General features: G+C 40.5%; 1 protein-coding gene across 1 annotated transcript; it reads left to right on the plus strand.

Moving 5' to 3' along the window:
- The first annotated feature begins 26379 nt into the window (after window positions 1–26379).
- Window positions 26380–33751, plus strand: LOC148021797 (Inosine triphosphate pyrophosphatase family protein). Its single transcript, XM_087696662.1, has 8 exons — window positions 26380–26646; window positions 32099–32163; window positions 32246–32309; window positions 32402–32411; window positions 32524–32555; window positions 32636–32748; window positions 32978–33054; window positions 33133–33751. Exons 1-8 carry the CDS (start codon window positions 26523–26525, stop codon window positions 33227–33229), a joined length of 582 nt encoding a protein of 193 aa, XP_087552788.1. The 5' UTR covers window positions 26380–26522; the 3' UTR covers window positions 33230–33751.
- The last annotated feature ends 30740 nt before the right edge of the window (window positions 33752–64491 follow it).

Consider the following 64491-nt stretch of genomic DNA (forward strand, 5'->3'; position numbering starts at 1 on the left):
GATTGGTTTCCTCGTAAAGAATTTACCCTAAATTCATAATAGTTAAGATGAATGAAATTGGTAAATGGTGGCTAGGAAGCTAAGGTTATGTTTTAAGCTTGTCATTCAATTTATCATAGTTAAAAGGGGGATTTCTTTTTTTGTCAATCTACTAATTATTGTTTTGTTATGCACACATCTTCTCTATGGTCATGGATGACATAGTTGGAAAATGAGAATGAAAAAGATACTAAGGGTAATAATCCCATCATCCATAGTGGTGATGACCACTTCTTCTCTCTGATCAAAGAACATGACTGGAAAAGCAAAATGAAAGTGAGCTGCATAATGAACCTAGATTGTGGCCAAAAATCTTCTGGATGATGGGATATTAAAACTCAAATTATACATAAAAGTACACCATTAAAGTGTTGAGGTTCTGTGGATGATGGGGGTAATGGAGTTTTTGGAATGTAGCCAAAAGTAAAAGACAAACTAATGGTCTTGACATAACACAAGGCCTTATACTATACCCAAGCCTCATAATGTGCAACGGTCTACAAGGCCTTAGTTGTACACATGTTCAATAAGTGATTATCACATATAATGGATTTCAAACAAAAACTATGAGATGAGATGAAGTTTGTGCCTTTATATGAATTGTACCATCTCCATACCAAGAACATCATTATATGTACTAGCTATACTTCTTAATTGCCCAATTAAAGCCATCATTAGGAAATGCATCACATTGCATTTTATCAAGAATATAGCCCTCACATACATGTCTTATATGAGCCCATAAACATATAAATTAGACATCATATATTTTTCTAACAAGATGCAACAAGGATCCATAACTCAAGTGACCAAGATGAGCATACTACAATTTAGCATCACCTACAAAACTAGTAGCAACAACACATGCAGAATGTGCAAGCCTCTCATAGACATCCATCCTATAGAGTCCATGATACAAGGTCCTTGGAGAAACAATAATATTACCATCATTGCAATCATGAACAATACATCTATAATTTACAAGAAACATAAATGTATAGCCTATTTTTACGATTACAAAAGTAGACATGTTTTTTCAATGCCACATTCAAAAAGTATCGATGATGATGAGAGACTAAATGTACTACCATTAGCTAATGTAAGCTACACTTTACCAAAACTTTTAAAAGTTATGATGCGTTCCTAGAACATTGAACAAAGCCATTAAAAAAAGGCATTTCCAAATAGCAAAATCATACACTGTGAGGAGTAATATGCTTGGTAGCAGCACCATCAAAATAAAAAACATCAAATTGAAAAATTGCTATACACATGTCATGTATAGGACTATCATAACTGCACTGTGTGGTCGTGAATGCATAATCCTCTTGAATATACTTTCTCTTTCTTTATTTTCTCATTGGTGTGCAACTTTTGACAAGTTTAAAAAATGTGACATTCATGCTTTCAATATTGATAAAAAAAGCTCCTTTCTTGTACCATCATGGTTAGTGTTTTTGTTAAATATTCATGCATAATCATACTTAGGTTTTGAGACACCAACTAAGGAGTCCTTAATGTAGTTTCATCTTAATGCATTAATTGTGTGTCCATTGATGATTCTTCTTTTGTTACAAAAGATGCATTAAGTGCAAAATGCCAAGGGGAAACTAAAAATGCAAGTAGGTGGTGGTGATGGGTGAGTGTGTAATTGAGAGATGGTCCAAGAGGGTAGGTCTTTTGAGAGTAAGCTTTGGATCTTTTTTTTTTGGGGGGGGGCGGGGGGGGGACGGGGTGCTAGGGCTTAAGAGATAGATTTTCCCAACAAAAGCCATCACGCATCACTCACTCACTCACTCACTTACTCACACACACACACACACACTCTCTCTCTCTCTCACTCTCTCTCTCTCTCTCTCTCTCTCTCTCTCTCTCTCTCTCTCTCTCTCTCTCTCTCTCTCTCTCTCTCTCTCTCTCTCTCTCTCTCTCTCTCTCTCTCTCTCTCTCTCTCTCTCTATGTAATATCCATTCTCCTTGCAACCTTGTCAGGTTGTCTTTGATCATTTGGTACATGGAGGGATAAAGCTCCTCTTCCTTATTTAGTATATCTATTCATTGGATAATATCATTGTTGATAAGATTTAGGGTGAGGCAATTTTCTTGGCAATTAGCAATGGATAGTATCATGCCCAAATATTCCACAATTTGTGCAAGAACTTGGTTGAGGTTCAAGGCATTCTACTAGAAGGTGGTTACGTCCACTATGCACACATTAATGTTAGGTTTTATGGGTTGTCTCAAGAATTCTTGGAGCTTGACAAGCTCCACTTTGAGATTTGGCATCTCTTGTGATGGGTACATTCTCTTTCTCTTCTCTTACACTTTAGGTATTGTTTTATCAGTGCGGATGGTAGCTCTCTCACTGTGAATGTCAATGATACCTATACATTCGATATATTTTAGATTAAGAGATTCTAAAATGAACCAAGTAGTTTATGTGACTCTTTTATGATCTAGCAAATAGAAATCTAGAGGAAATTACCATAAAATAATTGAGGGAGAAACTATTGAAAAACTATGATCAAAGTGATAAATTGAGAGAGAGAGAGAGAGAGAGAGAGAGAGAGAGAGAGAGAGAGAGAGAGAGAGAGAGAGAGAGAGAGAGAGAGAGAGAGAGAGGAGGGAGGGAGGGAGGGAGGGAGGGAGGGAGGGAGGGAGAGGGAGAGGGAGAGGGAGAGGGAGAGGTTTGTGGTGTGTCCAATAGCTCTCTTGTGAGAAATCCCTTATTGTCTTATCACTGAAAGAATAAAGAATGAGTGTGTATGTATATAGTTAGGGTTATTAAGATAGGCAGACGGCCACATTAGCATTTAGCCCAACAACCCCCCACTTAAAGGCCATTGTGTGTTTAAGGGGAACAAAAGAATGAGAGAATATATGAGGTATAATACGTGTAAGTTATCCTCACTCAATGCCCATCAAGTACTTGTAATGTGCAAAATTTTTGGAGAGCAAACTCTTAGTGAGAAAGTATATAGGGTTATCATCTATATGAACTTTGATAATCCCAACTCTCTCATCCTCAAGCACATGATGATCAATGAAGTAATACCTCACTTCTATGTGCTTGGTTTTCACATGAAACACATGAGTCTGCCAATATGATGGCACTGTGACCATCACTATGCAACAGTGTGTTGCTACAATATACTCAACTTTAGTGGTAGATAATACCATGCATTTTTGCAAGCGAGACATCCATGAGATTTCCACCACCATATAAGTTAAAAACATATCATGTGGTTGACTTTTTGCTATGAGTACTCCCTACATAGTCTTTATCTATGTTTCCAAGTACACCACTCCTACTTCTCCCAAAGTCTACTACTAGAGTACCTCAAGATGCCTTTCGTTGCTTCCTTATGTTTTTTGCAAGGATTAGATATGTACCTGCTCACTAATCCCATTGCAAAGGAAAATGTCCAAGCGAATGGCAATCACAACATATATGAGATTGTCCACATAATGATAAATATGGAGCCTTTCCTATTTTATCCCTCTCCTCACCCATTAGATTTGGGATAATGATTAGTGCAAAGTTTCATATATGGAGGCAATAGAGTACTAATTGCCTTCATCCTCCTCCATATTGAAATGCTGCAACACTTTGCTTACATAATTATTTTGGGATAGATAGAGAAATATCTTTATCCTATCCTTAAGTATGGGCATGCCAAGAATGTGGTTTGCACTCCCCAAATCCTTCATCTTGAAAGGTTTCCATTAAACTTTTCTTCAAGCATTGATCTCATGCGTGTTTTTTTGAGCTATCAATATATCATCCACATAAAATATCAATATTATCAACATCTTTAGTCTTTCTAGTCTATAAGTAGTGGTCTATCTCACTTCTTTTGTAGTTGTGAGACTACATAGAGGCATCAAACTTGTTGGGTAATTCATGTGGGCCTAGTTTGATCCAAAGATACTCTTTTTAAGCTTGTAGACAAGCCTTTCTTTGCCATATTTCAAAAAAAAGTTGCCTATTGCATGTAGATTTCATCATGAAGGTCATCATGTAGAAATGTTTAATTGACATCCAATTGTACAAGGTCCATGTCATCTTTAGCCACCAAGGCAAACATAGTGTAAAGAGTAGTTTGTTTTACAATAGGTGAAAAAATCTCATCTAAGTCCACACCTTTTCCTTGCTTAAAACCTTTGGCCACTAACCTTACCTTATACTTTGGTTTAGCATCATCTGTAGCCTTCAACTTATAAATGCACTTGGAAGACAAAGCATATTTTTTCCTTTGGTAAAGGAACCAACTTCCAAGGCTAATTCTTCATATTGCAATCCATGTCAAACTGTGTAGCCAACTCTCAACTTTTTGAGCCTTAAAATGGTTTGTGCTAATGCACACCATTTCTAGGCTCTGAAGGTGTGTTTTAAAAAACACCATGAGCCTTAGCAAGGTGTACGTTGGTGCAAACCATATCTTGGCTACAAAATAACTCGATTAAACACGTATTGTAGAGATTGTGAGGCAACCATCCAAAGCTTTGGCCACATCAAAGCTACCTTTGTTTGGGGTATTTGGAAGTGGCCATGTTGGTGGGAACTATTTAGAAATGGCCATGGTGTAGGCATCATTAAGGAGATAGAAAAGCCTTTTCTTAGGATGGCAAAACATTGTGGGGTTGGGCTATTAGCACAACATAGTTGTGTTGATCAAAGGGGCTTAGGCTGGTGGGTCGCTAGATGGGCCATGGATTAGGAGCTATAAGTGAGAGAGCCATGTGTTGCAAGGTCAGTGGATTGCATGCCATCAACATAGTGGGCCACATGTCATCAAGTCGTGTTGCTCCAATTCGAACGAAGGGACACATTTGAATTTAGAGCACTAGTGGATCTGAAGTGTAGACTAGCCTACATCGCAAAGCTAAATGACATGTAGGCAAGCCTAGATTAAAATGTGGGCATGTCCTCACACACTCATGTACACACCCACACACTGCTAAGGCATCTTTCAAATTTCAAGTATTTCTATAATATTAAAAAAAAGTGGGCACATCCAATCGGAGGTGCAAAAGAGTGAGCCCAATTGGGAGTGGGAATGAGTGGGGGTGAAGATGCGGGACCCCATTGTAAGAGGTGAGGGAGGGCATGGGGGAACCCAAAAATGTAGGTGGACTTAGGGGTTTGGGTGGGTGGTAATGTATTGCGTGTTGAAGGTTGTGGGGGTGGTAGTAGGGGGTGTGTTGCTATTCCATGGGAACCTATAAATTGCGGGGTCATTCCTTTTGTTGTTTATGATTTGAAAGAGGGGGCAGAGGGGTGTTTCCTTTTCAAGAAGGAGGGTTTCCATGGACAGAAGATGGCTCTGAGATTAAGCAAGTGGGTCAAGATTTTTAAGGTAGGGAATCAAACTTAGACCTCATGAAGTACAAGCAAATTTTTTTAATCATTCTTCTAACAAATCGAGGGTTTGTTGATGCCAAATAAAAAAATCTCTACATAGTTGCATGGAGTTTTGGGTTTAGGGAGGCCCCACCATTTTAAGGTTTTACGTATTTTTTAAACATGAGCTATGAAACCATGAGGACCCCTTTGGCCCTAGAGGTTTGATGAAGAAGAGAACTCTACTCTCTATAATTGACTTTTTAGAAGTACTATCAAAGAAGAGAAATAAGGTGGCTTTTGCACAAACTTATGCGTACAAGAGACTACTAGGTTTATTAGCACCTCCCCTAATGAAATACGTGTTAAGCTCGCATTGGATCAAGATTTCTTTTATGAAGAGGGTGCCAAGAAGTCCAAGAAAGATATCTGTTGACCTCTAACATTGTCCTTAACTGGGAGGTAAGTGTGCAAGTTGGGTCTTTCAAACATTTTGTGATGCACTTAGTTTTCATAGTTTTATGTGTAACTCTCTTTAGTCAACTCAAATAGTTATATCACTCTTCATTGTGTGTTTAAATATGCTTATATCCAATCCTTTTATATATACATTACATTATATACTCTTTCAAGACATGCACATTACACTATTGAATCCAACTTCAAATATTTTTGTTGATATATTATTCTCACTTTAAGAGCTCTTCATGTACACCCTTTCTACACACTTCTACACCTACTCATATGTTATATACACCACATCTTTTTATGTATACATATAAAGTGTAAAGACACTTGTGCACATGTATTTTTATGACACATCTATTTATTAATAATTAAATAATATTGTGTACTTACTTTTTATTGTGTATTCATGTGTTTGTAAACTACGCATTGACAAAAAGTAAATGTTATGGATCATGAAAAACTCTCACTCAATAAGTTAAGTTTTTAATGAAACTACTTCCATATAGTGTGAACACAAAAGGGTTGAACTAGTTTTTTTGAGGTTTAATTGGTTAATGTAGATTACAAAGAGAGGAAACTCAAAAAACATGACAGGGGGAAGAGGGGGCACTAATTTTTTAGCAACCCCTCAAATTCTCAAAAGATGATATTTCTTGATTTATCAAACTAGGCTTCATTCTCCTGGCCATGGATTTGTTGAATTATTTGCTCCAATTTACTCCAGATCGTGCACAATTTGATGCAAGGAATATAAAATTTAGATTTTAGTCTATCTATCTTCTCTTTCTCTTTCGCCATAAACATGGTTCGTATAGTTGAGAGAATGAGGGGAAATGGGTACTGGTTGGTGATGAAATGCGAGGGATAGTTCAAGAAAGTGCAAAGAAGGCATTAGTAGCAACTGTGAACGAGCATCAGTGGCTTCTTGTTTTCGAAATATGATGCATGCCTAAGCATATTATAGGGTAAGTGTTTTTTATTTAATTTTTATGATGAATCTTTCTCTTTTGATGAAAAATTTTTGAAAACGGTTGAATATGCTCAAATATGTCTAAAATCATAGAATAATGAGTAATTTCCAGCAATTCACATAATAAGAATCAAAATCACAAAAGTCACAGTGTGGGATTTAATAGAAAAATGATATTTTGTGGGTTTTTAAAAGTTCAAATGGTGTTCTTATGGAGTGATATTGAAGATAATGTTGAATCACAATCCACATAAGCTTCATGAATTTAAAAATAACAAACTAATAATTAATATTAAAATAAGCTATAAAATATAAAAATAGAAATTTGATTAAAAATTTAGTTTAAGGGTGAGAAAAATGATTGAAAATTAAGGAAGGATTTGTGAGTGTATAATGGCTGTAGAGCATGAGATTTGCCTCAGTCTATATCCATTTGTGTGTTAAAGTGGTTGTTTAGAGGGTGTTTTTATGGGAAAAATATCGTGAGACATAGGAAACACCCTATATAATAAATGAACACATAAAGAAGCTAAAATTCAAGAATTTTACATGAAAATATAAGTGCTTGTGCATTGAAATGAAGCATGTAGGGTTCATTTAATATTTTTAAAGGAACAATAGCACATATTAGTTCAATGTTGTTTTTAAGCAACGTAGCACTTCATTAGAAAGAAAATCATTGAAAGAATATTTTTCACACGATACAATAGTTAATTTGTTTGAGAATTATATGGCATTGCACATTGCATCTACATTTAAATATGGTATTAAGAGAAAATCTCTAGGATGCATGACACTTGATTACTAAAATGATTGACCAATGTTGAGAGCGTGTGAGGATTCCTGAGTTGTAGGATAGAATGATTGTCTTTGGGGGACTCTTATATGAGGAAACAAAAACATCTCCTAGAATGCTTTATCAAAAGAGTGGACAATGTTACAATTGCATTTTATGTTTAAACAGTGTATCCTAGGCCAAATCTCAGGGTGTAGGAGAGCCATAAGAGCCACGACACTTTGCTAGGGAGGAGCTCTTCATGTATGTGATACAAGATTCTAGCCATCTAAATGTTTGGATGCTCCCTCTATTGGAGTTAGGATAGGAAAAAGTGTTGGACTACAAATCAATATGAACACATGATTTAGCTAGATTAGTGTAGTCTCTAGATGCCCTTGGCTGCGAGGCAACGAGGGTGGTTTGGTGAGCATAGGAGGCTCAGCTAAAGCCCTAGAGCAGTGTCGGGTCTATTTTAGGTCCCCGACATAGCATAAGGAAAAGATCATGGAGACTAAGAAGCATATTGCATGGGTAGCTTTTATTGAGGATGCAGTTAGCTTAGTACAAAGCAAAAATAGGCATGGAAGGAAAAAAGTGACAATGGCTGCAAAGCAAGAGTGGCTAAAGAGGATCAGAACTTCTTCTAGCATCCCAAGGTGAATATTCATAGATAGAGCAACATATTAGATGTGGAGAAGGTGGAAAATAATCCATATTCATTTATTGCATAGGTGGATGCATTGCATGCAGAGATCACAAATAGAAAATTTCACCTTCAAGCCGATTTGAAGAAAAAATGATAATACCATGAAGCTGCAAAGTGTGAGTTGTATAACAATGGAGGCTTCCTAAAGGTAGTACAAATGGTTCACACAAAGATCATGTGAGGTGCCTCCTCCAACAGACCCGGAGGAGTCCTCTTAGTAGTCAATTGAAATTCATATCCATGCACATCACCATCTCGTCTCCCCATGGGAAACCTTGGACTTAGTTGAACATGGGAATCTTAGTTCTACTTCACAGGGGAAGCGTGGACAAGTCACCCCTAATAGAAATTTAATGCCCACCTAAGAAAGACCACTTTGTAATCAATCAAAGGCAGGAGTGAGGTTAACACCGCACTTCGTTCAAAGAGACTGAAGGACGGGGGAGAGTGTAACTCGATCCCCCTATCCATAAGGTAAAATCTCTGCTCTGGCCCCCTAAAATACTGTTAAACTTGGTAACTAATCCTACCGGTATTGGGAGGGCCACGATTTAATTAGTTTTATCTAGTATTGGAAAGTTATATGACTTATCCGGTCCACCTAGCAATAGGTATCCAATCGTCAAGATTGAAGCCTCCCACTTTCCTCAATGGGGTTTGCTTAGTTTTCTAATTAGCAAAGCATACTACCACACTGTTTGGACATATAAAATCAGCTTTCTTTTATTACCCCATCAAATTGGGTTCGTTAAACTCAATCTTTAGCACATAACAAACAATTCAAAAATCAGATACTTTATTTCACCATCACTCCATAAGAGTGATACAAAACCGTCTTTCCAGAGAAAGACACCGTCAGCCTAGGATAGGCCCTTCCAATCCCTCGGGATTGGGTTGTATGTGATCACACTCCATCCGCGGTCAACAGGGAATTTATTGGCTCAGAGCCCTTCTAAGCTTCCGCGTAGGCATGGAGAGAGAGAGAGAGAGAGAGAGAGAGAGAGATTCGGGTGATTGCAAGCAGAGCTTCATTGTGTCAACTAGCAGAGAGAGATTCGGTTGATTGCAAGTAAAGCTTCATTGCGTCAACCAGCAGAGAGATATTTCTGCAATGCAGATCATTGTTGTGTTTGTGTGTGTTCTTGACATGACGGTCTACCCCTGTTTATGTAGTAACCAGGGTGAGTAAAAAGAGGACGTTTACTTTTTAGTGTTTTTGATGATGTCATGGATGATAAAGAGTGAACACTTTCTTTTAGTGTTTTTGATTATTTCATTGATGACATCAAGGAGGGGCTCCATTTTTTTAGTGCGAGGATACCAATTTAATGAGCATACGGGCGAGTACCATACGTCTCATCATTGGGCGGCATCACTCCAAGGCTTACGACTAAGGCATAGACCTTGGCATACTTGGCAATGGGCTACGAAGCTTCGTTGGCGCCGTTGGCTGCGCGTAAGAAGCTCCCACTAGCTTGTAGGAAAATCTTCCCGGGAGGTCACCCATCTCGACAGTGTCATCACCCAAGTACACTTCTGCCAAGTGACTATCCACTAGGCTAGTTCTTTTTGTTGTTCTATACTACAAACATATTCCTAATAAGCTAGTCTTTGGAGGGTCTCCCAAGTCTTCCTTCCATGAATTGACATATAATACCTCATTAATAATAACAATTATCTTCATAATAAGAGTCAATTTCATAATTAGAGTTAGTTTTTAAAAATGTGCAACATAAATCAATTTTCTTTGGAATATATACACACATTAAAATAAACTAAGTAATGGGGACATTACATTCTTCCCTCCTTAGAGAAATGGAGATGTCCTCATCTCAAGAGATTTTTTTTTTATAAGGGTTACCTCATCGACCCAAGTGGCATCCTCTTCAGGATAATCCTTCCATTATACTAGGTGTTCTCTTAGGATTCAGCTTCTTAGAGGTTTCTCCCTTGTATCTAGAATCTTCTCAAGTTGCATTTCCAAAAATCCTTAGACAGGCATAACTATTTGTTCGCCATTAAGCACGTGATTAGGGTTTGGTACATAAGGTTTAAGTAGGCTTACATGAAATACATTGTGAATCTTGAGATGGGGTGGCAATTTAAGCTTGTAGGCTTGGCTTTCCATTACTTTGATTACTTCATTTGGTCCACAATACCTTGGACTAAACTTTTTGTATTTCCCCAAGGATAATGAGCTCTTGTCGGTCCTTACCCTTAGAAACACCATGTCACCTTCCTTGAATATTCTTACGGATCTTTCAAGATCTGCATAGGATTTTTGCCAATATTGAGAAGCTTGGATGTCATGTTAGATCAATTGGATTTGTTGGTCCATCTCTTTAAGCATAGCCTTAGAAGCCGCTACCTTGAGAGTGGGATCTGAGAAGTTTAGAGATGTATGACATTCTTGCCCATACAAGGCTTGAAATGGCGACATCTTAATTGTTTGTTGAAAGGTAGTGTTATAAGCAAACTCCACCAAAGGTAAATGTTCAATCCACTATTTCAGTTCTTTGCCACCATAAGACCTTAGAATATCTTCAATGGTCTGGTTCACCCTCTCAGTTTGGCCATCAGTTTGAGGATGATAAGCAATAGTGAAGCATGTTGCGTTCCAATTGCTTGGAATAGGCAAGTCCAAAACTTAGAGGTGAATCTGGAGTCTCGATCATCACTGATTATGCTATTTGGCAATCTAGGTAACCTAAATACTTCTTTGATAAAGACTCGAGCAATGTTAGATGACTTATAGGTTGTTTTGATCGGGATCAAGTGTACAAATTTTGTCAATCTATCAACCACTACCATGATGGAATCATATCCACCAGCGATTGTAGGAAATCCAACAACAAAGTCCATACTTATTGACTCCCATTTCATTTTTGGAATGTCCAAGGGTTGTAACTCTCCAGGCATCTTGATCCTTTCCACCTTGACTCTTTAACAAGTCAAGCACTGAGTTGCGTACTTTAATACATCCCTTTTTAATCTTGGCTAATGATAGCTCTTATGAATTGCATTGAGTGTCTTGGCATACCCCGAATGTCTTGCAATGGGGCTGTCATGTGCTTCTCATAAGATCTTGGCCTTCACTTCTGGTCTTTTTGAGACACAAAGGCGATCAAGGTAATATAGACAACCATTGCTAGCATGATAATCCTTAATCTTAAACCTTTCTTTGGCATCCTTCTATTGCCCACTGAAGGTGAAGGGCGTCCCATTTGCATAAGAAAGAGTAGTTGGTTTCTACAAGCTGCTTCAACTTCTCAATTTCATGGTTCCTGGCAAGGACTGTGCTCTTAGTATAAGATGTGATAAGGTGTTGTTTGTGTGCTTGTTCAATGGAAAGTTTGGTGACCATGAGTTCCTTGGCTGCATGGGCAACTTTGACAAACACGAATTCCGACTCATCCCTTGAGCAAGGTAGCATTCATACTTTCGTTGCTAAAGGCTCGTCCAAAAGACCCAAGTCTAGCTGATCGTAGCTTTTAGCCAGCATGGTAAACATGGCATCCAAGCATCTAAGGCAAGCAACTAAGTCATCGCCTGTATTCTTAGCCAAGTCGGCGGCCAAGGTTAGAATGGATCTACACTGGTAAGAGGGTGTAAGGCCGATAGGTGGCTTTGGTTTGGTTGTGTTGGGGGTAAAGGCGCCTCCGCCGTGCCGCCTCGTGTATTACTACACTGACAGTACCCGCCACTGCACACTGCAGGTGGCGGGCGCCCGTCACGTCACTTTATTCTTTATTCTTTTAGTGACAGTTTGAATAAAGGAAGGCCCGGTCACACATTGTGACTGTTGGAGTTCCCATTTCTTGTCTCTCTCTTTCTTGCTCTTGCTCTCCCGCCATAGCTCGCGTGCAAGCTTCGATCCTTCTCACCTTTCAACTGGTATCAGAGCTTGGCATTCTCTTGCTCGAGCTCGACTCGGTACTTCCCGACCTTCGCATCGACTCGCTTCACGCATTGGGTCTCCATCCCGGCAGCCATAGCCAACCTCTTGAGCTCCCGACTCTCCCCGGCTTCCCGAGCTCCATCTTGGCCTTCTTGAGCTTCATCAGGGCCTTGCCCTTGAGGTATTGCTTCAGCATTTGCAAGCATTTGAGTGTATTCTCAGATTGAAACAGGGCAGGAACAAAGGGCAGCCACTCTTCTTGAGCTCCATAGCTCATATCTTCCCTCCCCTTTGCATTGGGCCTTCATGGCTTGGTATGTGCCTACCTTGGGCCATCATTGAGCCCCCCATTACCCCCTTTTCAGCCCATGTGGAGCAACAGCAAGTTCAGCACCAACAGGGCAGATTGCATCATTTTTTTCCAGGCTGTGAGCACTCATCTACTTCAGCTCCACACTTGGCCATTGCTTCTTGCTCTCTACCTTGATCAAGAGGGCTATAGACTTCATGTTTGATGTCATTCAAGCTTTGGGTATTGGTCTTGATCTTTCGGGGCTGATTTCTTCAGATTTGGGACTGTCATAAACTGTCATAACAGGCTGAAAACAGGGCAGCACCATTGGCATTAGCATTTGTTGCTTATACTCCATTCCGGTTGTGCTATTTGATGCCCGTATGCGGTCTACATGATGCCTAGTGCCTTGGGAATGTATGCACATGATTATGCCATGATTTTGGCTTGAAATATTGGCTGATTTGGGACTGTTATTTACTGTTATACAGTGCTGGAAACAGGGCAGCCACACTTGGCATTGGCATTTAATGCTTATACTCTACTCCGGTTACCTTGTTTGATGCCCGTATGCGGTCTACTTCCTACCCGGATGTATTGGGGATGTATGCATTTGGTTTGACCATGATTTTGGCTTGAATTCGGGGCTGAAATCTACTGTTTAGAACAGTAAATACATGCTGGAATAACAGTGGGCTGAAGGTACTTTACATGCTTTGGCACTTACCTACCGATACCGGATGTATGCTTTGAGCTTTGGCATGATATCTTTGACATTTGGGGACGACTTGGAGCATATGTATGAGATTATGGGATGCTTTTGAGCTTCGCATTAGCTCCGTCTTCACTGGCATTTGAACCGACTCGGCATGCTCGTGGACCGCCTATGCCTCATGTCTCTGCTTGACAGTTAGGCTTTTGCATTACATGCTTTGGTTCGTGACATATGCTATTTGGTTCGTGTATGCCATACCGACATTTGGAGCTTGGATTTGGATGTATTTGAGCATTCCCGGCTTACTTGATCACTGATCTTGGTTGCTATTTGGATGTCATTGAGTTAACCGAGAGCTTATTTGGGCTTATGTATTGCTTCATGGTTAATACAACCGGTGCTTCATGTATGTCATGCTCTCTCGGATGCGCTTGATGCATTGACAGGGTCACTTATCACTGGTGCTTTCTCTTGGGTTGTTTGAGCTTCTGAGCTCGCTTTGTACGCCTTTTGTGCCAGTGGGAGCATTTTACATGCTTTCTTGACCTTTGACAGTTGCATGCTATTGGAGCACTTACATGTATTTGGAGCAGTTTATGTCTTGAGCAGCTACATACACATTGAGACTTTGGGATCATACTCCGATCTTTATGGATATGCATTGATGTACTCTTGGTTCACAGGATGCTTATGAGCTGAGTCTCATATTTGGATCTTTCTCTTTGAGCAGATACCTATTTGTGTCAGGTTTTGGCAGTTACAGGAACACTTTGCCTAGAGTGTCTGGGGGTGTGCCTTTCACTGGCAGATGTTATTTTGACATGCTTTGGTGTTGAGCTCATGTTCTTTTCACTGTCATTGACCTTGCTTATGTCTGTTTCATGCCAGCTTTGGACCTAGCATTGTTTGCTTGACATATGGATCCTATTTTGGGACAATTTGCTCTCTAGATTGCATACTTGCAATTTATTACAGCAAGCGGTTATTGGTGGACTGAGTTGTACTTTTCATGCTGAAATATCCTGATTTGGTATACCGCACCTAGTACTAAGTGGGCAGCAACTTTTGGCACACTTTGCTCACCCTTTGGACCCCGTTTTGGTCATTTTTGGGCAGTTTCTGCAGTAAAACAGCAAGCAGTTTTGGACTGTTTGGGCATTTCCAGCCTGCATAATGGCGTCATCTTCGCATGATAGTGCCATCTTTAACATTACAAAGTTGGATGGTACCAACTACTCTTACTGGAAGAGTCAAATATGGCAGGTTTTGGTGCAGAAATCTCAGATTAAGCCACTTCGGTTGAGTGGGGAGCAGCCTGAAACTATGGACATTGACGACTGGCTTGAACTTGATGAGCTATGCAAGTCCACGATTGTATTGTCTCTCACTGAACAGGTACATTATAATGTATTTGAGGAAGCACAGAGTGCATGGGATCTATGGAATAAGATCAAGAATCTTTATGATAAGAAAAGTCCGGCGAGTCAGATGTACTGGTTGAAGCAGCTTATGGATCTGCGCATGAAGGATAATGCGACTATGTCTGCTCACTTGAGCCAGTTCCATGCTATACTGAAGAACCTGACTTCGCAGGATATCACCTTTGGAGAGGAAGTAACTCCTCTTTTCTTGCTTGGAACTCTAAATGAGTCATGGGATGTATTCCGCACTGCTCTTTGTGCCTCTAGTGCTACTCTAAAATTGGCAGATGTTGAGAGTGCTCTTCTTCAGGAAGAGGTGAATCGCAAAAACTTGGATGCCTCTCGTGGTAGTCATGCTTTGACAGTTAGAGGCAGGAATGACAGGTATGACCGTGGTAATGGCAGAGGCCGTGACTCGCAGAAGGGTCGGTCTAAATCTCGTGGTGGCAAGTCGCGTAGTAAGTCGCGTGGACGCAATGCAAATGTCACTTGTCATCATTGTGGGAAAAAGGGCCATATTAGACCACAGTGTCATGAGTTGCGCAATGAGAAGCGCAAGGATAAGGGGAAAGATAAAGTGCAGGAGAAGTCCTCTGATCGTAGCATAGTACCTGCGAAGTCCAACGTCAAGATTGAGGAAATTAATGTCACGCAGACTGAAGAGTCCGATGGTGGTGATGAGTTTATACTTGCAGCTAGTTCTTCTGATGCTTCACACTTGACTGAGACACCTAGTATGTATGCACAGTGCTGGTTATTGGATTCAGGTGCGTCCTTCCATGTGACGCCTTACCGTGAGTGGTTTCACTCTTACCGTACTGTATCTGGATCAGTCAAACTTGGAGATGACAGGTCTCTTGATATTGTGGGCTGTGGAGATATTCAGTTGCAGTTTTCCACTGGCAGTTCCTTTTTGCTCAGGGATGTACGTCATGTACCTGCGCTTACGCGTAGTCTTATGTCTGCAGGACAGTTGGATGATGCAGGATTTCATGTCTGTTTTGGGGATTCTACCTGGAAGATTACCAAAGGCAGACTTGTGCTTGCTAGAGGCGCCAAGGCTGGCAGCCTCTATCCTCTTGTTGTATCTGGGTCTTCTGTAGACCATGTTTTGGCAGTGGGCTCTATCCCACATGTATCACTTTGGCATGCCCGTTTGGGGCATATGTCTTTGAAAGGAATGAAAATGTTATCTGGTTTGCAGTATCTTCCGCCTTTGGATTATGCATGTTTTGACTCGTGTGATCATTGTCTTTATGGTAAGCAGAATAGGTCTACGCATAAGAAATCGGGTAGGCCACGCATGAGTGAGCCCTTGGCATTAGTGCATTCCGATGTTTGTGGGCCTATGCCTTGCATGTCTATGGGTGGCGCGAAGTACTTCGTTATCTTCATTGATGATTTTTCTAGGAAAGTGTGGGCTTATCCCATAAAGCAGAAGTCCGATGTCTTGGCAGTTTTTCAGAGATGGCTTGCTCTTGTTGAGAACCAGACTGGGTATAGGCTGAAATGCCTTAGGACAGATAATGGGGGAGAATATGTCTCGTATGCTTTTGAGCAGTTTTGTGATGACAGGGGTATTAAGCGTCAGTTGACCGCCCCTTACACCCCACCCCAGAATGGTTTGGCTGAGCGCATGAACAGGACTATTCAGGAGCGTGTGCGCTCTATGCTTAGCCATGCAGGCCTACCCCCGGGTTTTTGGGCTGAGGCAGTTAGTACGTCAGTGCATGTCATAAACCGATCGCCTTCCAGTGGATTGGATTTCCAGGTTGCAGAGGAAGTTTGGGCTGGTAAGCCACCCTCTTATGCGCATCTCCGTGTCTTTGGATGTGAGGCATTCTGCCATGTGCCCAAGGACAAGAGGAGTAAATTGGATCCAAAGAGCATTAAATGCATATTCCTTGGCTATGGTGAGTCAGGAGAGATGGGCTATCGCCTATGGGATCCGCAGGCACGGAAAATAGTACGCAGCCATGATGTCGTCTTCCATGAAGACAAGATGCACAGGCAGCCTGAGAAGGTGGTTGAGATCCGCAGAGTGATCTTTCAGGAGGAGCCTAAAGCTCCAGCACAGCCAGTAGTACAGCCTGCAGCAGTTCCTCCACAGGGCCAGGATGTTGGACAGGTAGTTAGACAGGCAGGAGAGCCTGCGGTGAGACGGTCTGCTAGAGATAGACGTCCACCTAACAGATTTCAGCCCTCTATGCATTATGTTTTGGTTACAGATGCAGGAGAGCCTTTCACTTATGATGAGGCTATGCGCAGGGGTGACAGTCACTCCTGGGAGAGGGCTATGCAGTCTGAGATAGACTCCTTGCATAAGAATGAGACTTGGGATTTGGTTGCCTTGCCTAAGGGCAAGAAGGCTTTGCCATGCAAGTGGGTGTACAAGCTGAAAAGTACCCCTGGACACCCCAAGCCGGCATACAAGGCTAGATTGGTAGCAAAGGGTTTTAAGCAGGAACATGGTGTGGACTTTGATGAGGTCTTCTCTCCTGTGGTTAAGATGACCACCCTGCGCTTAGTCTTGGCTTTGGTTGCACAGCTTGACTTAGATCTATATCAGATGGATGTCAAGACGGCTTTTCTACATGGGGACTTGCATGATGAGATCTATATGGATCAGCCTAAGGGCTTTGCAGAACCTGGCAGGGAGCACCTAGTGTGCAAGTTGAAGAAGAGCTTGTATGGCTTGAAGCAGGCACCTAGGGAATGGTATCATAAGTTTGATGCCTTTATGCAGTCACAGGGCTACAGCAGGAGTGCTATGGATCCGTGTCTTTACACGAAGAAAGCCTGTGATGGCAGTTTGCTTATCTTGGTACTCTATGTTGATGATATGCTGATAGTAGGGAAAGCTCATGATGAGCTAGATGCTCTTAAATCTCAGCTAAAGAAGAGCTTTGAGATGAAGGATTTGGGACAGGCCTCACATATACTTGGGATGCGCATTAAGCGCGATAGGCATCAGGGACTTTTGTATCTCTCACAGCGGGAGTACATTCATAAAGTCCTTGAGCGCTTCCGCATGCAGGACGTAAAGCCTATTGGCTGTCCATTACCTTCTTATGTGAAGGTATCACAGGCCGATTGTCCGCAGACAGATGAGCAGAGGGCCGAGATGGCCAAGATCCCTTATGCATCAGCCGTGGGCAGTTTGATGTATGCCATGATAGCCACTCGTCCAGATATTGCACATGCAGTTGGTGTTGTGGCACGCTATATGGCTACACCTGGCAGCAGACATTGGGATGCCGTGAAGGGTATCATGAGGTACCTGAAGGGCACAGCAGATATGTGTATTTGCTATGGCAGCCAGGATACAGGGGTCGTGGGGTACACTGACTCCGATTATGCAGGACATGCAGGTAGTAGGAAGTCCACTTCTGGCTATGTATTCACCTATGCTGGAGGGGCTATCTCTTGGATGTCCAGAGTTCAGAAGTGTACGGCTTTGTCTACCACTGAGGCCGAGTATGTTGTAGCCACTGAGGCTTGCAAGGAGGCCATATGGTTAGGCCGTCTAGTTGCTGACCTTGGGATTGATGCTACACCTACACTGCATTCGGATTCTATGAGTGCCATTCAGTTGGCTAAGAATCCGGTCTTCCATGCGAAGACGAAACACATTGAGGTGAGGTATCACTTCATACGTGGTGTCGTGGAGGACAGGTCTGTTGACCTTGTCAAGATCTCCACTGACGAGAATCCTGCAGATTTGCTCACGAAGAGCCTCACTACTGAGCGCTTTGCCTTCCTCAGGAGGTTGATGGGCGTTGGATGAGATGTCACCTTTCCTCATCCCTTGTACCTATGTACATTTGTACTGTCTTTTCTTTTTCTTTTCTCTCTCACTAGGGCAGATTCGCCTTTAAGTGGGAGGTTGTTGGGGGTAAAGGCGCCTCCGCCGTGCCGCCTCGTGTATTACTACACTGACAGTACCCGCCACTGCACACTGCAGGTGGCGGGCGCCCGTCACGTCACTTTATTCTTTATTCTTTTCGTGACAGTTTGAATAAAGGAAGGCCCGGTCACACATTGTGACTGTTGGAGTTCCCATTTCTTGTCTCTCTCTTTCTTGCTCTTGCTCTCCCGCCATAGCTCGCGTGCAAGCTTCGATCCTTCTCACCTTTCAGGTTGGGCTTAACAGTTTCGCATGGTTGTGGTTGCGGTTGGGGGTGTGGCCTTAGTGTACCATGCGTAGCTTGTGCAGTGGGTGGCATGCGAGTAGATGCTTGGGCGGCAATTAGGGCAAGGTTGAGGTGGTTGATGAGTAGCAAATTGCAGTTTGGGTCGATGGACTTGTTGAGTCTTGATGGGTTTAGATTTTGGAAGGGTAATGGGCCCTGCAACCAAAGGCTTTTATGATATTGATGCTTGATTCATCATGATGGTTTGTGTGGTCAAGCTTGAGGGCGGTGTTTGAGTAGTGTCCTTGGCCGTCTTGACTTTAGGTACCCGAATCCAGGTATTACCCTTGTAATAGGCTTGTGCTTGCAATAAGGTCTTGGGGACCCATCACAGCTTGACGATTCATCAATGTTTGTAGTTTCTTTAAGGCCTCCTAGGTTTCAAGGGAAGATTTCTAGCCTCGCAAGTATGCGGTTGGGTGCTCGTAGGTGGCGGTTTTGGATGTTTTGGCATCCATTTGAGTTGGTGTTCAAGGATTTTAGCTTTGTGGTCAGCTTTTCATTGGTGCTGAGGTTTGGCGGGTGGTGACAAATTACAAACCCCATCCTTAGGGTCGATGGTGGGTTTCTCTACCGGTGGCTTTGCAAACTATGATGGGGTCTCGCAACCCTTGCTAAAAGATGTGACAATTTGTGCGTTGTTGATGGCCAAGTGGATGCACTGTGACTAGTAGTCAACATTACAGTGGGATTGCTTCTTAAAGGTTTGTCCTAACAACGATTCTGAGCCTTCATCTTTCGTGTTTGGCAACACATAAAAGATCATGGGCAAGCTTTCAGACTTGATAGAGACGGCAACTTTGCACTTTCCCAGAAGCACATACGATTGGCCACCAAATGGGTTGAGTTTGGCATTAGTGGGCTGTGATTGTGATTTGCCGATTTGAGTCCAATGATCATGAGTCAGGACATTAAAGTCAATGCCCTCATTGATCAATGCATCAATGGCATGTGTCTACTAGGATGTAATGGTCATGCGTAGGTAAGTCAGAGCTATTGCTTCCTCATCCTCCACTTCAATCTTCGTAATGGTGGCTACAGGAACATTGATAGGGGCTTCTAGCATCGAGGGTTCGTGAAGTGGATGTGGGGGGTAGTACTTTCTTATGCGGCTACCATTAAAGAAGCCTATGCCCTCGCCTTCCAGGGTTTCAAGTTCCACATTGTCGATTCGCATTCCGCGCCGGGGTTCAACAGAGCAACCCCGGCCGCTTACCTATTTAAAGTTTGAGAATAGGTCGAGGGTGTTTCACCCCCGATGCCTCTAATCATTCGCTTTACCTGATAAAACTGCGAGGAGCTCCAGCTATCCTGAGGGAAACTTCGGAGGGAACCAACTACTAGATGGTTCGATTAGTCTTTCGCCCCTATACCCAAGTCTGACGAACGATTTGCACGTCAGTATCGCTACGAGCCTCCACCAGAGTTTCCTCTGGCTTCGCCCTGCTCAAGCATAGTTCACCATCTTTCGGGTCCTAGCAGGTACGCTCCCACTCAAACCTTTCACAGAAGATCATGGTCGGTCGATGGTGCACCCCGTGAAGGGGATCCCACCTGTCAGGTTCCTTGCGCCTCCGTGGATTTGCCACCCACCGGCTCGTGTACATGTTAGACTCCTTGGTCCGTGTTTCAAGACGGGTCGGATGGAAAGCCCAGAGCGCCAGCATCCCGAGCGTGCAGGTGCAGAGCCCGCCACAAGTGGCGCACGCTTCGTTCCTCGGCCGACGCGACAGCATCGGCGAGCCATCTAAAGCCCGCTCTTGTCCCGCTGCACCGGCCCACGCTGACCAGCGCCCCGCGTCGAGCGGCGGACCAGTTCGCACCGTTCCGCATCCGACCGGGGCGCACCCGCGGCCTCCATTCGCTTCCCTCCTAGCAATTTCAAGCACTTTTTAAGGCTTATGGTGCAAACTCTAAAAGGTCCTAACCCCCTAAACTTCATTTTTTGCTTATCTCCCTTGATCGAGTATAAAAGTACTAAGTCTCCCTATTCAAAACCTCATTGCTTGACGTGTTTATCAACTCTTGCATCATGCCTTTTTGTAGAGCACATGGCTGGCTAGAAGCCGAGTCTCTGATAAGCATTCTAGCTCAACTAGACATTCCGTCCATGCTTCCTTCCCCTTCCATCTCTCTTGAATGGCGATTCTCAAGCTAGAGACGAAGAATTCTACAGGTAGAATTGCCTTCATTCCGTAGGTCAACCTAAAGGGGATCTATCCCATGACTATTTTATAGGCTGTTTGATAGGCCCATAAGGATGCCATTAGTTTGTTATCCCAGTCGTTGTGCAAAGCAGAGACTACCTTGGTTAGGACGTTTAGCAAAATCTTATTTGTTGATTCCACTTGGTTGTTTACCTGAGGGTAGTAGGGCGAGGATTTCCAATGGATGATCAGGAAGGTGGACAAGAGATGAGCAATCACCTAATTGATGAAGTGTGTGCCTTGATCATTGACAAGTTCGATGGGGTAGTCAAATCGAGAGATTACCTACTCCCATAAGAACTTAGTAGTGGTTTGTGCGTCGTTCTTTCACGTGGCTTGAGCTTCCGTCCACTTTGTGAGATAATCGGTGGCAAGGATGTTATATTTGGCTTGCAAATATTGAGCCACGGGACTAATAGATCCAATGAAGTCGATCCCCCATTTCTCGAATGGTTGTCGTGCTATGATGGGACATAGCTTTGTTTTGTCCTTGCAAACTGGCATGTTGGTCCGTTGACACTCATCACAATGTTTCATGAATCGTGCCGCATCTCGAAAAAGCATGGGCCATCACAGTTGAGATTGCAGCACCTTGCAAGCTTTCATATCTCCACTGAAGTGTCCTCCTGCAATTTTGTTGTGCGCCTCAACTAGTACGTCGTGCATTTTGTGCTCACACACGCATATTCGCAGTAACTCGTCTTGTCCTAGCCAATAGACTTGGCCTACTATTAATTGATAGGAGTGGATTTTGAGAATGAGTTGCCTTAGTCGGGCCTTTTCTATGGGTTGATTAGGTAATCCATGATCCAGCCACTTGAACTATGTCGTCTGCCTAGTATGGCGTCAAGTCAGCTCTAAACAGATCTCTTTTGCTAGATAGGGTGAATAGATGTGCGTCGGGCAATTCATCTCGAATGCCTTGTCCAACAGCTTCTCTAGTGGGTATGAGAGACAATATACGATCAGCCATATAGTGTTGCTTTCCCTTGCATGCAATGATGGAGAATTCAAATTCAAGAAGCAGAAGTAACCATCAAGTTATGCATCCTATAGCGTAGGGTTTGTTCACTAGATACAACAAGGCTTGATGGTCAACGAAGAAAATAAAGGGCATAGCTAGAAGATAATGCCGAAATTGCTTTATGGCGAACACTATGGCTAACTCTTCTCGTTCGGATGTGGAGTAATTCATTTCTGTATCCATGAGTTGTCTATTAGCAGAACTCACTGGATAGTCTAGATTGTGGTCACTAGGCTAGCACAATATAGCTCCATCTATGAATTTTGAAGCGTTGATATATGAATATGAAAGGTTATAAGATTAGTGCAATGGTTAGATCCTTGTTCAATTCCTGATATGTGTGCTAGCATTCTTGAGTCCATTTGAATATTATCAACAGCTTGTAAAGGGTCTAGCAATCAATGAGTAGTTTAGCACAAACCGTCGATAGTACCTTGTGTGGCAGAGGAAGCACTGCACTCCCTTGTAGTCAGTTGGGGGTGGATGATCAACAATAAAATTGACCTTCGAGAAGTTAGTGGCAATGTTGTTCTTGGACACCACGTGGCCTAGGATGCATTTGTGCTTTACCCAGAACTGGCACTTTAAGGGGTTCAATGAGAGACGATATAGTCTACATTGTTCAAAGACTATTTGTCTAAGTATTCCTTCTAGTTGGACGAACACATAAGTCATCAACTAGGACCTCTAACTCTTTTCTAAGCATGTCCTTGAATATTGTGCACATGAGAATTTGAAAAATAGCTCGTGTGTTAGTCAATCCGAATGGCATGACTATGTAGGTGAAGACACCCCACTCGGAGGTGAAGGCAGTCTTGTGCCTGTCATCAGGGTGCACTTGCACATGATTGTATCCTGAGAAGCCATCCAGAAAAGTATAGGCCTCTTTGCCTGCTACTCTCTTTAGCATGTGTTTAGTGTATGACAGTGGATAATTGCCCCTCTTGGTAGCAACGTTTACCTTCTTGTAGTTGACACACACTCTGATCTTTCCATTCTTCTTCAATATGATCATTACAGGCGAGACCCAGTCCATGTGCTCAATCTCGTAAATGAATCTTGCCCTTAGTAGCTTGTTAATTTCTTCCTTGACATTGTGAGCATGCTTGGGATTCATAGGGTAGTATAGTCCTTACTTGACCGACATTGCATCGGGGGTCATGGGGATATTATGAGTTACAACACTCGAATCTACCCCTTTTAGCTCATCAAGGGACCAGGCAAAGATGCCCATGTACTCTTGCAAGAGATCAATGAGACTTGCCTCCTCTTCCTCAGTCAAGTCATTGGTAATAAAGACAGGTCAGGATGTCTCCCCTTCCTTAGCTAGATTAATCTCCTTGACTTTGGTTGGTCCTTCTATTGGTTCACTTGCTTGCCCTTGTCATTTGGATCCTAGCAAGATCACTAACATGTCACCTTTCTTAAATTTAGTAAATTGCTTTGGTAAGTCTTGTGGCTTCCTTTGCTCTTCCATGTGCATATCCCTAGGCTGCTTGTGTCGCTCTTCCTTCAATCTTCAGCACCTCAGGTGGATTGGCAGGTTCCCTTTGGTGCATCTAGTCTTAGGTGGTTGTGGCACCTCAAGATCACTATCTAAACTTTCCTCCAACTCAAAATCAAACTCTTCATCTTCTCTAGAAGAGAGAGTCTCGCTCATAGTTTGGACGGTGACTCTATCGTAAGCACTGGTGAAGCACTTGGTTGGGCAATGTTTGCTTGGTCGTAGTCAATTGCCCCTACATGCTCTAGCCATGCTCGATCACAATCCATGCACATGACTCCTCTCTCAATTCTAAAGGCATTCTTTCTACGCTGGTTGGAGTCAGCTTGAATTTGCTCTATCATCCTTCCCTCAGTGTCATACTCCATCGTGTCCACCTCTCCTTTACTTCCATCATTGAAGGAACAACAATCATCATATTCTTCGCTAGAACCATCCTCCTCTGACTGCTCATCATCGCCTAGGTCTTGATAGGGCCTTTCCTTCTTGTCAGTGATTAAGACCCAATTGTATGTTAAGTTTAAGTTGTGCACTTTGGTCCATCACCACTTAGGTTCGTTAGAGAGATCTTGGAGAGATTTAAGGTTGGTGGCTAGATTGCCAGCTAGTTTGCTTGTTAGATATTCTAGGATCTCTAGGAGTTCTCGCTTGTTACTTGGGACGTGGAGTTCAATGAGGTTGGATTATCCGTTCAAGCTTTTGGCCATCATGCAGATTGGCACTATGGGTACATTTCTAGGCTTATCAACTGCCCTAGCAGCTGGCTCAAAGGTAAAACCTGGAGTAAATGCATGCTTATGTATCCTTTTGCATATTGTTTACGTTGTAAATTCTGAAAACGAACATAGGTAAGTTCCATTCTTTTGCAAAATTTATGAAACTCTAGAGCAAGCCCCTTACATAATGTAAGCCATTACTCAATTACTATTTAGGTAGATCATGGTGAAAATATATGACACCTTAATATTCTTTTTGAAAAATTTCTCATTGGTTCTCAACAAAATGTTATAATACTTATCTATCTATAGTTGGGTTGGGACAACTGACCTTAATGTATGGCCAAGCTTTGCCATTGACGATCACAACATCTCCGAAGTACTCCAACTGCACAAGATAAAGTGTCAATTAAATATATCCACCACAAAAAAACATTAAGGCATGCAAGATGAATGTGATTTAAAAACTGGTTATCATATTTGTAATGATGACCTATGTGTGTTGTAATAGTCTGCTAGCCCCTTGCCTTTCGTCATGCCCTACTCTCTTTTGCCAACTGATCTTGGGCAATTTGCCTACCTATGGTGTCTAGGCCTTGTCTTTGTGGTGCTGTATGAGGTGTGGATGCATCTCTTGATTCCATGTATGAGGCTCTCTAGTTAGACCATCTGGTAGCATACCTTGACCTTATTGATGTGGTCCCTACACTGCATTCAAATTCTATGAGTGCTATTCAGTTGCCCAAGAATTCGGTCTTCCATGCGAAGACGAAGCATGTTGAGGTGCGTTACCACTTTATTTGAGAGGTCATTGAGGACAAGTCCATTGAGCTTTTCAAGATCTCAATTGATCAAAATCTTGCAAATCTGCTCACTAAAAGTCTCTTAGCGGAGAGTTTTACCTTCCTTAGGAACTTGATAGGCATTGGATGAGATGACATCTTTCCTCATCTTGTTGTACTTATACACATTTGTACTTTGCCACCTTTTTCTTGTTCTCTCTTCACTAGGAGCACATTCATCTTTAAGTGGAAGGTTGTTGGGGGTAAATGCACCTATGTCAAGCCGCTAGTGTATTAGTTACACTAGGAGTACCCACATCATGTATTAGTTACTTGCACACCTGTACATTGCAAGTGGTGGATACTCATCACAATCAGTTTATTCTTTATTCTTTTAATGACATTTGAATAAAGGGAAGGCCAGTCACACAGTGTGACTGTTGGAGCTCCCACATCTTGTGTATCTCTCTCTTACTCTTACTCCTTCCACCATAGCTATTGCTTCCGCTTCGTGCTTCCAATTCAAGGCTCACTTCCTTCAATTTTCAGCCAGTGACATAGTTCTTTCTTCTCTTCAAAGAAAGTGTCCTTTCGTAGTTTAAGCCCTCTCCAAGACATTTTTGAATGGTATGTTACGTGTCCCTATTATGCCATAGCTCCCTCTCAACTTTGTTGGCATATCAGATTCTCTTCCAATTTTCAGCAGCAGGTAACATGCTCGCCGGGGGGGGGGGGGGGGGGGTGCATCGTGTCGTATCAAGGTCGTTGTGTCACGTTGCACGATGTGTTATGATAAGATCTCCTCTGCGTCAGTGAGCTTGCTCCCCTCTTGAGCTAGTATGCTTCGCACTAGAGTTGCTTTGATACCAAGTGTTACGGACTTTCATGGGACTTCAAGTCATAACCTGTCATGAGGCACAAAATGACACAACGAAAAGGCACACAAGTTATATCAATAAGAAATCCTCTGTATTCATGATATAGAAAAATACAACATTGAGACACATCTTAGGACTACATTCTCGTGATGCCGCACATGTGAGGGTTCACCACTGAGCAGAAAATCACATGTAGAGTGGAAACCACGCAGGGCTAAGAGTCACTATTACTGTCTATATAGATGTTTTTGGTTCCAATGCCATAGTATAGTTACAAAGCCCATACCCTACCACCACCATCACCACCACCACTATGTGCCCTTGCCCACAAACCTAAAACAAAACCTTTTATTAATAAATAGAATAGAAAGATTTAATTGAATCCATAAAGTGGGGGAAAAAATAGAAAGATTTCGAGAAATTGAATCCATAAAGTGGGGGAAAAAAGGAAAAAGAGATAGAGGGTATTGAAAACCTGAGGTGCTTCATGTTTTCCTTCCTACTTTCTCGACCGAATCGACCTGATAACATTGCGAATCATTCATTACAGTTGCTCGTGCAGAAATTCTTCACCTTCGGACTCAAGCACAATGGCAACTGCCAAGCTGGTCCTGCCCAAGCCTGTTACATTCGTGACAGGGAATGCCAAAAAGCTAGAGGAAGTGAGGATGATCCTGGGTGACAGCATCCCCTTCCAGTCTTTGAAGCTCGATTGTAAGTACTTTGTGATTCTTATTCAAGAAGAGAATGAAAAGGTTGAAAGTAAACGTTTAATGATTCTTTGGTTTTAAGTCAAGTATTTGCTTTCTCTCTGTCTCTGAGAGAGAGAGCAACATAAATCGGCTAGGTCTATTTGATATAAGGGTGATGGAGTCACGAGTGGCTCGATGAATCTGGAAAGTTGCACGGGCATTTGAGATGCAGTTTAAATTTTCATGAAAAATAAACATTGAACAAATCTATTATGTCTAACTTCAGAGTGGATCCTTGAAGTGCTAACTGCTGGAAATCAGGTCCTGTAGTATTTTTGAAGCCACCACATCCTACTCTGCCAGTGTTTGTCACTTCAATGCTGATCAATAAAGAGCTAGATGATGTGTAGCATTGGAGTTGCGTTTAGTCCTGCATTTCCTCTTCAAAGCCACTGGAAACTGCAGGAATCGCAAATTACAGTCAATCGGTTCACAGGGGGTTTCTTAGTTTGCAGGGGATTTGGTAGTTTGCAGGAAGGGGTATCATGCTTGCTTGTGTAGTACTCACAAATTACACTGAAGAGTAGATCACGAGTTGATTCTGTTAGTGACACACCTTCTAGACGGGCAGTCAGGTGGGCAGCCTTTGGGCAGTCGGGCAGAGGCAGTGAGCAGGTGGATCGTTTCTGGGGAGTGCTGGTCAGGGGGGAGGTCAATGGCAGCACAGGCAGGTCTGGGCAGTCACGCAGGTCAGTCAGACTGGCTGTGTCACATTGCACAGCCACAGTTGACCAATATCAGCCTGGTTGACCTGCTGCCTTTTGTCCTTCCTGCAGCCTATTTAAAGGCCCCAGCCAAGGGTGGGCATGGGCCACTATCTCTCAATGGAGTAGACTGCTTGGAGCAGAAGGTTGAGCCTCCTTTGGTGCAACAATAGGTGCTCCCCCTAGAGGACAAAGACCACCACTAATGAAGAAGAGATGGAGACTAGACATTGTTGCCCTATGGGATATAATGTGTATCCGGTGTGGCTACGAGCTCCTTATCCCAAAAACATCCTTCCACAAAGGTGGTTTGGGAAAATATATAGGACTTGAAGTTGATTGGGCTAGGAAGGCATTGGGCATGAATTATTGATTGCCCATTGCTACACAAGTGGATTGTTGTAGTCATGGGGGTTTTGTAAATGACTGTAGAGGGGTTTCTCATCGACCTGTTTGATGATACATAACTGGCAACCACATCCTTTCAAAGCATGTCACAGTCATTAACAAAGATATGAACTTTATCCTCATGCATGGATAGCTTAAGTGCTGGCTCTATAGGAGTGCACATAGGCTTGCAATCTTGCATATTAAACCTATGCAAAAGCTTATCCACATATTGCGATTGTGACATGATAATGCCATGTTGATTTTGGGTGAATTTGAATCCCTAAATAGTAATGTAAACAGCCTATATTTGACATAGCGAAGTATGTTTCAGTTTGGCCTTGAAATTTGCAATTTTATGCTTCTTTGGTCCAGTGAGCAGCTTATCATCTATATATAGAATATTTACCAATAGGTCCCCCCTTCATTCTTAGTGTAGAGAGTGGGTGCAGTTTGACTATTTGTGAACTCAATGTTAGCAAAATAAGCATCAATCTTGATTCTTAGCATACCATGCATTAGGGCCTTGTTTTAAACCATAAAGAGCTTTATGCAACTTATAAACCTTGTGCTCTTTTCTTTTCACCACAAATTGTGACACATAAACATCCCCATGTAGGTCACTATTCAAGAATGGCATCTTGATGTCCAACTAATGTACCTTCCATCCATAATTTGTAGCCACCATTGCAATAACACATGTAGCTGTGCTCATACGAGATGTAGGAGCAAATGTCTCCTTATAATCAATGCCCTTTTTTGTGTGCATATCCTTTGGCTATCAAACGTGCTTTGTACCTCTCTACAGTACCATTAGCCTTGCACTTTAGTTTGTAGACCCATTTGGTTCCAATGGCTTTCTTGCTTGGGGCAACTTAAGATCGCACTAAGCCCTTCCCACGATCCGAAGAAGAGGATCCCTTCCGACTTCGCCTTGGCTTGAGGATCGGAATCGGAATTTGAGGCAGATGATGACTTGTCGCAGGAGTCTACATCCCGCTTGTCTTCTGCTCCTTTTTCTTCCTGGAAGCTGCTAACTCTTTGCAATCCTTCCTTAAATAACCTTTCTTGCCACAATGATAACACTAGGCCTTCAACTTCTTCATCTTTGAATCCCTCTCTGAAGCTGCAAAAGCCTCACCTGAACCTCCATAATGTGACAAAAGCCTCCCTTGTAGTCACGAAGTAGCCTCATGCTCAAGTAGCATGGAGGACATGTGAAGAAAACTGACAGGAGTCGTAGATGTTTGCGCCCGTAAAGCATTCGCCAGTCCATCAAACTCCCGAGGAAGCTTGTAGAGTACCGTACCAACAAGATGTGCCTCTGATAGGGTAGACTGCATAGTGCGAAGCTGGTCCTGGAGTTTGGTAACACGAAGTAGGAAGGATTGAATCATATCTTTGGATTCAACCTTCAGTTGCTGGAGCTGGCCATAGAGAGTAACAGGCCTCATGGTGGAAGGAGCCTCGTACATCAACTGTAACTTTGACCATACATTTGAAGCTGTCATACAAGAGGTGACCGTTGGTAGGACTTCTTTGGAAATACACCGAAGTAAGCCGAATAAGCACGGGCATAATCTGAATCCCATGTAAGCACAACCTCCTCATGGTTGTCTTCATCAAAATCAGATGGAACAAGAGAAGGTTGTTGAGGACGTGCCATAGCTCTGTTAACCACGTACCATAACCGCTTTTGAATAAACCAAGCCTTCATCACCGCACTCCACGTGTAATAATCAGGTCCATGGAGCTTGTCATCAATGGATGTGCATGGAGGAGCCATCTGGAGAGGATTTAGAAAAGAAGTAGAGAAAAGAAGGGATTGGGAGAGGGAACACAGCCAAACCACGAGCACAGATTGCAAAAAGCAAGAGTTCACATGCAGTATAATCCAAAAACTGATCAAAATAAGCCAAAATCTGCTGCACAAAGTCAAAAAATCAGTTGAAATCTGCTAGAAACAGCAAAAACGGCCTGTTTTGCCAGTCGCCCAGCCTAAAAGAATGCTGTAAACAGCAAAACGCAAGCTGCACACTGCCTAAACAGGTGTAGGGAACTGTTGCCAGCAGCATGATGAAGAAAACATAGGCAGCAGGAGGTGTTGGACAGGCAGGCGATGCATATGCTGATCAAAACGTAGAGTATGAAAGCCAAAATCTGGTCGCAATCAGATTGACAGTAGTTGCCAGGGCAGCAGAGGGGTAAATTAGTCCTAAAATTAGCAATAAAACACAGCAAAAACACAAATCCTGAAATCTGATACCGTGTCAGAAGTGGTGCAGCAATGGAAGCATAAACAACATGCTAAAATAAACTGCTGAAACACAAGACAAGAGAAAGAATAAACACAAATACAGATGAGAACTTAGATGTATGGACAGGAAACGGATTCCATATCGAACACAAGACAGCAGCATACAACAGTGAGTCACTGGTTGCGTGGGCACCTTGGCACCGGCTCCTCTCTCCTCAAAAGAATCCACAAATGATGGCTGAAGTACATAGAGGAGGAGGAGCCCTAGCAATATATAGGCATAAAATGGGGGGAGCAATAAATGCAGTCGGCCAACATTTAATGCTGGTCAGCCAGCATTAAATGCTCCCCAGCCCTAGACAGCACTCTAGAAAATGCCAGATAAATACTACATAAAATGCTGTAGCCTCTGCAGCATAGACTCACACCTGAGCTGACTAATCTGCTAACATCATCCTCACGGTGGCTTGATGTGCAATGCCATGCTCAAGCAAAAATGTCTCAATGCACGAGACATATATTCCCTCTCCCTATGGTGCATAGAGTTTGCACCTTTGGACCGGTTTTTGCTTCCAAGTTTGCAACCAAGTGTTTGAAGTGCATAAATACATTTGATTTTGCCTTCAAATGATGTATCTAAGTGTACCTAGAGTAGTCATTGATAAATGTAATAAAATATAAATGACCACCAAGTGCTCTAGTCTTCATAGGACCACACACATTAGAGTGTATGAGCTGCAATTTCCGGACAGCACGCACTGCACTATCCTTCTTGAAAGCATATCTTCGCATTTTTCCAATAATGCAACCCTCATGAGCATGGGGAGGTGGGAGTATCCAAAGTAGGCAAAGCATCTACCATTTGACACTTCTGGAGAGTCATGAGACTGCCGAAACTCATGTGACCATAGCGAGCATGTCAAAGCTCTATATTCAGCATATCAAGTGTAAGAGTGCTAATTGCCAGAGCATCACAAGAACTCCTCTTATATGTGTCCAACAAAAATAGGGCCTTATACAATGTACCTGACAATCAAAGAGCAGTCCATCTCTCTGTCTCTAACAATACACTCGTCATCCTCAAAGATGACCTGAAATTCATGCTTATTAAAAGTTGAAACGGACAATAAGTTCTTTGTGATACTAGGCACAAACAAAACATCAAGAAGGATGAAATTTGAACCATCTGCAACAGTGATCAATGCTAAACCAATGCCACATACATCATAATTGCTGTTATTAGCACATGTAACATGCTTCCCTGTAGGGGCTGAATGCAAAGATGTCAACAAACACTTTCGTGAAGTGACGTGCCTAGATGCCCCACTCTCGAAATACCAAGTATGTTGCGTTTCAGCAACATTAAATGCACTATCAGCCATGGATGTCTCATAATTGCACGTCAAGAAAGCATAGTCCTCTACAAAGTTGGTTGTAGCATCCCCCCATCCGAAGATTGAGTGGCAAATGTATCCTGAAGAGCCAAAACTGGAGTCCATTTTCTTCTCCTTGGCTAACCTTTTCTTGCATTCATCAATATAATGTCCTGGTTTCTTGCAGTAGTGGTATTTCCCCTTTTGCTTTGCGTTCTATGTCTCTTGGGCAGCATTTGAAAGATATATGTCTTACGATGCAGTTGGGCCACCTTTAAGGGATCCTCACCACAAGGTCCCTGAACTGGATGGCAGCCTTTGATCAAGCTGGTAGGTAGCTTGTCTTGAAAGTTTGTAGCTCAATAGTTCTGCAAATGGGTCAGGTGGCTGAGTGCGAAGCTCCTTGTTTTTGTTACATTTTTCAACTGTGGTTAATAGTATCCAGATTGTTAGTATACACCCACACCAGTAGTTGAAAAACATGCTTGATTTTATGTTATCTTAGAGCAGTTCTTTAATTGTGGCTCATAGTAGCATATCCATATGAAGGAATGACATAGAAAAGGTTGTGAAATCAAGAACTTGTGTATACATGAGATGGAACTTGTAGTTTGTAAAAAGCTTCTGAAGCTGGAACTTCAAAGTTATGTTTTTGATATGTTTGGGCACTGAGTTTGATGTGCTTGCTGTCAGTGCCGGAGCTTCAAGGGGAACCAGAAGAGATTTCCAAAGAAAAGGCACGGATAGCTGCAAAAATGGTAATCTTTTGTATCAAGCTTATGCAAAATGAAGGTTGAGGTTCCTGTCCTTGCTCATTCTTCTACTTGCTGTTTTGAAAAGATCAATGGTCCAGTTATCGTTGAAGATACCTGCTTGTGCTTCAATGCGCTGAAAGGTCTTCCTGGTATGTATAATAGAGTTGGAAATGCTTTTTCTTGCTGGCTAATATCTGTCTCCATAAACCAGGCATTTGAGATCTTATTCTTTTCTCTGCAGGACCATATGTGTAAGTGTTCAATCTTACTGCAGTCTCTCATGTTGTTGTAGGAGGCCAAATACAGGCAGGCATTCTATTTGAGGCTTAAGATTGATGGTCGCCTATTGGTTTGTCAATGCAGGAAATGGTTCCTTCAGAAGCTTGGGCATGAAGGTGATGTTATATTTTAGGAGGCATTTTGTAAATGACTGAAATGTCTTTTTGGCAGTAATATAGAAGTGCGCCTCATGCAGGATTGAATAATCTTCTGGCTGCTTATGAAGACAAGTCAGCATACGCTCTATGCATCTTTTCATTGGCCCTGGGACCTGACTCAGAGCCAACCAGTTTCATGGGACGTACTGAGGTGCAAAGAAATGCTTATTAAAGTTTTAAACCATTTTAGGGTTCATAGGATGTTTGATTTGCCTGCAAGGTGGTACTCTGGAACTTTTCTGCAATTTCCTTTTCATGTTATGAAAGGCCTGGAGGTTTCAAGGGCCATGGCTTCTTATTGCTGCAATTGTATGGAACTTAGCTATCCTACATTTCAGGGCTTTGTACAGGACATCAGCTTCTTGCTCTGAATGTTTCAGGGCAAAATTGTACCTGCACGCGGGTCTAATGACTTTGGTTGGGATCCTGTTTTTCAGCCACTAGGGTTTGAGCAGACGTGAGTAATTGACCAAGCAGTGTTTTGTAAAAGAGAATGATCTTGGGTCAGAAGGTTGATATCTGACGTGTTTTGCAGATATGCTGAGATGCTCAAAGATGTGAAAAATAGCATCTCACATCGCCGAAGAGCCTTGGATAAATTGAGAGAACACTTGAAGGCATGGACTGCTTGAGTTTCAAGAGGTCCCCCTAATGAATACTGCTTAACAGAAAGGGTTTTTTGTCACAGTACAATCATGAACTGAATTGGAGACCTTTTTGTCTCCCAGTAAGGGGATGTGAAAGGCTGCACCCAAAACATAAATCATTCTGTGGAACTAGCAAATTTTAAACCTCCAAACCTGAAATTTGACCTGATTAGTGTAGCTAACAGGAGTCTTGCAATGTAATTGAGGTTTCCACATCAATCACAGAGAATAGCAGGTGCAATAGAGAAAGAGATCAACTATATTACTTCGTGCCCTTTGAGGGACGTGCCTTTTGGCAATAGTAATTGAGTAAATATAAACGTCTTTACATGGCTTAGCCCGGAATGAATTTTGACATTCTTAAATCACTGTTTGCACTACTTGGAACTCATTGCACCACTTGGCAGTCTGTTATTGGAAGGTCGGGCAAAAAGCAGTGTGTCTGACAAGGCTGATGCCTCTATGAGATCCCTAATGGAGAGATGCTAGAGACAAATGCTTTGTTCTTTCCACTTTTGACTAGATAGTCTGTGTCTCTGTCTGTCTGTCTGTCTGTCTCTACACACACACACACACACACACACACACACACACACACACACACACACACACACACACACACACACACACACACACACACACACACACACACACACACACACACACACACACCCCTCCATATGTGGGTAGGACTCCATGGTATATGCATGTATAAAAGTTATGCAAGATAAAGTGCTGTACATAATCAACCAAATCGTATGGTGTATTTCCTTAGTTGCAAGTAAGAGTTGGCAAAGCTTTAAGGTATACTTACCTGAAATGAAATGGCAAATAATGCTAATGATATGAGTTGACCATTGATACAATGTTTTCTTTTTGACCATCCTCTCTTTGTTGAAAGAGCTTGCTGTTGTGGAGCGGCACTTGAGTCATGGTAGATGCAGATTGGTCTTTTTCAAGGGCCCTCTCAATGTATACGATCATTTTAAAGCTTGGTTGGTTCAGTTTTCTAGTGTAACCTTATTCCAAAGTAGTTCTTTCACTTGAGGGCTTGAATAATGGTTTAATCTGAGATGACAATCGAAGAGTGAATCTTAAATTTAGTTCGTGATGCTTGAAATAATGTTTAAAGATATAAAAATATCTAAGCATGTTTGTCATGCAATCTATTTGATCAAGGTTTTGGTAGTCGAGAAGATTTACTAGCCTTAGCTTTGTCAAAAAAGCATATTTTGTTGCTCTATTTATATTGGCTTGATGTGATATACATCATGTTGAAGTGGTATTATTGTCTCTTTACTACTCTCTCTCTCTCTCTCTCTCTCTCTCTCTCTCTCTCTCACAACACAATCGCTGCATACATAGCTCATTTATGTAGTTATCATTTACAAAATCTTGATAGATGGCTCCAGTAGTCAAGTAAATCCCAATCATGTAGTTTCTTTTGTAGTTCTTTTAGTTCCAATCATTTTCCTTTTTCGTTAGCACAACATTCTTAATCATTCTTCATTTGTCATCTCAAATTAAAGGTTTGTTCATGAGCATAACTTTCTCAAATCTCTTATCACCTCTCCCTATGGTGAAAGGAAAACACCTAAGAGAGGGTTGACTTAGCTCTTGCCCTAACCTTGAAATGTTTTCAAATACTTTCTCAACAATCTTAGTAGCAGCATTGTCCAAAGCAACCCGAGAGCCAATCCCATGAGAGGATTACCTATGCCATGGAGTTTGCAACTTGGAAGTAGAGAATCGGTCTTGAAGCATTGGATAGTCAAAGTGATCACCAAAATACTTTTACACAATTGGTAGAGCTAGAAAAAAAGTCGTCAATTGAGGCGACTACATCTAATAGGAAAATGAAGAAGGTTGAGGGAAGAACAATGAAGTGTAAGAGGTATAGAAGGAAATTGAAACATGGATGCATCCAAACAAGGACGTTACAATAGATGCTATCTTTTAAGTAGTTAATGAAGTTGTAATAACAGTAGAAGATTGCATGCATGCACGTTTACAAGGCCACCTCAATAGGTGGCATAAAGAAACAAAAAAGAAATTAGGTGATGAGGATTGGCAAGCATGTACAACCTTCAAACTAGAGATCAAACTATTTATGGTGTAATTTAGGCAAGGGAACAATCAAGCATCTTTGGAGTTTAAAATCATGAAACCAAAGTTGAAGTATTAAAGCAATTAAAATGTTTTGAGGGAACTATAATATGAATCATAGATGAACTTATATAAGTACTGCTCAATGTACGACTAGATGAAATTGACAAGACAAGGTGGCTAGAAAAGAGAACAAATGGCAAATGGGGAATTTAGTTATTGTAATAGCTTTGACAGTTGGATTATCTTTTTGTGCTAATGACACCCTGAAGTGGATTGTAACTAAAAATTTGATGCATGTCTCTATAGTATCCTTGAGGTGTCTTAAAGGACTTTAAAATGCCATTTCTTTTATTTGTTTGTTTGTATGTTTGTGTCTCTCTCCATGTTTGAAGGAAACGATAAGAAAGAGGATGTCATGTTGTTTTGACTACATGAATCACAATGTGTGATAATCTCTCTTGTACCCTTGGTATGCTCATCAAGTAGCCTGGTACTTTTGTCAATAGTGAAAGTAATGAAAGAGCATTAAACTCTATATTTGGGAATTTCCCATCAATATGGGAACTTCAAATCAAAATGGATTTTATGAATTTTGAAAATTTTATTAATTTGGAACTTGGTGTAATGGAACATATTATTACTTATGGTTGTTTCCAAGAGATTGAAAAAAACTTAAAAAGGTGGTGTTTATAAACACAGTTTTAATATTCTTTGAAAATCTTCAGGGAAAATATTCAATTGGTGGATTCTTGTAGACTTTGTTTGGTCTTCAATACAACTTTTGGGGGGATTTTCAAAATTTTGAGAGATTTTGCACATTTCTTTATCCAAGAGAAGACAATGCTATCTATTGTTTTCCATTGTTTAGGATTTTTTTTGTTGCACATCCAATATTTAGCCCAACAATTAAGATACACCTCATTTTGTAGCATTTTGATGACTACAAACTGGTGCCCAATATTGTATACGTATCTTGTTGAAGTTTTTGGAGTTTCTATTTGTATCCACCTCACTTTGTGCAACACCAAGATATTGGATATATTGGATTTAAAGGTCTAACAAGGACAAAGTCATTTTTCTTAACATTGAGTATTGGTTCAAATGCATATTTGGGTATTTGTTGAGAGGACCACAATAGTAGTCATTCAACTCTTCCAATCCAATAAAGTCATTTGCATAATCTACAACTATACTGGTTACATTACTTTGTGTTCTTGGCCAAAAATCTATTAAAAATATATTTTCTTGAAAATTTGGAGTTTGAAGAGTGTACATCATATGTTTTCAACAATCAACCATTGGTGCTACAAACTTTGTGAACTCTGCTTCATGTCCTTGTACATTTGACCATCTTTCCCAATAGTTCAAATAATCTTTAACTCCACTTACGACTTCTTGATGATATTTAATGTAATCAAACATGAGCAACAACATTGGAACACCCTTGGAAGAGTAGGCTTTCTTGCAAAGTCTCTTCCATAATTCAATGCCACCTTCTCTTAGTAACTAGCGTGGGAACTTTGGATGCATCTTGTATTGCATGACAGGTGTATCTCCTTGCATATAAAACCGAAATTTAAGAGGTTTTGAGTGACCAACAAGTGTATCTTTGGAATCACACAAGTATCCCTCAGTGTATCTCTTAAAGTCAGGCATGTGTCAATAAGAAAGGTGTAGGACTTGCCATTTGGCATGATTGAGAATATTGCATCAGATGAGAAAAAGTGAAGGTCATGCTTGCCCTCAGCTTCTCTAAAAATTTGTTGAACATTGCATCAATGTCTTCATGTGTATGACCCACCATGACAAAACCCAAGCATGATCATCTTGAATGTTCCTCGTGCAACAAGCAATGATAGATATGCAAAGAGATAGCGATTTTTATTTTTTGATCCATAGTTATCAAGTTGAAGCAACAAGTTGCTCTTTGATATTTGAGCAAATACTACATTTGGAGAACTCGTCTTTGCTAAGATTAGATGCTTGAACTTTGTGTTCCAAATATGATTGAAGGTGGACAAGGATATTTGGTTATATCCAATACCATCCAATGTTGCATTTACTTCTACCCATATATCTACCTACTTGTAAACATCTAGGATGACCAGTTGTGTCTCCCTTGATCCATCTTGCATTATTCTACTCTTATATGGCATTTGCTTTGCATTATTCTTGACATAGTCTCTAAGGATGGCTCTTCCCATCTTTGTGTGATCCCAAGTTGCTCTTATTATCTCCATGTTTCCATGCATTGCCCTCGTCACACCATGCTCAAATTGTGTTCTATACTTGTAAAAAGACGTCTTTGGGATTCCATGAATCTCACCATTAAAGATGAAACTGTATTTCCTTGTTCCCACATGATCAATCTTGTATGATGATTCAAACTTGTCATAAATATAGTTTGTGCGGTCATCGAATTGCAATCCCCAAAAGTATTTATGCAATTGTTGCATTGCTTCTCTATTAGCCAGCCGACAATAATTTTCTTGGTAGCAATCAATTGTGGAAACCTGTGAAATGGAGTCCATAGAAGTTCTCGAGTTTGCACATTTAGGGGCAACAATTCAAGGCTTTCTATTGACCATACAATATGATCTCTTTTGAGAAAAAAATGATTTTCTTATAGAATAAAATCTTCATTGGTATCTTCTTTGATTTTGGCACAAGCATTTGTAGAGATAAATTGCATTATGATTGCTATTGTAGGAGCAGTGTTCCATCATCAAAGGTGATTTGTTTATTAATAGGCCATCTTTCCAAAGTGACACAGTGGATGTTGTCACCTATATCTGTTCATGTGGTTTGATCAAGGGATTAATCTACCACTACAACAACATCCTCTCCTCCCAACAATTCAAAGTTTGTATCATATCATATGGAAAATCCAAGAATATAATCCTTGTCCCAATACACATCGTGTTGCCTTCTGTATATAGCATCACTCTACGTTTTCTTCAGCTTTTACAAATGCTAAGCACATCAATTCCTCAAAAGGTAGGACATGGTTTGATTCGTAATCATCTTCTTTGTCTTATGAATTGTTATTGAGTTTGACACAACCACTACATCTTTCTTTCTCCATTTTGTAAAACCACCTACAACTTCATGAACCTTCATTGCATCAATTGTTGGAAATGGAAAATATGCTGCTACATTCAGACATTTATTGATAGCCACTGAAATATATCCATCTTGAAGTGTTTCTCCATGGCATGCCTCATTTAGAGGTATTGCATGCACTCTTCCAAGTGCAACAATTTCTTGATCAACTAATAAAGTCATAGTTTCTTCAAAATAATTTTTATTATCCATGATACATGTATAAGTGAGAAAATGGAGAGTCTATAATTTGTGTATTATCACCTCTCAAAAAGAAGAAAATGGTAAAAAAATTGCTAAATACAATGAATTATCAAGTTTCATTGAAAATAAAAAAGTACTGAAGCATTAGATAGAATGAGTCCAACATCCACAATACAAAGTATTAATGGAAACATCTTACAGAAAGGGGATAGATTTGACCATTTGGCCAAAAATAAACTTTCTCATGAACTATGCCCCAAACTAAAGAAGAAAATATACTTCTATTATTTCTAGTTACCCTTGATTTGACTTTATTTTGTTAGCTACTCTTTGTGTGAGCAAAAACTTATTTGCATGTTATTATTGGGAAAATTTATAATAGATGGTCAAAACTTGTAGTATATCTTTTCGACACGAGAATAAGGATAAAAATCCTTTATAATGTATACATAAAAATGTTTAGCCACCCGGTCAAAAATTATTGTATGTATTCCATACCATAGCAAATATAAAAATTCTTTGTGATTCCCATAAGAAAAGACATAGTCAAATGATTCAAACTTTTGTTGTAGGTATTCCACATGACATAAATGATAAAAGCATCATGCTCTCCATACAAAAATATTTAGCAAGATGGTCAAAATCTCAAGAAAAATACTTACAACAAGGATAAAAATATATTGCAATCTTTATATGAAAATATTTAGCCAAATAGTCAAAACCTCTACTGCAAGTATTTTACACAAGAGTTAGGATTAAAAGTCTTTGTGACGTTCACCACAAGAAAAGATTTAGCCATATGGTCAAAACATGTATTCTATATAATCTAGATGATAGCAAGGATAACAATTGTTTGTGATGTCCATAGAACACAATTTAGTCAAATGGTCAAAGGCTCTATTATATGTATTCCACATGATAACAAGGATAAGCAATCTTTGTGATCTCCATAAGAAAATATTTGAGTAAATGATCAAAACCTTTATTTCATGTATTCTATATGATAATAATGATAAATATATTTTATGAAAAACATTGATCTCATGCTTAAATGTTGAAACTACAAGGACCTCCAAAGAATATGAGATTTCATTCCCTATGATATGAAGCTATAAAGATTGAGAAAATTTCACCATCACTTAAAAGCTATTTGAGAAGGAAATATAATTTTTATCGTGGTTAAATATTTATAAATCTTGTAGTATCTTCTTTTTCATAATAGTAAAATGTATCATATTACATTTTGTTTTTTTGTTACTCTATTTTAGTTTAGATCATGTTATATTAATATTTCTTAGTATAGTCATATCATGAAATATAATATTAAAATATATTAAAATATATCATATAATATAATATTATTGATAATTAATAAATATAATAAAATATATTATATCATATTCTATAAGACTATGTGTATGTGTAATGTGTAATGTCATTGGGGATTTAAAAGCCACCTTAGTGGCAGTACCTATGAAGCATTGAAGGAGCCTCTCATGATAGTGCCCACTTTACGAGCCCTAGTGTCACATGGCAATTGCATTGTGCCACGAATCCATAGAGGATATGAAAAGAAGCAAGATAGAAGAAGGTTCACATGTGGCATCCAACAAAAATCCTTGAGAAAGTTTAGAGCAAAGTGATCAAAGTTTAAAATGAAGTGAATCTTTGATCAGAAGTCACAAAGTTGTAATAATCCTCCACTAATTCAAATGGGTTTTTTCTTTAGAGATTGATAATTGGAAGGGACTTAGGATATTAAAGATTGATAAGGACATAAGATTATGCCTCAATGTCGACAATGAAGACAACTACTAAATTGGTACAAAAAGAGTGGTACATAAGCAAGATTGCTTACATTTCAATAAACCTTACCTTTTCTTACATGAAATAATGTATGTCTAACAACTATCGAATTCGTACAAAAAGATTGTATTGTGGCCCAAAAAGGGGTTTCTACTCTTTTCTTTTCTTAAAAGGTCTCTCTCACTAGACATGCTAAATAGGTGCACATCAGGCAAGTCATCTACGATGCCCCGTCCACAGCGGCTTATCCTATGGGTATGCGGGACATGTGGTTTGCCATGTAATGTTGCTTACCCTTGTGTACAACCACAAAGAAGTTAAATTTTAGAAGTAGAAGCAACCACCTAGCTATGCATCCTATAGCGCAAGGTTTGTTCACTAGGTAAAGCAAGGCTAGATGGTTAATGAAGGAAACAAATTTGGGTGATAATTTGTATAGTCCTTGTCAAAGATGATGCATTAAATGATGTGGTTATGTCTTTTAGCTTGAATTTGTATCAAATTTGTCTATAGAGCCATTGGAAGTCCTCTAATAATATGCTTGCTTTGTATCTTCCACCTCCATGTCTTGTGTGTCTAAAGTATCTTATTCTTGCTTTATAATGTGATCTTTCCATACCTTGGGTTGACAAGATAGATAGAGATCCATATTAGTTGATAAAATATAAAGCATGGTTGTATAAAATATGCTACAAAGTTAACAAATAAAGAAATTTAATTAAAAAACCCTATATGAGGTAGACAATGAGAAGAGACATACATATGTAAACTTCTTACCATATAGTAAATGAAGTGTTAATCACCCTAAGCTTCTATCATTGCCTTTTTAAAAAGGTTCAATTGGTTTTTGAAGTTTTTGAGGTTGTCATCATTTCATTCAGTTTATCACAATGAAAGAATACTTTGTGTAGTGTTTTTCAAACATTGTCTTTTCTACTCCAAGCTTGTCCATTATCAGCATGATTCTTAATTGTATTATCTAGGGATTTTCACTAATTGTATCTAATATTTGAGCCACCATTCCTGGAGTTTATCTCACCAAGTCTCCGATGAAAGCCTAGGAACCTTCTAGCATTCACTCCATTGATAGATGACTTTTTTCGGGGATACAATTGTCATTCTTAGACTTTTGAAGATCTAGTTCAAACAACATTACTACCATACAAACCAATCGTAGATATAAAACTTTTTCAATCTTTGTTATAGCATCCATTCTAACTGATAATGGCTTCAGCTTCCATGCAAACCCTATATAAAGATGAAGAAGCTTTTCAATTATCTTGCAAAGTATATGAAGTGTATAAATATGGGGATTCACTAAGGGAATATCTAGGATCTGGCTTAAACTATGGATTCTTGTTGTGCCTAAAGGGAGCTCTATTCCAATTGCTTGAGTTCAACTCTATGACTAGGGACATGCAATATAGGCAAGGAGATCTAGAGTTGGCTCCCTTTGACACATTGTCTATACATTTGAGTGTCTTTAAGTCACTAGTTATGTGCCACTCAGTTTTATAGTTTCTGAATCCTTCAACAAATAGCTCTTCTCCTGCCTTTTGTCTCTTAATAACATAAGATATTGGTTTTTGATGAAAAACCAAATATAATATATCAAAATCCTCTATATCTACTTTGAATGCTCCTAGCCACTAGATGTTGTGTTTAGATTGAATACTAAATGACATTGAGTGATTGCAATGACTTAATGAAAGTGCTCTATTCATAAAAGTAATAGAGACCCTCTCTAATTTTATGCATTTTAGAATCTCATTTTCATCAACTTTAACCACAAATCTAGCCACTTCTTGTGCCTCTTCTAACAAGTGCTATAATTTGATCATTAAACATTGTAGGGTGGGCATGTCAAGGAAAATATTGTTGAATTCATTGAATACAACTTCCTTTTTCCTACCCTTGAAGCTAGCCTTGATATGGAAAGGCTCACCCAGAATCTCCATCACTTTGTTATTCACTCTATGTCTGATAGTTCTAACCACAAATGGCCTTGGAAGTATGCACTTGCATACATGTCCTTGCTTCATATTTGATTGTAAAAGCTAAAAAAGTTACATATAAGCATTTCAACTGATACCAATACTATCTAGTATCTTCTGCACTAACTTAGTATCCAAAGAATGATCCTTTATGAATGACTCCAAGCATTGTTTCTTTGCCTTTTTAAAAATTTTCTTCTCCAAAATATCTTTTAAAACTAGTGAAGAAAGAAGATGATAATAAAATTGAGATGATTTTAAAGAATCTCCACTTGCATTCGGTTGAAGAAGAGACCTAAACCGTGGTCATAAAAAAAGACAAGCACTCCAAGAGATCAATCAAGTAATTAGGAAGAAGAAGAAGACATTGAATTTTCAAGAGTAAGTGCCTAATCTCATTTCTACAACAAAAGTAAATATTGCATTTAATTTTCATAGTGATTCTAATTTAGATAATGCTTGTGATACTTCATCTTAATATCATTTTATACTAATCATATGAAAGATTAGTATTTTAATTTGTGGTACTTACATGGATTGAATTGATTAAGAGAGAATATGCATTAGTAGAGATTAGAAAAGAAGTGGAGAATCACTAGTACCAAATCAGTGTAGTTTAAAAGAAATAACGTAGAGAAGAGTTTAAAACATGTTGTAGTTACTAGATATAAGCAATATGTATTGTTCAGAGCGTAATAAAATCACCAGTGAAGTAGAGCAGACGTGTTGGGGAGTGGCCATCATTCACTGCCATGTAGAATTGCTGAATGTTTGGAGCAAGGTTTTTGACTTGAAGACACATATAGTTTTGGTCACAATACCCAAATTCAAATAAAAAATTTCAATGTATAATCTATTTTAGTTGAGATAATGAAACAATGGAGAGTACTCAGAGAAGAGCAAGGGGGGACAGAACTGCCAAAGATTAGGGGTGCAAAACCTATAGTAAGAGAGGGGCAAAAGGAGCAAAGATAGACATGAAGAGGATTAAATATGGAAAACCTGCAACTGTGAAAACACAACAATGAAAACACTCAAGTCAAAGAGTTGTGTGAGTGGAAGAGAGAGGGAGAGAAGAGAAACTGGTTTTGAAAAATCTCATGATTAATTGTAAAGACTGACATTGTGAAATGGATCATTTAATGTACCACACGATTCAAATTACTATAATTCATTACAGAATACGAGTAGATTTAGATTTTATTTTTATAACTATTTTTTATTTTTTAAGATTTTAAGTTGCAATTTTAGTCACATAATGGCTATACCGTCACTCGCCAGGGTCTACAAATAGTCCTTGAACCTTGTTCTTGGGGGTGTTGCCCCCAAACCCTTGTGAAATGGGGGCATTGTCCCCAAACACCCCACCACTCAGGGCATTGCCCCCAAATTTCCATGGGGGCGTGTTGCCTCTCAATCCCTTGCTACTACTCTTATCCCTAGATTGTCACCTAGGGGGGATACCCCTAAAAGAACCCATGATTGGGATACTACCCCTAGATCCATAACTAGAGATATTGCCTACACACTCCCTATCTTACTCTACTAGAGATTCTACTATGGGTTATTACGAAGATGCCAGTGTGAGCATGAAATGCATAAGGTGCTTACTGAAGCACATGGTGGAATTGCTGGAGGACACTTCAATGGAGACACTACAGCATGCAAGGGGCTGCAATCTTAGCTATGGTGGCCCACCCTATTTTGCGACGCTGCTAAGTATGTAAAGCATTGCGAAGAATATCAAAGGACCAAAGTACCCATCCGTAACAACAAGATGGAGTTGACCCTAGTAACGTGACAACCCTTTAAAAAGTGAAAAATCGACTTTATTGGACCAATCAGCCCTGCAACAACACAATGCTCACAAGCAAAGTACATCATTGTAGTGAGGGATTATTTCACAAAATGGGATGAAGCTCAGTCTACCAGGAAGAATGATGCTAGAACCATGGCTAAGTTCCTTTGGGAGTAAGTGATCTTCCAATTTGGCTACCCAATTAAGCTAGTTAGTGATTAAGGCGGCATGCACTTCATAAATGAAGTGATTGCTCATTTACTATCTACATTCTTGATCATCCATAAAAAATCATCACCATACTACCCTTAAGCTAATGGTCGGGCATAATTCACAAACAAAATCCTAGCGAACATACTGACTAAGATAGTCTCTGCCTAACGTAGCGACCAAGGCAATAAACTCATGGCAACACTATGGCCTTATAGAATAGCCTACAAGACAACTGTAGGGCAAATACCATTCAAGCTTACCTACGGGACTGAAGCAATCCTACGAGTGGAGTTTTTCATTCCAAGCTTGAGAGTGGTAGTGCAAGAGAGATGGGATGGCAAGGAGGCATGGACGGAATGCCTGGCAGAGCTAGAACACCTTTATGAGACCCAACTCCTAGCTACCCATGTGCTAATCTGTGAAAAGGTAAGATGCAAGAGCTGGTTAGACAAACATGTCAAACAATGTGATTTTAAGCACAACAATCCAATGCTACTATATTGTGTAAGGGGCCGTAAGCAAAAGATGAAGTTTGGAGGATTGGGGCCTTTCAGGGTCCACAACATTAGTTGAACTGGCAATGTAGAACTTGAGACCCTAGAAGGAGAGGGCATAGGCTTCTTCAATGGTGTTAGTCCCCTCAAGAAGTACTACCTCCCAATGCATCCACTGCATGAGTATCCAGTGCTAGAACCCCATGTAAACATGAGAGTTACCACAATCATTGAGATTGAGGAAGAGGATGAGGAAATGGTAGAACCTACCTACCTACGCGTATCAGTGACTACCGAAAAGACACATGTCTTTGACATGCTTATTAATGAGGAAGATGATTGTAATATCCTTAGACATGACCATTGGACCCTCATTTGTTAGCCCCAATTGCAGCCTATTAAAGCCAAAATCAACCCACTTGGGAGATAATCCTACACCCATTGTTGGGCAAATGCAAAATAGTGGTCTCTATTGAGTCTAAAAGCCTACCTACGATCTTCTATGTGATGCCTAATACCAAGGCCTCTGATAAGGAATTGTTGCTAGGATGTGTATTCAGAAAACAAGCACATTATAGTGTCAACTATAACTCACATTGCATTCACCTCACCATTGGCAATGTTCAAATAGTGATGGCTTTTAGCAAGGGCAGCGTTGCTCCATTGCAACTTGCAGTGCCACCAGTAGAGGAACCAAGTGCAAGGTCTAAGGAGGAGGGGGTCGTAACTTGTCTCACCCTACCAAGAAAAACCACCTGCCACCTAAAGGAGCCACACCCAAGAACACTAAGCAACAACTCAAATGGGTGCCCAAATGCCAATCGTAGCTACCTAGAAGCCAAACTACGTGAACTTGTAACCATGAAATATCACACCCTAGGCTTAGGAGCCAAAGCTGATGCTATTGAAACAGATGAATGGTCAAGCCAGGATGGGTGCCTAAATACCTATTACGCGCTCAAGGCTACTACAAAGGCAACAATTGTATTTGGTTGCCCAAGACAACGAGCGGCATGTGTGCTACTCAATTCAAGCCCTCTAGTCCATCTCAACAAAATGCTAAGCCAACAAGGAATGAGAAACCAGGAGACTAAGGAGTAGCTCTACATCTTCATGTGCATCTAATAGCACTATAGGTAAAGACAAAGGAAAGAATAAAGTGTCAGATAGCATTGATGCAGTTCTTGATGGAGACTCCAGTGGCTCAGAGAGCTTGGATGATGAGTTTGGCATTCCTTTAGTGAGGACTCCAGGTGTGCAGAGAGCACACGTCAATGCAAAGACTCCATTGAGTGATCCAGTGGTATGCAAGTCTAACAGGGTGAGATACCCTGTTAATAGATTTGGTTTTGAAGGTTATGCACCTCACCATTATGCTTATATGGTGAAAGTGATTGAGGATGTTGAGCCCACATGTTTTGAGGAGGCTGTTGGTCATGCTCATTGGGATGCAACAATGGATGAGGAGATGGTTGCATTAGAGGCCAATAAGACTTGGGATCTAGTATCATTGCCAAAGGGCAAGAAAGCTATTGGATGTAAGTGGGTTTATAAGATTAAGCACAATGCAGATGGTTCTATTAGTAGGTACAAAGCTAGGTTGGTTGCAAAAGGCTATGCCTAGACATATGGCATAGATTATGAAGAAACCTTCAGTCCAGTTGCTAGGATAGCAACTGTTAGATGTGTGATTGCTTTGGCAGCAGCCAAAGGTTGGAGGTTGCAGCAAATGGATGTGAAGAATGCCTTCTTGCATGGTGATTTGCAGGAAGAAGTGTATATGGATCAGCCAGCAATTTATGAAGATTTAGAGCATCCCACGTATGTGTGCAGGTTGAAGAAGGGGCTCTATGGGCTCAAGCAAGCATCTAGAGCATGGTCTGACAAGATCAGAGAGTATCTTGTCAATATTGGCTTTTATGTTTCTAATGCTGATCACTCACTTTATGTGAGAAAGGGAGATGCAAGTTTGGTCATCATAGTCATCTATGTGGATGACTTGATTATTATAGGTGATAGTGATAGTGGGATTGCTGAAGTCAAGGACTTTTTGAAGAAGAAGTTTGAGATGAAAGATTTAGGTGAGCTAAGGTACTTCCTTGGCATTGAGGTAATCAGATGTGATGATGGTATATGGCTATCCCAAAGACATATGGCTTAGATATGTTGTCCAAGTATAGTATGACAACATGCAAACCACTTTCAGTCCCGTTGGAGCAGAATGTAAAGTTGAGTGCTGATGTTGGGGATGAGATAGAAGACCCTACTATGTTCAAGAGGATAGTGGGGAGTTTGATCTACATGACCATTACAAGGCCAGACTTGAGCTACGATGTTGGTCTTGTGAGTCAGTTTATGCAAGTACCTAGAAAGCCACATTTGGATGCAGTCAGACGCATATTGAGATATGTGAAGTCCACATTACATTATGGACTTTTCTATGAGGCAGGTACAGATGTACAGGTGTTTGGATACACAGATGTAGATTGGGCTGGTAGTATGTCTGATAGAGGATCTACCAGCGGATACATGTTCTCTCTTGGTAGTGCAACAGTTACTTGGAGCAGCAAAAAGCAATCTACAGTTGCTTTGTCGAGTACAGAGGTTGAGTATAGAGGTGCTTCTATTGCAGCATGTGAGGTAGTATGGCTGCAAAAGTTATTGGATAATTTAGATGTGTAGGTGGAAGGTCCAATTGTCATTTATTGTGACAACATGAGCAATATACAGTTGGCTAGGAACCTTGTGTTCCATGCCAGGACAAAACATATTGAGGTACACTACCACTTTGTGAGAGAGAAGGTACTAGCAGGTGAGATTGACTTGGTGTATGTCAGCACATAGGATCAGATAGCTGACATCTTCACAAAGGCATTGGGTATAGAGAAGCTTCAAAAGTTCTGAAGCTTACTTGGAGTTGCAGAGATGCAGTTGAGCTTGAGGGGGAGTGTTGAGATGACAAGCTCAACACATGCGGACATTAATGATGGACCGCCTGGTTAGATGGGTCCACATGTCTACACTTAGCACGTCAGTGGTCATTATGACTCTCACATGGCCACTGACTTATTACTTATTATATTCAAGTTGTTACACCTATTTACAACTGGCATAGTTATAGCGCCAATCGACTAGTATAGTTGGCTATGCATTGTTTGACTGAGTAGGCCACTTTTCTTTATGTTGTATCTTATCTATACTTTGTGGATATTGTAAAGTGTGTGGAAGAATAAGAAGAAACCAGCAAGGAAACGTTTTGGCCTCCATCTCTCTTCTTGTCTCTTGAGTGAGCTTCTCCTTGTGCATTCTGTGTGTGTTCGGCGCAGCATCTTGAGCAAGTCCCCCCACCACGTGATTCTTGACAAGGATGCCATGGCAATCTTGCAGCGACCATAGGTAGGGTATTTAACCCCCCTCATGTGAAATAATAGAGAAGTAGAGCACCTATGACAAGTTGAGACCCCATTACACCTTCTTGGTGACTCTTACCTCTCTTGGTGGGATGAGTGATTAAAAAAAGTGCCAAGAAATGGAGAAGGTGGGCTAAACTCAAATTAAACAATAAAGGCCTCTCCTTGATACTAGCTACTATCACTATCCTTAGTGCCAAAAGTGCCACTATTGTACCATTTATAGAGAAAGAGACACTAGTAAAAGACCATGCTTATTTAGGCTTAGTCTAATAATTAGCTACTATTGACAAGGTTAAAGAATGGGAAAAATGATAAGCTCACAATTAAACCATTAAGTGTGCCACAACCCTTGAAATAAGAGGTCTCTCTTGATGCAAGTTGAAAAGGTTAAAGAATGGGAAAAATGATAAGCTCACATTAAACCATTAAGTGTGCCACAACCCTTGAAACAAGAGGTCTCTCTAGATGCAAGTTGATTGTGATATCTCTATGAGCACACTGTTTTTGTGATAATTGCCTCACTTATATCAACACATGTCAAGATTCCACTTGAAACTCTACTAGAAGATAGCCCAACAATTTGGCAAGGATTAAAGGTTTAGATAGAAGTTTTTAATCCTGGCCACTTATATCAACACGTGCCAAGATTCCACTTGAAACTCTACTAGAAGATAGCCCAACAATTTGGCAAGGATTAACGGTTTGGATAGAAGTTTTTAATCCTGGCCAATCTCACCTTGCGCTAATCACCAACCATAGTACACACTTGATCTTGAATGCCCTAGGAGTCAACATGTTTTGGGAGGTTGTTGAATGGTATACAATACTTTTTGTAGAAACTATTGAATGGAGTGAGCTCAGAGTGGAAGCATAGGAGCAAAAGCAAGAGCTATGGTAGAAGGAGTAAGAGTAAGAGACACAGAGACACAAGATGTGGGAACTCCAATAATCACAATGTAATTGACCTTCCCTTTATTCAAATGTCACTGAAAGAATAAAGAATGAAGTGATAATGATAGGCACCCACCACCTATAGTGTACAAGTGTGCATATACTGCAAATGTAGTAATACACGGATGGCTAGACATAGGTGTCTTTACCCCCAAAAACCTCTCACTTAGTGAGGAGAGAAGAAAAAAGTGACAATGTACAAATGTACATAAGTAAAATGGGACGATGAAAGATGTCAGCTTATCCAATACCCATTGCTTATTAAGAAATGAAAAATGCTATGTTGTTGAGAGACTTTTTGTAAATAGATCTATAGGTTGGTTGTTGGGATCCAAAATGGGCCCAATGGCTCTAGGACTCCAGTCGAGCCTCTTCTACTTACCCAAACAATCCCATGGCCTCACGGCTAGGAGCGTATAGATACTACTGTTGAGATATTTGCAATCACACCTACTTCAGTCCCTTTGTAAGGAGCAGTGAGGGATCAGGACAAGAATCCCATATGCGCAGTAGGAGAAAGTACTACCACTCAATTCCTATAAAGCATTGTACTTGCACTCTTTTTCTAATGCAATGAGAATACTCTTTTCTTTCCAGTAAAGTGTCTTGTCACTGTCAATACACAAGATTGTGTTTATGAGTCCAAGTCTCAATCTTGGAACCTAATTCACTTGTGTGACAATTTGTCTTTGTCAGGGTCAATGTCTACATGAGTTTCTTCTTTCCCTTTCAACCTCCATAGCTTTAGCATCTGCCATGCTCTAGATCCCGCACATTTTGACATGGTATCAGAGCCCAGTTGGGCATGGCAAAGCTTTTTATCTATTCTCTCAGTCCCTCTCTAGCTCAGTCCAAGATCAGGGTGAGTATCTAACCTCATCTCTATCCCTATCTCTAAGTGACCTTCCATGGCAGCCATAGCCTGCAAAACCTACCTTGCTTGGAGCCTCTTATTCTCACTCTAGAGGTTGTAACATATCATGTTTTCTTCTGTGAATGTGTTTCTCTTCTCAAGGTGCAACATCCTATTATGTTACATCACAACATTGGTGCTGTTTTGGTCTGGCATTGGCGACATTCTCCATTGCAGCCTAGATCTGTGCCCTGTCTGGTCATACAGCTGACAGTGGAGCTACAGGGAGCAATCTCCCAACTGACCATAGGGAAATTGTAGCCTATGGCTTAAGCTCCTTGGCCACTAAGTGTTGTGGAAAATGCCTTCTTCTATGACTTGCTGCAATAAAAAATACAGACGGGTCTGAAACCCTAGAAACAGTTTGCCATAGCCACTCTATCATAAGCTCATTCTCCACTTCTTCCTTCACTCCCATTGGGAAAAATTAATATCTTGTCACTCTGATCTACTTTAAAACAGAGGTCTCAACAGAAAATCTTTGGGCCATCAAATCATTGAGGAGGGGAAGTTCTTGAAGATCCTTTGAAGTCTTGAAGAAGTCAAACATCTCATTCTTTCCATTCTTCTTACCCTACTCAAAGTTCTGTCACTTTGAGTTCCCAGCAAGTAGTTCAGCAAGCAAATCAAGGAGGGGAATAGAAGACCAATGAAGACCTATTGAGCATTTGGCTCCACAAGCATCTCTTGATACTGATCACTTAGTGTTTTTTTGCACTTCTGCTTGTTAGCACACTCAAGATTATCTCGTGTTGCTTAAATCTGATAATTCTGAAGCTGATTTGCTGATGTTCCTACAAGTCTAACATGGGCAAAGATTCTCCAACTGCCCGTTTCAAAGGAGTCGGGTTTCATAAGTGGCAAATCCGCATCAAACTCATCTTGATGAAGAAGAGCCTCTGGGCCATTACCACCAGAAAAGAAAAGAAGCCTCGTGATGTAGACCTTGTTGTCACTTGGCAAAAGAACGATGATAAGGCTCATGCCATTATCAAACTAGAGCTAGACAATAGCTATATCTACCATGTGGTAACTGTGAGACTTCATAGGATACATGGAAGAGACTTGACACCTTGTTTGGTGCATAGTCTAAATCATCAAAGTATGGTCTCTTAATTGAGTTTTTCAGGCCTGAAATGAAGCCCAACACATCATTTACCACACATCTAAATTACATGGAAGGACTTCTAACCCAACTTGTAGGAATAAACATTAAAATGGAAGAAGATGTTTGCATTAGTGTTCTACTTAAGAGTTTGCCTCCTGAATATAATAATGTATCAAAAAATTTAATCAACATGCCAAATCTTGAACTTGTTGATATCTAAGCATCACTGTTAGAGGAGGAAAAGAAGCTAAAAACTAAGGAAGAACCAAAGTATCTCTAGAGATGAACATTCATTATATGTTGGCAATCAAAGGGATCAACTCTTTTGTGACTTTTGCAAAAGGACCAGACACACCGAGAAGTTCTTCCACGCAAGAAAGAGGTACCAAAAGGCCTATCTAGTTGCAGTAAAAGAAGAAGAAGAAAACAGAGCAAAAGAAGAAGAAGACCACCAGGAGAAGGACAAACCTCATCAGTCCTTCTATTCAAATAGACTTTTTTAGCTTTGTATTTCCTAGCCCTAGTGCTTCAAACATAAACTTATAAACTCCTCAAATAAGCCTTGTACTACACCTTCTGTACACTTTGTGAGGCCCCTGCTATAGCCTCTGGATGTCCATCATGTCCGTGGTACCCACACTTAGCCTTTTTTTTTGCAATAGCCTCTGGAGTTTTGCCATGTTTATGGTATGCCCGCACTTTGCAAGTGTTGCTTTCACTAAAGCCTCAACACACTTTGTACTTCTGGTTGTGATTGAGGAGGGGTGTTGAGATATTTGCAATCACAACTACTTCAGTCCCTTTGTAAGGAGCAATGAGGGCTCAGGACCAGAATCCCATATGCACAATAGGAGAAAGTACTACCACTCAATTCCTATAAAGCATTGTACTTGCACTCTTTTTCTAATGCAATAATAGTACTCTTTTCTTTCCAATAAAGTGTCTTGTCACTGTCAATACACAAGATTGTGTTTATGAGTCCAAGTCTCAATCTTGGAACCTAATTCACTTGTGTGAAAATATGTCTTTCTCAGGGTCAATGTCTACATGAGTTTCTTCTTTCTCTTTCAACCTCCATAGCTTCAACATCTACCATGCTCTAGATCTTGCATATTTTGACAGCTATGAATTGATTTATTGAAAGAATGCGTTTGTGGATATAATCTCTAGATCATAGTCCAATGTGATGGCCTTTTCGACTCCAAGCAAAGGGAGTACCCAAACATATAGGTGGCTAGCACCTCCTAACACATACAAAGGGAGCACCCCCTATCTTATCATTGTGGCCCCACTATAGCTCTCCCACACCCTAGGGATTAGCCTCAGGATGTGGCGTCTCAACATATAACACATACGCACTAAGTTTACTCTTCACAATATTCATTCTAGGAGATAGGATATTCCTCACCAAATCAATCTCCACGAAAACAATTATACTAAACCTACAACATAGGGAGCCTCACACTCATTGTGGGTCAATAGTTTGAAACCAAGTCTTATGTAGCAAGTAGATAGTTCTCTTTATACCATCTCGATGCAATGCAATGCAAAGTAGACGAGTTTGAGTGCAAAACATTTAACTTAAACAAACAACATTGTGAATGTGCTCAAACATTCTTTCTAGGATTTTCTTTTACTAAGGACTTTTGCTATGATGATAAGGCAGTGCGGGACTACTCCATGCCACTATGCCCCTTAACACTTAAAATAAGATCAAACCCTATACAAAAATTGTAGCAAAAAATTTAGATTTTGAATGACATTCAACACCTAGAACCCCCCCTCTCCCTACAGTTTAGGGCTTTCCTTGCGATCGGTAGGTTAAGAGGTGTTTCCATGTATGTTTCTTCGTAACGTAAGCCATAAATACACACTAAGATATAGAAATGGAGGTAAGCTAAAACAAATCTTCATACTTTACCTCCATTATACTTTCACAAACATACCCCTAATTTTTCAATGCATAAAACTACATTTCCTCTATTTTCTTTGTCATAAAACCACACTTTTTGTATTTTTTTATTTTCTTTATGCAAAATGATGTATTTTTTATTTTTCAATTTTAAAAATTAACTCAAACTCTAATCTATCATCACATTTAATATTATTCCATGTGAACATGATTTGATAATCTGAAACCAAGAAAAACATCAACAATCAAAACTGCCATTGGTGTTCAAACAACTCTTCTATGATTTTCTTGAGAAAGTGGGTATTTGAGGCCATTTTTGCTATAACTAAGCTATCATTGTAGGCAATGTTTGTGATCATTGTTGGGTTGGGGTACCATATTGATACATTGTGGCTCCATTGTAGGGATAAGAGTAGGATATAGTCCCATGATCTAGATTAAGCTAATATATCACTCTTGGCATTGAGGGAGGTAGGGCTTCTCTTTCTTGATTCATGGCTAATCTAGCCTCTACTTCATTGTACAATCCAACACCTTCCACTATAGCTTGCAAATTTATTGGTCTTCTTAGCTCCATGAATTTCCAAACCTCTAGTTGCATCCCTCTTAAGAATACTATATTTTGAATTTTTTCATCTAAGTTATGGTTAGACCATCTTTAGTATAGACTCCATTTGTGAGACAAGATTCAACACATTCTTCAACTAACTAACTTAGATTTATGAACTCTTCTTACATCCACTCTTGGAAACCTTCATGCCTAAACTTGGTAAGAAAAATCTACTTCAGTTCATTCCATATACTAAAAGTACCTATTTTCTATCTTTTTTACCAGTAAAATGCCATGCCCTTGAAAGTATTGTGGAATATTTCCAAGCAATAGTCTAGAGTTCTAGCATTGTTGGCCACACACACTACCATGAATTCTACTACATGAAGATCAAGGTCTCTATAACCTCTCCTTGAAAAATTGGGCAATGAGACTACATTTGCAAGCCAATTTTAGGATGTACCTAACTAGGAAAGGGACCATGATTTGGTTGTACCATTGGGACTTGTATAAAGAGTGCCATGATGTCATCAAAGGATTCTTCACATGTCATCAACATTTCCGAGATGCATCTAGCTAGGAAGGGGGCCTCAATTTGGTTGTGCTATTGAGACTTATGTAAAGAGTGTCATAAGAACATGAAAGGATTCTTCTCTTGCTTGTTCATTTTCTACTCTGGACTTTGCTTTCTATCTTCTCACATACCTCTGAAGATGCTCCAATGCTTGTCTCTTTATTGACTCATTCATTAGAGTGTTGGCTTTACCCAGCTTTTATATGCTTCACAAGAAAGGAATAAAGAGCTTTCGGCTTACTTTAGTCTCTAGAAGACTCTCTTGCTAACATTTTTTGACTTCTTTTTCATAGCCTCTAAATTTAGCTTTCATTCCAATGCAAAAGAGGAAATTTTTGGCTTTAAAGTTGTCAAAACTCATCTACCTTAGCATAGCCATTATGCCATCATTCTAATAATACTAGCTTCTAAGGGTTTCAATCATATATATTATGAAAAAAACACAATCCACCAACTTCCAATGGATTTCTAGTTTAACATACAAGAGATTATCAATACACCAAGCATCCCATGTATCATATTGATGTGCCTCCATAAACAAGTTCCAACTCTTTTCCTTGTTATTCTTATGAACTTCCACTAACTAAGACTCCTAAAGCTTCTTTACGATCTCCCACTTGATTTTGTCTAGGAAATCTACCTTTTCCAAAGTAAGAAAACATCCCCAAGCTAAGAACGTATTGAATAAAATACATATACTCATTTACAAAAGGTCACAAAAACAAATAGAAGCTTACATGACGTACAAAAGGTCAACAAAACACGACCAAACCCACGTAATTGAAACAAAACCTATATCAACCCATCAAAATATATCAAAAAGATCTTAAATCACAACCCAACATCCATTCACAACCATGAAACTCAAACAAAAGAAAAATAGGGCTCAACAAAACACATTAGAACCAAGCAAACACTTAACAAAACACATTAGAATATAGTAAACCGAACCAAAATCCCAATGAGCTATAAAAAATATTCAAACCAAACCAAAATTATCTAAACCAAATAAAAGACATTAAATCCATAAAATTAGTAATGTAAAATATAATTCATCTCTAAATAAATTGTCATTAAGGAAGAAGGAATCACCTTTCTTGTGCTTCTTCTTATTGACCTCATAAATGACTTTAGAGGACAATCATAATCGTCATCTCCAGCATTGCCATCTTTCACTATATCACTTTTAAAGGTTGCACATGCTAATTGATCGAAGAAATTGATGAGAATAAACAAAATCAAAGTTTGGTTGTGCAAGAAAATACACTTAAACATTATTCCCTCATGAAGTTGTTGGCTCTAATGAAGAGGCCTTCCTCTACTAGATGACCAAATCCATTGCTTAAATGGTCTTCTTTATCTCCATTTCCAACTTTTGACATGGAAATTGCATTTATAGGATTCCCTAATGCTTGTTCCTCAACACATCTACCAACAACAAATCATTTATGTGTGTATACAAGATCATGCCACAATTGAATGTGAGTGTTTTAATTTTTATTTCCTTTCATAAGATAATATTTTTCTGTGTGAATTGGATCCCCATTTGTAGACTCCCTATGTGTTACAATGTAGTCCATGCTTCCTTCTACAAAAGAAGCACACAAATCACAAGTTTTAAGTGGCCAAATTAATGAGAATGAAATGAAAAGAACAAGTGCCTAGTTAACTAGTTAAGTAGCTAGTCCACTACCCAAATAGTTGCCTATCTAGTCAACAATTAACTAGCTATTTAGTTGGTCAACCAGCTAATTATCTAACCAACTAGTCAACCAACAAATTATCTAACTAACTAGTCAACTAGCTATCTAGCCATCTACTCTACTATCTAAATAGCTATCTAGTCTACCACCTAAATAGCTATCTAGCTATCTAAGAAGCTAGTCTATATCTAGATAGTTAACGATTTAGTCAACAAATTAATTAGCTATCAAATTGGTCAAGTAGCTAACTATCTAACCAGCTAGTCAACTAGCTAATTAGCCAACTAACTAGTCTAGTAGCTACCTAGTCATCCACTCTACTACCTAAATGGCTATCTAGTTGTCTAAGTAGCTAGTCTACTATTTAAATAGCTGACTATCCAATTTAACAAAGTAATTGGTTGAATAGCTAACTAGCTAGCTATCTAACTATGTAGTCAATAAACTATATTGGTCAACTAGCTGACTAGCTAAGTAACTTGTCAACTAAGTAAGTGTCTATTTAATTGCTTAATTAGTTGACCAGCTAAGTGACTAGTAAACAAAGTAACTAGCTAGCTAATTTGTCACTGGGTGGCTAGCCAAGTAACTAGGGGTCAAACCACCTCATTTTGTAACAAAGAAGTTACAAAAATAATCAAAATTGCCAAACTAGTGTGAATTGATGAAACATACAAGGAACTCCAAGAGAAAAAGTTTATTCTCAAGCAGACATCACCACCTAGGTTTAGCGGTGAAGGACCCAAGGTGGAGCAAGATGCAGAAGCGTGGATTGACGCTTTGGACCACTATTTCCTAGCCACTAAAACTATTGTTGCAAATCAGTCCATGATTGCTCGTCTTCATCTTACTGGCAAAGCTAAGCTTTGGTGGAAACAATTTTACCGAGATAAAGGGGTAATAGAAGCTTCCCAAACTTGGGAGGAGATCAAAGAAGCTATGAAAGGACATTATCTTCCCCCATCTTTTGAATCAATCAAGATGATTGAATTCTACAACTTACGACAATTAAGTCTAACCTTGGAAGGATACTATTCTAAGTTTGTGAGTCTGTGAAAATATGCACCCCCAATGACAACATCTCAACAAATTGCAAAGTTCTGCCACAATGACTAAATCCACCTTTGGACACTCTCCTTGAATCAATGAGATCGATGACTCTTGAAGATACTCTTATGCGAGGGAAACCCATGGCTAAGGAAATCACTCGAAATGGCCAAAGAAATCGTCCAATAAACAACTATGGAAAGGGCTACCCAAATCGTGGTATCAACATGGTCAATGCCAAAGGAAATGATAGAGCTAATGCAATTAGCCGAGGACCAAATGGGATAGGAATCAGACACTACTATTAGTGTGGAAGGATTGGACACCTAAGGGCAAATCGTCTTAACTGTCCTCAAAATCCTAGCCCAAACCCGGTTGGTGGAAGAGGCTGAGGGAACAGCAACAAAAACCTAGGCCATGGATGTGGAAGAACATCTGATGCCCGTGTAAATACCATGATTGGATAGCCCGAGGAACACTCATTAGGTGAAGAAATTGAAAGAGGATCCATTTATGTTGCCGTGGAAAGGAAAGGAGCAGACCACCAATGTTTAGTAATTCAATCTCCAACTACTTATTACAAGGGTACGTCATTTATAATCTTAATTGATTGTGGTAGCACGCATTCCTTTCTTGCACCCAAGACAGTTAAAAGATTGCATCTAGAATCCAGGGAGACAAGGAAAATGATAGTAGAATTGCCTAGTGGGAAGAAAATCGCCTCAACCGAAACTATAGGGAAACTTCAATCTGAGCTAGACATCCAAATAACTGTTTCAAATCCTACCACTAGGATACTACGATTGCATTCAGGTAATGGATTGGCTCAAGAAGGAAAAATCCCAAATTCTATGTGTTGAAGAGGAAATAATCCCTCAAGACTTGGAAAGAGAAACCGTAAAGGCATATGGGAAAGCTAGAAGAACTAGAGTCCAACTAGCCAAGGCAAGTCGACTCAGGAAAGGGATTGAAGAAAGGTCAACCAATCTACATGATCCAGTTGAATAAGGTTGAAAGGCTAATGAAGGCACTCTACCTTCTTGGATCAATGACTTGGAGGATGTCTTTCCAAAATAATTGAATCAACTATCTCCAAAGGGTGAGGTTGATCATGAAATAAAATTGATTCCTGGAGCTGAGCCAGTGTCAAAATGACCATACAAAATGTCTATTCCTGAAGCTATTGAGCTTATGGAACAACTAAGGCAAGTGATAGAGCAAGGATTTATTCGCCCAAGTAACTCACCTTGGGGAGCACTTGTCCTCTTCCCGAAAAAGGAAAGAACACTTAGACTCTGCATTGACTTCAAAGGACTAACTCAGGTTACGGTCAAAAACAAGTACCCCATACCCAATCTAGATGAACTTTTAGATCACCTACATGGAGTCAAGGTTTTTTCCACGATTGATCTAAGGTCCAGATATTATCAAATTCGAATCAAGGAACAAGATATCCCAAAGAGTGCCTTCAGCACTAGGTATGGTCATTATGAATTTTTAGTCATGCCATTCGGATTGACTAATACCCCAGCTACATTCAATCGTCTAATGCAAGACATCTTTCGACCATATCTAGATGATTTTGTGCTAGTATTCTTTGACGATATACTAGTATGCTCCAAATCAATAGAGGAACATGAAGGTCACTTAAAGATCGCCCTAGTAACACTCCATGAAAATCAGCTCTATGCAAAGATGAGTAAATGCGTATTTCTCACTGACAGGATTGAATATCTTGGATACATTGTTTTTGCTAATGGAACGTTGAACAAAGACGTGCAATCAAAATTGCAAAGTATGACCCAATTGTATGTAGCTCCAACTTCCTATAGGGTGTTGACCACCGTTTGTAATCAACCCCTTGAAGACCACATCAGAGGGCACCCGTATTTAGACTGCCAACTCTCACTGAGGTGGAGCTATGCATTGCCAGTCGAATCGACTCCAGTGACTTTCTCGCGGATTTTCTCACCTACATCACTCAAGTAGGCATCCGCCCTTGCGATATGGATCACTATAATCTAGAATACGATCCGAACTTCTATGATTGTCTCATGCAAAAGTAAAACCCACGTAAAACCCCACAACCAAGTGTTGAATGCCCTTGACCTCTCAAACCTTAATCTTAAGAAGGATTCTTCTTCTTTTCGCAGGGGAGGGGATAAGGTGGAAATAAGAATAAAACTCAAAAGCAAATGGAAACAAATCCAAACCAGTTCATGATTAAGAAAAATGGTCATAAATTTTGGGATGTGTAGACTGCTTGAGGGATAAGTTTAACCCTATAATTAAGCATTTCAATTCCACGAGCACGTGATCTTTTTTTTGTTTTGAAAAGCGCTAATGGTGAACATGGCTTCATGACATGCACCCAACATGGCATGCCAAGAGAAAGCCAGTAAGCTACCATTTTCAGAAGAAACCCACCAAGTCCAGATTCAGTTAACCCTAGAGTTGGTGGAGAAAGCATTGGACCTACCCAATAAGGTGGAAAGGTGGCAGAAGAGAGATCTATACACCATGTTAGGGATGGAAAAGGTGGTGGTCCACACAAACGATGGATTAGCTTGGCAGACACCCGTGACCTCAAAATCTAGCTCCAAGCCAAGATGATGCACGCATTCTTCTCTAGCCATAGGTACAACTCAATAATGAGTTGAATCAATGTGCCTATGTTGGAGAGCATTACAGCAGGATCCCTTGACAAAGTGAACTTAAATGGCTTTGTGCGGAAGACCATTGAGTCTTCAGCAAAAGCTCTGGCAACAGAGGGACACCAATAGGAGGAGAGTCCCCTGCTATCAAGGCAAAAAGAAAAGTGTCATCCTCAAATGCCTCTACCATTGGATTTAGTGGGGTCTTGACATCCATAATAAGGGAAGGATTGGAGGAAGGACAAGATGAAGAAGAAGGAGGAGGTCACCTCCTCACCACGAACAATAGGCACACTTTAGTGAAAGGATGGTGAGCGAGGATGAGGAAAAAGAACGAGAAATGAAAGTAGCCAACAAAAACCCAAAAAAACAAAGAAGAAGGATTTACTGAGAAGGTCGATGAGGAAAGGAGGAAAGCAGGAAAAAAGAAAAGCCAGACTTACAAAAAGCTAAAAGAGAGTCTAAAAAGGAAGAGGAAGAAGAAAGAAACAGAGTCAAAGAGATTGAAGGAAGAATCAGGAGAACCTGAGGAGGAGAGGAAAAGGAAGGAAGACGAAGGCATGGCTTTGGCAACACGCCTATCTATAGAGCAGCTATGCAGGTAGGACAAGTTGGGTGCCATGAGCCTATCTAGAGATGAGGGCCCAAGCTCAAGCACACAAGTGCTAAAAATCGCACCAACAGTAGTGAAGGAAGGCAAGGGCAAGGCCCCGATCGATCCCACCCCTACCCTCATAGTGCCTGCTACTCCCACAATCATATTCACACCGAGCTCCATGGCCAAAGTGGATGCTACTAACCTCATGGCCTCGGTACAATACTTTGTTAATAAGGAAATGGCCCAAGGAAAGGGAGAGGGTACCCCCTTAACAAGAACTAAAAGACTGGTGGTAGTAGATGCCAAGTCTAGGCAGGATCCCAAGAAGCAAAAGAGGGAAACCTCCACAACCTCCATGCCCATGATAGAGCTGCCACCTACAGATTATGACGAATACCTCAAGGAGCTCCTCTCGCAACTAGAGAAGGCAAAGGAAGATAAGATGTTGGCAGTGGTTGAACTATAGGCATAAAAGGAGGCCATGGCTACATCACAATTAGAGAAAACTTATCAAGTAGCCATGTGGCAAAGGGAGATAAGTGAGCTAAAGAAGTAGTTGCGAGCCAAGGACAAAGCAAAAACCGAGTGGCAGGCAAGGCTGGATGAAGAGACTCAAGCTCTAGTAAGCATGCAATGCCATAATGACAAGCTCATAGGGCTTTAAGAAGACCTGTAAGGGGAGATGGAAAGAGAAAAACTACTGCCTATCCTCTAGATGATGACATCTCCTCCTCTGTTGATGTGGACGACCTCTTGTTGGCTACAATTGATGCAAATGCAGGCTGCAAACACCTAGAAAATTGTCGCATGATCCTCTTGATGCTGCAAAATAGCAAAATGCAAGTACGAAAGGCTGTGTTTCAGCCTGGACAGCACTGCTAGGGGCGGGAAAGGAGAGAAGAAGGGCTGCACTTGATGGTGTCCTCCTCTACAATGGAAGCTCACCTCTGTGCTCTTAGTTCGGCGATGATACCATGTGAGAGTGTGCAACGGAAGAAGGAAAAAGAACATAGAGAGAGAGAGAGAGAGAGAGAGAGAGAGAGAGAGTAGAAAATGAAGGAAGAAATACTACACTGACTGAAATGAATGCTAAATACAAAGCTGTGGACTGATCAATCCTTGCACACAACCCGGAGCGTCAGTGCACCAAAAAGCCAGGGATTGCATGCAGGGCCTTGAGAGCAGGCCTGTGAATGCCAACACAACCTATGGGTGTCAGTCTTGGCCTTGAAGAGCAATGAAACAATCTATTACAAGCAAGCTTGACCCCACAAGAAGTTGATGCACTAGGGTTCACTGAGAGGGCACAACAGGCAGGCCAGCAAGGAGAAGAGGCTAGCACAAGCTTTGACATGGGACCTCACGAAGAAGAACTTGTCCCATAGCCTCTTTCCCCGTGGCTAGAAGAACACCAGCAGGAGGTAGACACCTCTGTTGAAAGAAAAGCAGAGCTTAAAAGGAAGAGGCAATGGATGGTGGAGCAAGCAAAGTGTAGATTGAATGCCAAGCTAGTAGTGGTGCCGACTGTGCCCATCCCACCAAGCCAAGACAATGGCCCAATTAGCTTCAATGCCAAACTTGTGATTTGGAAGCAACAGGAGACCATTAGAAGGCCCTTTGACCTTAATTTTCGATTCCTCGTCAACTTGCGCAAAGTATTGTCAATCAAGGTGGTGGAAGAAGCGATTAATGTGGAAAGCCGGCTAGGAGGCAAATGGACCTCAAAGAGGGAGCATAATCACACCCTATGGGGGACTGAGGACACATAATTTTGCAAGATAAATTTTTTGAAGTGCCCAAGGCTATGAAGGGCTATGAGTGCCAACCCACATGGAGGAGGCACATTTTTTATGTGAACATGGACACTTGGATGGCTTTTTGTAACCGCACCTCCCCTATGCATAAACTGGTTCCTCAAGTGTGGGACAACACCCAGGCTTGCCCAACTCCCAGTTCCACTAACACAAGCACAATGCACCACATGGTGAGGTAAACACACCCCTAAATAGTGCACCTTTTCTTTTCAAGTAAATCCAAATGCTGCAACCCACTAACTTTGGAGGCCCCATCATCCACTCAATTCATCCTCGATCCCACCACTTCAATCGATTGATCAATTTCTTCCAAAGACCATTCCCCACGCAACCATGTCGTCATCAACTTACACTATCACTGTTGCACAACATGTCACCATGCAGCCAAAACGAAGCAGAGGAAGACCAAGGAAGCAAGTCAAAAAGTGAATGAAGAAGCTAATTAGGAACAATGTAGGAGATGGCAACCTCAGTAAAAATGTGGAGGAGCTCCGATTACTTTGGGAGGTGCTCTCAAGGATGAGGGAGGTCCTGTCAAGGATGAAGGATGCTCTCTCAAGGACAAAAGAAAGCACCAAATATTCTAGCAAGGCTCTCTTGAGGATGAGGGAGAACCTCCGAAGGCTCTTGCATGAAAAGCGCAAGGTGCAATGTAATTCATTTTATAAGAAATGCCAGATTTTCTCCTGTGTAAGTAGTAAAGTCTGCATGGACATAGGTTAAGGGATAAGGTAACTTGAAGGGAATCAGGAGAAGGCATGTTAAGCTCATGTCCTAGCAACCTTGAAAAGCGTAAGGAGGCATACGTCCAACACCATTGTCAATTTCAAAAATGAAGCCGTCCATCTGCTTTTCTCCAAGAAGGATCCATCCAACACGATCTTCAATTTCAAGGGATAGATCCACTCAAGGTCAATGTCCAGGAGGGACCCCTGCCCCAACTATAACTTCAATTTCAAGGGCTGATCTAACCATCCAACACCATCCCCCACAAGGGCTTGTATACAAACTGATCAAAAAAGACATCTACTTACTCCCATCCCACCTTCCAATTAATACCCATCAGTGCCATGGGATAGGCACTAGGCTAGGAGGGGGTAATGTTAACTGCAACACAAGAAAAAATGAAAAAAGTGAAAAAGTGCAAGTTTGGATCTAAAAGAGCCGGCGCAGAAGGAAATCAAACACAACGAAAGAAGCAAGAATCTAAACGGCCGAAATTGCAAGGGCGGCCTCAAAAGCTAAGGCAAAGGAAAAAGTACACTTTTAAATGCAAGGCTCCCTCCTGTGCAAACTATAAAGGTAGATGGGCAAAGTAGGAAGGAAGCTAGGAAGATAGGAGGACAATGGGAAAAGAGCCTAGCAGCCATGTAAAAGAGGGGATAGGGGGATGACCACCCAAAAGGGATTTAGGGTTTGTATATAAAGTTGAAAAGTGAATGAGGAGTTCATTCTTTGGTGTGTGGCAAAGTAGACTCATCTTCTTCTCTTCTCTTCTCTTCTCGTCTTGCTTTCTTTTGTATGCTTGAGACATGGAGTGTGAGAGTGTGAGGGAGTGAGTGTGTAAGGGTGAGAGATCAAGGAGAAGAAGCTCTCCATCATCTCCTCTCTTCTTCTATTATCTCGTCTTCTCTTGTCTCGAGTGCGGCTATGGAGAATGGAGCTTGAAGGTGGAGGCTTGAGGTTACTTGAGCTCGTATCAAGAGTGGTAGAGCTATGGTGTGCTTGAGGGAGGAGGCAACTCGTTTGGGCATCAAGGTAAGCTCATTACACCTCGATAGGATCAAAGATGCGTCGGCTAGGTGAGAGATAGCCATAGGTATTCCGTTGAAACACTTGAACAATAAGCAATCAATGGGTCTTGGCAGTTGAGCGTAAGCATGCCTCTACACTCCATATGCATGGAATGCAAAGCCGCTTCACGATAGTTTCAAAGGTGCCACCAAACAATTCCCTTGCTTATTATCCACATATTGTTTTTCACTTTCCTCATATTTTCTAGCAAAAAATGCTAGTCTACTTATTACGGCTTATTGCGTGAAGTTGTCGTAAACAACATTGTGAAAGAAACAAATGTGCCATTCACTTGCATTTTTTGGGTCATGCAAAATTTTTTCTCATTTGCCTATGTTCTCTCTCTCTCTCTCTCTCTCTCTCTCTCTCTCTCTCTCTCTCTATATATATATATATATATATATATATATATATATATATATATATATACAATTTCAAAGTGGTAGGCCATGTAGTCACACTATCGTGTAATGTTGCAACGAAATGACATTGTCTC

Source organism: Lygodium microphyllum, chromosome 17 (genome assembly GCF_053477565.2).
Source record: "Lygodium microphyllum isolate KBCC chromosome 17, Lygodium_microphyllum_v1.1.10, whole genome shotgun sequence".
Taxonomy (NCBI): Eukaryota; Viridiplantae; Streptophyta; class Polypodiopsida; order Schizaeales; family Lygodiaceae; genus Lygodium; species Lygodium microphyllum.

Bases quoted from the DNA above. Each gene is read 5' to 3' on its own strand.
- LOC148021797 (XM_087696662.1), top strand. From the start codon at position 26,523: ATGGCAACTGCCAAGCTGGTCCTGCCCAAGCCTGTTACATTCGTGACA. The intron at 32,556-32,635 runs GTGATGTTATAT...CGCCTCATGCAG, and splicing joins TCAGAAGCTTGGGCATGAAG to GATTGAATAATCTTCTGGCT. The intron at 33,055-33,132 runs GTGAGTAATTGA...CGTGTTTTGCAG, and splicing joins CCACTAGGGTTTGAGCAGAC to ATATGCTGAGATGCTCAAAG.